Here is a 72,089-nt window from a genome sequence, read left to right on the forward strand (position 1 = left end):
TAGGGGTGAGAAGAAACATTTAACCATTTTCTTCCAATGTTACTTTTTTACCAAATCTTTGCCAAAAGCAATAGTTTTTATTCTTGTTCCCTAGAGTTTTTCCTATTCCCACCTGATCTTACATGGCATGGGCATCATGTTCCCTCGTTCCCTAGCTTGTGTAATCCTCAACTTCTCTACACATATACTTCCCTGTGTTTCAAGTGCAACCCATTCTGACGTCTGGTGACCCATAAGCTTAAACCCCTCTTCTCTGCACTTCTCTTTTTTCCATATGATAAATCTCTATATCTCTTCTGCCTTTCCTGGGCTTGGAGGAGACACAGGTAGAATTCATGAAAAGACCACCATATTGTATATAGTCTGCATTATAGTTTATGTTGAGCTAGGATCACTATCTGGATTACATTCACTGATAATTCTGAAGAAAGCCATGGGGTGACTTTGGCTTTTGAGGATGATTTTTAACACTGGTTTAAGATCTCCTAGTAGTCTTTAATGTTCAATACTAAAACTGTTTTGTTCCTTTGGCCTGTCAGTGTAGGATATTATCTTAAATCATTAAATGTATCTCATTGCTTTTCTCTGATTCTAGAGGAGCAATGTCTTTTATTTAATGTGGTGACCAAATCACTCACAACAGACTCTAAATCCAGGGAGTTTATGCTGTACATTTATAAGTGCTAATATGACCACACTCAGAATAATTGTCTTACTTTGGTCACCATAGCACATAAAAGGAAATTAAAGCCTTGAAAACAGTTCAAAGAAGAGCAAAATGAATGATTCCTAGTCTTAGAGAATTGCCACATACAGACAGACTAAAGGAACTAAACATCTTCAGTGCAGCACATGTGATTGAGAGGATATAATAAGTTCTTAAGGGTTCTTAAGGGCTATAGATAAGGTTAACCCAGGGGACAATTTCACACTCAGTAGTGAAGCAAGGACATAGGGTCACAATTGGAACTAAAGGGGTATTCACACTTCTTAACACTTAATGAGTTGTGGGTATCTGGAACAGACTTCAAAGCCTAAAGGTTGAGGCCCAGTCTATGAGTACTTTTAAGAAATGTCTGGACAAAAGCTCACTTAGCTAATAAACTACCAAATGAGCAAGATGGACTGAACCCTCTCATTTGTATCAATGTTTTTATTTTGTTTGTTATTTTTTGTATAAAGCACTTTGTGGAATACTTAAGGAAGACACTAGATGAAATAAATATATTTAAATATGTTTTATTATTATTAAATCACTATCCTGGGAACTGACATACTCCCACACAGACATGTCTCTATTATCAAAATATCTTTTACATAAAGGAGACATTATAATTCATCATACTCTCTTCATGTGTAGATTAAGCTATAAAGTTTTCATTTACATTGGTTTATTATTAGATGTAATTGAAGTGAAAATAACTATGCTATTTCTCATGTATTTTTCCCCTATGTAGTTTTTTTGTTTCTAGGGCACCTCATTTACTTTGTAATCAATTTGCAATGAATTGCAGAAATCTGAAGAGTAAGCAAATCTCCTCAGAAAAACCTTAGACAACCAATTATCAGGATTTTTTCAAAAGGATTAATAGCACACAGAAGACTGCTGATTGCTTAAGCATCTTTCAGCTTGAAGTACTTATACATGTGAAAAAGAAAAAGAAAATAAGGAACAAATTTAGCTGGGATTAAAAGAAAACAGGAAAACAGAACTATTCTACAACTGCCACATGTGTCATGGTTGAGCTTTGTTATGGAAGATCTGGAAATTAGTGAAGCTGTTTTTTCAGTTTCATCAAGGGTTCCATCATCAAATAGAAAAGCAAAGCCTTTCAGCAAAGATAGAATTTTGTTATTCTATGGAACAGTGCATAACAGAATCATTTTAGTCATTTAAATCAGTCACAATTTCTTCTGAAATGAGTGAACTGAACTCTGAACCAAAACACGTGTGAACAATAAAAGAAACACACCCAGTTCAACTAAAAGCACTTCCATTAGATGGTATGGGTTGTTTCTAAAGCTACTTATTTTTAAATATTTGAAAGCATTTTCTTTTTGCTATTTTGAGCAGAAAGGGGCATCATAATTGGGTTGTCTGAGTAAAACAACCTTGTAAACGCCATCTGTAAAATGCCCTGTCAATTCCTTTTAATTGAAACATACATAAAGCAAGGCATGCCCCATAAAAAATGGGACAACCCTTTGTTTTATGGCCAACAGCATGTTAAATTGATTTTTTTCATTTGCTGCGATTTGATTCTGAATCGCATCCTACATTCAGACTCCTTCATTTGACCTCATGTCCTGCTTTTGAATAAGTTTAACCAGTTGTTGTGCAGCTTTAAAACCTATTTAATTTTTTTGTTCATTTGAAAAACAAAACCAAACAAAAACAATTAGAAACCTCTACCTCTTTACAAACAACAACAACAACAACAACAACAACAACAACAACAACTGCAAAATACTTTGATTTACCAGCTAAACTAGGAAATAAACCACAAACCTAATGTTTGGTTTACTCATGATCATCCACCCAAGGAATGGCTAGAATAGATTCTAATTCTTTCTTGAACAAAATCTCTCCGGGATGTACAATTTTCATCTAGAATAAAGGGGAAGAAATCTGTAGCTGGACAAATTACAAAAAAAACTGAAATATTTGTGCTCTAGGCAAACCTTGTCAGGAGAGTTCATCTGTTTCTGCTACAAGCAATCAGAACTCTCAAATTATGCATAATTTAGTTTCCCTGGTTTCAGTCTTGGATCACATAAAGTCAGCTGTAATTACTTCCAAAATGCAGACTTCTACAGGCACCTTGGGACATTTATCATGTAGTTAAAGACACAACAGAAAAAGATGTGAAATTAGTAGGAAATTGCTTAAATATACTTTATTGTTTCCCTGAAGGCAATCTTTTTCAATGATTGCCCCAAGGTACAGCAATGCTCTCACTTTCACTACCTACCTTGTTTTATTGTAAAATCATGAATATCTAATAAAATGCATTAATTAAACGAATTAAGCAAATAAATTATTAGAAAATAAAAGGCACTATTATACTGTGGACTTTTTCATCATTATGTTTCACAATAATATTAATCTAGAGAATAACATTGTGTTGTGAAGGTCTAAGTCTCTTGTAATGTTTTAGGTGTTTTTAAAGGTCAGTTGACAACAGTAGTGAGATCTTTATTAGGTATTTCAAAGACTTGTTTTCCTCACGTACTAGACGTCGCAGGTATTATTCACATCTAGTCAGTCTTATACGAGAATATACTGTATGTTATTCTTGTACAAAGTTCTATGAGAAACCAGGCAGGTAGTTAACCAGTAATAGGTTTATTCCATGTTGAAAAGAGAAGAAAGAAAACACAACGTTTCGGCTGCGGAGCCTTCTTCAGGTAATAAACCAGTCAATATTGTTTTATTAACTGTCTGGTTTCTCACAGTCCTTTTCGTTACAGATGAAAATTGTGTTAGTTTTATATGAACGAGTAAATTAATTTTCAAATAGTATGACCATATACATTTCCTCCATTCCATGTCTTCGAAATCGGCAGGTCGGCACTTATCTTTATCCGTGTTCAATAGCACTTAAGATAACACTAACCTACTGACATATTGAGGCAGGGGCTTTTGGGTTTTGTTCACGGGAGTTGACGTAGAGTACAGAAACGTAGAGTTTAGAGAAGTTGAGCAATCAAGTCTGTACTACTTGGGCTCTTACAAGCCTTTTGATTTGCCTTAGATATGCTCTAGGAAAATTATATGTTTGGGTATTTTCATAACATTTCATAACATTCTAGATTGCACACTTTTTAACTACGGTGACTTTTTGCGGTGCTCTTTCCCCGTTCATCTTAATTTCGTAAATGCATCTACTTGGATAATTGCATAGTTCTTGCTCATTCAACACTCCTCGAAACTACGTTTCCCAAATCACTCTACAACACTCCAGTTCACGTACTGTTTGTGTCATGTGTCTTGGGCGCCAGGTCCAATAGAAATGCTCGCAACGGGGTGCTTGGCTCTAAGTTGCAACTGCAGCAAAGAAAAGGAGTGTAGAAAGAAAAAGTTTTTAAGGGGAGTGGGGGAAGTTTTTGTTTGCGTTCCATATGTTTAAAGAATTTCACCGATTTAACTCGAAAGAGGACGAATACTTATTAATAGGAATATAAGACGCTACAATTTGTTTCACAACATCTTAATATTTTTCTTAGGACAGGGGCTTCACTTTCTTAAATTTATCATTTTTGTACTGCGTAAAAGGAAAGTTTGACTGCAAAGGGGGATTTGAAGTGATTGTCAAAAATGTCCGCTGCGAAGCAGTCGCTTTGCGCTGCTAAGCTTTTCATCGTTTTCTTGCTGTTGTCGGTAGTGGATCTAACGTCGGGATTTTATGGAAAAAACAGATCTTGTCCATCTCCTTGCGGATGTGTTGGAGATCTGTTGAACTGCAGTAGGAGAAAACTGGAAAAGGTTCCTGGGAATCTCCCTCCTTGGATTGTGCAATTGTAAGTGGATACTTGTATTGTTTGCACCGCAAGCTTTTGATTTATTTCTGCACTGTTTGTAAGGATTTCGGTAGTTTGCTACCTTTTCACGTTTGACAACTCGTGCTGTACTGAGGTGACCTAAATGTTCCTTTGACTTTTAAAGTTCGGTAACAAAATGCTACAGTGTGAATTATTATAATTTCTGACAGAAATTGCCACTTCAGTGTGTTGATAGAAAAGATAAAAGGATTTTAAAACAATCTTGTTTAATTGGGAACTTTAATCATTTTGATATTTAAAATAATTGCTTTTCCAACTGAATTACTTATATGGATTGAATGGCTTCAACCCATTTCAGAAAATTTCAGAGAATGCAGTTAACTGGGGCCTTAGCGGTACAGATGGATGGCTCATCTGAAGTGCGCATATTTTATTAGCATATATGCGTTTAATTACTTTGGGAGAAGTGGCGCATGTTCCATTGTAGGATGTATAATTCCTTACTTTCTAGTGCTCTACGTCGTTTTATTTTAATATGATGTATTTCAGTTTAACCTATTACATTACAATCGTTTTTTAAGAGCGATATAAGCAAAATGTGTCAAGTAATTAGTGCCAGATAACGTAAAAAATATGATATAAAGATAAAAGGGATAAACAGCACGTTTTGAGAAAATGCTACTTTGTCTGATATCAGTATATTTAAAATTGATGTTGACTTTTTATATTTTTTACATATATAACTTGTTGTAGTTGGTTTATTTGTATACCTGTTTATGAAGTGTTTTTTATGTTTCTGTGCTACATGTATGTGGTTCTCCCTTCCCCCTTTCTCAAAATGCAGGAAGGCTTTCAATTAGTTGTGGCTAATTCTACTCAAATTCCTCTTCTGGGGTCATGCTGCCTTATTCATGAAATGTGAATGGTTGTATTGACATGAGGGGCTTAAGATTTGAATGGCAGCAGGGCGCCTAAATCGTATAAGAATGAAGATTTTAGAAAAAAAATCATTTTTTAGGTTTCAGACCTCTGTTTAGAAATATATTGTAAATTAATCTTTAAAGATTCCTGTCGAGTTTCATTTGGCATGGTGAATTTTAGAGACTAGACTCGTAACATCTCAAGTTACAGTTATATGTGGTTTGGGACTAGTTAAAACCAAAAACAATTTAATGTGGAGGCACGTAATTTAACGTAACGTGATTTCTCAACACAATTAAAAACAAAATATAAAATGTATAAAGAAAATCATGGGGGACAAAATTAGAGCATCGTTTCCAGGAGTCCTTTTACACACTAATATTTAAACCGTCGTTTTTATTAATTGTGACAATAAGAAAAAAAACATTCTCATCCCTGCTAATTGGAAATTCTGAGCCACTTGAGGGAGTCGATTTTCACATTTTTATTTTTCTAAGAGGATTTGGTTTTAGTTTGCTAGTGTTATTTACTTTTTTTTACCTGAGGTCACAAGGGTAATTGCTGGTGATAATACAGCGCCTCCATCAATGACAATGTAAACACTGCTCTGCAGTGAAGTGACCTGAATGTAAATAGTTTCAAAACCCGATAGTTCCAGGGATGTATAAATAGTTTCAGTTAAACACGTACACTGTGTGGGTTTTAAACCTTTAAAAGAGAAGGAAATAAACACAATTTTCCTAAATCTGATAATGTACACTTTTTATCTAATTGAAATTAAAAACCCTTTGTCACGAGCTTCCAGGGAACGTAAGATAAGAAGGAAGGGCACGATTGATATTTTTTTTAATTCAAAATGTGTAACTATTTTGCGATGAAAGTGTGCAAATATACATATAATGTAATATATAAGCATATATTCTGTCCAGTAACGCAAGTTTTGGATGTAGGCGTAATATTTGGAACTGGTACAATAAAACGAATACCGGAGAATTCAATACAAAATAGAATGATGAATTGAAATTCATTGTTTTTTTTTAGTGTGGAAATTTTACTTCTTTAAATTGTTTGGCTGGAAACTAGTAAATTTAAAAGAAATCTGGTCTTCATGTTAAAAACGTGGTCTGGTAGAAAAAAAATATATGTAGCTGCTTTAAAAAATCTGTGGTGTCTAACAGGCTAATTTACGAGTTACTGTTGAGCGTCTTAAACCTTAACAGGCTAGTCTTTTGTTTTGCAGCACTGCTTGTTTTTGCTGAATTAGCAGCTGCAAAGACCCTGATGGAACTGATTAAGACCTGTTGTTGGATTTGCATTTCAGACCAACTCTGAAAGGCTCTACATAAGATTCAGGTTTCTGTAAACTAGGAGAAGGAAATTTTGGAGACAAAAACTGAAAAAGTATACTTGTTTTTGAAGAAAACAGATCTTCTATCTTCTTCTAATAGATCTTCAGAGGTGTGTTAACTATTGCAGTACATATTATCCATTGTACTAGGTGTGAAGGGTGTAATGTTTAACTTGGCTTTGTTCTGGCTAATGGAAAGAAGAGATCATATTGGTCCACATGGGTTTATCACATGGTGGCTGTGTAGTCCTGCAGATATTGTGGCTTTTTCCTCCATCTTCCGTTTACACCTCACAAAAGCACATTATTGAAAATAATCCCTTTTTACTGCTCTGTATTGTTGAAACGTTTTGGCTTGACATTATATATAATGTGAATGAATAAAAATATACACATATCCAAAACTTGAATATAAACCAAGATATACTTAATAGAAAATGGAAAGGAAGTGCGGTGTATTTGCCTTTAACTAGGTTCGTTCTGAGACTGTGCTTTCTTGGTTAGAAGTAATGATACTTTAAAGTAAATGAAAGAAAATTAAAGAATAAAAAATGGAATTGGCCGGCATGCATATGTTCATAATTCATTCTTGATTCTAAGAACATTTTGAAGGACTATACATGTATTGGGCATATACAGAGAGATATATCTCACTCTTCTTATCAGAATATACAGAACACAGGATTTCTTAAGGAACTGAAGGTGTCTGAAACTTCAGTTTATCTTGTTGATCTTTATCTGTCTGTTTTGTGTAGGCCAGTTCAGAAACTTTTAGCTTCCTTTTGGCCTTTACGAAAACTGTATAACACTACCTTTTTATGCCATCTGTTTTAATCATTAAAGTATACTTTTAACCATGTGTGAAATGGACTCTTCTCATTTGCAGCTATTCTTAAATAAATGTGAAAAAATAAAGGATGCATAGCACAATATCAGATATTTTATTTTTCCTAAGGTTTGTTAACAGATTGCAAGTTGTTTTGCTCAAAAGTCTCTTGATGGCTTCCAGATGTGTGCAAGCTAAACTACTGAGCGAAAGTGTCTGGCTCCACAGCGTTGATCATGCAGAGCAGCGTCAATAATTGGAGAGCTTTATTGTTTTAGGCCTTTGCCAGGATTAGTGCATGTTTCAACTCCGACCAAAACGTATCTGCTCATGCCTGTTGCTGTCTGGTGGCCTGCTTGGCAAGATGTTCCACAAAACCTGATGTCTTTAGAATCCATTAATAATTCCTTACAGAAATCAAAGTTCTGAGGAGCATTAAGAACAAACGCCTACACTCGCATCCACAAAATACAAAAATATGCTTTTAAAGCCATTTTTCAGTAATATGGACACTTTTCCTATTGGTTTCAAGCTTTCGAGCCAAAATTGAAATATTGTATAGAAATAAATTGAACCTGTTATGTTAAACCCGAATTGTTATTTTCTGTGGTATTCATTTAGCTGATTTTGTTTTTTTCTTTACAGGGATTTGAGTCATAATAAGTTAAAATCACTGGATGGTAACTCATTTACAAAGCTTCACAAGCTCCTTGAAATGTAAGTATGTGTTTGGTGCTAATTTAGGAGTACTGTATGAATAAATGAACAAGTTCCTAAGTAAATAGAAATGATCAGTTTCCATGTAATTTAGATCTTTTCTTTTTTCTTTTAGAAAATTAAACAACAATGAATTGGAGTCTATACCAGATTTGGGGCCAGTTTCCAGAAATATTACAGTTCTCTTATTGTAAGTACATTAATGTATGCATACCAGATAGTGTTTCCTTTGTTTATTTTATTAGGAAATGAATAACTTATAAGCTTTTGAATTACGGTGCAAAGCAAAATCACAAAAACGTTTTGGTATTGGACTGGATTTTCCTTGTTGAAGGAAAGTTTTACAAATTGCAGTTCTATGTTGTCAAATTATTTGATGAGATATTTTGTATCAGTATATTCTTTATGTGAAATATCCACACATTTAATTGTCATATTTGCATATACTTTTGTAATCTGTTGAAACCTGAACCATAGAAATGTTTCTGTGATTCTGAAAATGGTTCATGAACTACCTTTTTCACTGCTGTGGATTATGATAATGCATCAGTTGACTGTTGTATTAAAAGGGTTGTATAAGTGTTATGTATCAGCCTAATGGCTTTTACGGCATATAACAGCTGAGAGTCTCAGCATCATTACAGACTTTTGGATAATAGTTTGTCTATCTTTATATGTTTACCATAGTGAAATGGGCTTTATGTGGATGCACATTATATGTTTAGCTTATTATTGGATATATGTCTCCATAAATAGGGTCCTTTCTGGAAATTGTATTTTAAGCATAATATTCTGGAAAAGCCAGACCTGATTTTCAGTACGTACCATATTTTAAGTTTGAGACTGGGTAACTGTTTCCTAGACACATATAGAATGTTTAAGAGTTAAGGAGTTTCTAACAATGGCTACAAGGCACGTTATTGCCCTTGAGAATTGGAGACTGGATGATGTGACGGCAGGTTCTGTGGCACAGTGTCTAGCATTGCTGTCTTGTACTCTGGGGCCCTGGGTTCAATTTCGGAACTGAGGTACTATTTGTGTGCAGTTTGTATGTTCGCCTCGTGTTCTGGGCTTCCTCCTAGAGTCCAGAAACATGCTGGGAGGTTACTTGACTTCTGGGAAAATTGTCTGTGTGTGCCCTGCAGTGGTTTGATGTCCCACCCAGGGAGTATGCTGTCTTGTACCTGTTGCGTGCTGGGATGGTTTCTGGTTAGAAAAAGCAGTAAATTGGATGGACAAAAAATAGTCATTAAACTATTGTCTGTGTCTTCAGTATGCCAGTCATATTTCTAGACATAAAGTTCTAGAAAAGATCTAATTGCACTCACAGTATTGAAGTATGTTTACGTTTGAAATAATTGAGGAGTTGCCAAAGAGGAGAAATGTTTATGGGTCTGTGAGTACTGTGCATTGGAATATGTTTTGACTGTATCGTCTTTTTAACCAAGTAAATCAGTTAAGAACAAATTCTTGTATTCAGTGTTTGCTTAGCCAACAGCCTTGCACCAATGGGGTACATAAAGCAAGTCGATTTATATTTTAAGTAACAGTACAAATGACAAATTCAAGAGTTGCACACAAATGATTTAACCATACAACTGAAAAGGCTCTTGGATACTCTAGTGATAGGTGGATCATTTTCAGATTATTTAATATATAATTCCAGTTTCTGGCTGTAATGAATGTTAATAGCTTGGTTCCCCAAAAAGTTGCTCTTTAAATGTTCAGTCTAATATGCTACATCTTTGTGCAATCTAAAATTTAAGAATTCCAGTAAATTCTGCAGATAGGAAGGTGTTTTCCAAATTATTGCCAGTCATAATCAACTTCTTGACAAGTAAATCTATGGCGTCTTATCTTGGAGAAGTGTGTGTATGTGTGTACGCCAAAAGGCAAATCACTTTTTTTAGTGCTGGCAAAGCACTTGTGGAGAATGTGTGTGTGTGTGGTATTTCCTATTGGAAAAAGAACAGAGTTTCTAAAAGCCATCATATGACTCCCTTTTATGCTGTGGCGCCTTTAATGAAAACCAGGGATTGCTTTGCTTTGGAGAGTGGAGGATCAAGTACTTAAAAGACGTTGTGAATCAGCAGTGAAGATAAGATTAACTTATTTAATGTCTCTGTGTTTGGCCACTTACTTTATTAATATAAGAAACAAAGAATAGCTACAACAACTTAAAACTAGTATCTTTCTTTAATTCTGAATCAAATCTCACACTTCTGGGTGCTGCTCAGGGAATGCCAGATAAAGAAAAGAAAGTTTCAACTGATGTTTTTGAAAAGTTGGAAGAGTTAAATCACATGAATTCCTGGAAAATTGTTCAATTAATTAAGATGATCACAACTCAATTACTTACATCTGGCGGTCTATTGGGGCTTGTTTTTATGCTGGGCTTAGGTCAGCAAAGTCAGATGGAGCTGCCGCTGTGTCTGCTTGGCTGTTTAAATAAGAAATAAGTGATATTCAATACCTCAGTGCTTATTTTGGGGGCTACATTTGAAAAACTAAAGCACAGGAGGGGAAAATTTTAGTCAGTATTAAGTATATTGGGCCTGCAGGCATCCTTCTTTGTTTTTGCCATCATATTAATTATATACAGAAGGGTGCCTTACACCATCAGAAAATTATTTGTATTTTATTTACTCATAAGTAGTGATGCATTTATTTTCTTGCTGGCTGAGAAAGTCTGATTTCAGCTGCTTTTAGATTTTTGCTTTTTAAGGGCGTTTTAAGAACTTGTTTTGTGCAGTTTTGGCTTCTGTTGTTCATAAACAGTTCAAGCTCTGATTATACTCAGTTTGACTGATTTTTTTCAGATAAACTACTTCCAAATGTGGCTAAAAGCTAATAGCTCTTTTTTTTTCTTCTTGGCATACAGATTTCCAAAGTGAAATATTTTGGCAGTGTTTTTGATACACATTTGAAAGCAAACAACATTTTATGCTCAAAAAGCAACAAGGCTAGAATTCTCCTTTAACTATCTGTAGACTGTTGTACAGATCTTTCTGTTACTTAATCCATTGTGTGGCACATGAAGTGACAGATCATAATGTTAATACAAATGGAACTAGTCTTAGCAATGTAAAATAAGTTTCTAATGATAGCTTACTATAAAATGAAATAGCTGAATTCCTTATGTTAAATCCCATTCATTTAGCTAAATTGAGTTTTGGTAGACACTGCATACACATTGCTTAGTGTGTAAATTCTAGAATTCACTAATTTGTGTAAATCCAAAAGCAAAATACCTAAGTATTAGTGTTTTCATTCAAAACTAAACATATTTTTACATTTTGTCACAAGCATGCTCATCCCACACTATTGGGAAGGCAGATGTGAAAGAACATAAGAAATGTTCAAATGAGGGGAGTCTGTTTCAGCCTGTTTTGCCCACTTAGCTATTCATAGCTTTATATAATAAGGATCTCATCTAGCCATTTCTTGAAAAATCCAGGGAACCTACTTCAATAACATGGCTGGCAGTGCATAGAACTATGTGAACATTCATTTAAATCAGAGAATAAGAGGAACATCTTTACACAACAGGTTGAGGGAGTGTGAAACAAGCTACAATCCATGTTGAAGCTGGCACCCAGGTTTTAGAATAGGCAAACCATTACCTTTTAACACCCAAGTGACCTAGCTGTACGAAATAGCCTTCTTGCATATGTGAACCTTTTTACGTTTGTTTCAAGACCTCACAGATCTTTGTTTAAGTGATTATTGAGGTATCCTTTTTCAAAACATTGTGTACCATGTGTGATTTCATTCTATTTGATTAGTATCATCTTGTCATTACTCTTGGTAAAATAAGCTTTGGAATGTAATGATGAAGGGACATATGTCATGTATGTCTGTTTTTATGGGCTCCTCTTCTCGGAGGATAAAAAAAAAATCAGTAGTAACACAACTACAAGATTGACAAGACAGCCCCAAGGTTTAATGTCATGACTCCTAATAAACTTATTTACTAGAAAATCAGTTAAACAAATTTGAAGACTCTCTATCTAAATGCACAATGTTGTGCTTGTCTGTCTGGGGACTGGCCTGTGAACTGAAGATCTAGTGATAGGAAATAAAAACCGTTTACAAAGCAGTTTTTGTTTTCAGCCCTGGTCATTAAATGCCACAGCTTCTGATTCAGTGTTAAAAACACATTTTGAGTCACATAATTTATTATTATTGCTTAAACTTCTTAATTACCTCGACAGCAAAATGTACTTAAAATATATGCTATAAAAAGCATTCAATAATGGAACTGAACTAGGGAGCTGATTTCACTGGAGGGCCCTTAGCAGCTGAAGTATGTGGCCATTCAATTCATCCTTTTGATTAAAAATGTTAAAACATTTTTTGCAAATGTTATTAAAAAGCAGTGATCTTGTTCTTTTGGTTCTGCCTTTAATGTGTGTCCTTCTAAGATCTGGTATCCTTAAGAGTATCTTTTGTCAAATCTCTGGAGCAGACTTGTGGGTACATCAGGCATAAAATTAATAGTCTTTTGCTTTCAGGTGGCATTTCTTCTTTCTTAAGTTTCACTATGTTGCAGAATGGCATAATGTAGTCTCTGACATTTGATTGTGTAGTTACTTGTTGTCTAGTTCTCAAGATGAGGGTATCTGAGAAAAGCAATATCTGATGTTGTCGTGGTAGTAGGCAGCAGGAATTGACATGGAACTAAAGTTCCTATAGTTGCTAAATGTAATTTACCTGAGCTTTATTGCTCTATTGGTTTTATTCTTTGATAAAGGTAGTCAGTTATTATTTTAGTGTGTCCATACAGCATAGGAATTGATCTGGTTCATCCTCTGTGTACTTTTTCCAGATCAGTATTATGTTCTATGAGAGGTTCCCACCAAAATTTGAAATTGCTTTGTAAAAGGAGTCAGACATGAACTATGAATGGATTTTAGCACTACCACCATTGATCTTGATTCACTTGATATTGTTTATTCTGAAAAATGGTAAACAGTGGTATAAAGGTATGTTGTTGTGTATAGCAATTCTGCTAATATAACATTAATACTTTAATAGCTAGACATCATGAGTGTGAGAGCCACATACAAGAAATGTTTTTCCCAAGGAAAATTGTGCATGTCTACCCCTGCAACTACAACATAACCAGTGCTTAACAGCAGGACTTTTGGGTGGTAGCTAGGATCCAATTGCAATATGAATATACAGCAGATGAATAATAACTAAAACTTATTTGAGTACTCTCCACTTTTGTAGTTTATTCATGTACAGAAAAAATTGTTTGACCATATTGATTTTTTGGTCAAATTGTTGGCTTTCAGCTAGCAGTGATGTATATGTGGGTGTGTCATCCCATGTCCTTACTAATCTTTTTTTTGTTGTCAACAGACAAAATGCCAAGAAGCCTCTTGCTTAAAGAAATAGTCAAAAAGTCATTAAGAGTTGCAAAGCTCAATTTCATGTAAAATCAGCAAGCACAAAGTGACTTTTCAGCTCATATAAAACTTGAACATTCATCATAAAATTAAAACAATTAAACAGCATTCTATAAGAATTACTCAGTGTAATAATAAAAGTGGTGTAACACTTTTAATTGCAAATTATTTGAAATACATTTGACAAAAGTCATACAGCATATGCTGTTGCCATTTGATAAGGTGCAAGATCTGATGATCTTGGCTCCTGAATGTAACAATGCAACACCAATATACAACAGAAGTGTGATGTACATAATTATTTGTAGTTTTGAGAGTCAAAGTGGAAAGCTTCAAGGGCAAGCTTTGAAAGAGTGAAAGCATGTGTAGCAGTGCAAAGAAGCTGTAATATAAAAAGGTTTTGACTCTGAGTTAGGTACATATCTATGTTTCATCATTTTGTGCTAAAACATAGATGTGTCCCTAAAACATCTGTGGATGTTGAATTTTTGGGTCTTCTAATCCACCTTCATCTAAAGATGTCGGGCATAATTTTGTTTTTTTATAATAATTGGTAATAAGGGAAATACTTGCTGCCTTAATTATAATCAATAGTATTATGTTGTTTTGAGTTACATAGCCTTTAGAAGATAGTAGGCTATTTGGTCTTGCACAATTTCATTTTATCAAGGATATGTCTTATCGATGTGTCAAGGATTTGATTTTTAAAGAGACTTTTAAAAGTCTTTTTTAAGTCTTTTAAACAACAAATACTGCCACCTGAACCCTCTGCTTATAGACTACAGCATCCTCCTTGACAATAAAAAAATATTCTTCTACACAGCCTACAGTGGAAATTAAACTGAAAATAATAATCCTTTCAGTTTCAGCCCTTGAGACATAAACGCAAAATAAATGTCCAGTCCGTATTATGATTTTTGTCTAGCCCATTGGGTAGTTGCTAATTACCAAAGAGCATATCATCTAGCCATTTCTTGAAAGAAATCAGGGAAGTAACTTTGTCAGCATGAACAGCATAGCTTGATCCATAGTCCCACAACCCTTATAAAGACGTTTCTCCTGTTCTAGATTTAAAATATACTTGCACTTCTGTTCTGTGATACATGTTTCACTGTTGATTCTGTAGAAGTCAAGACTAATGATCAGTGGCTTGTCAGGGATATAATTAATTAATTACAGTTGGATTAGATGCTAGTTTGTTGCTGAAGAGCACATTTTGACCAGGTGTGTTTGTACCTGGAAGGTAGCAGACATGCAAGCACAAAAACACTAAAGCCCCGTATCCTGTTGCCACATCACAGCTTAAAAGCCCAGGGCTGAATCCTGTATGAAGGGTATGAAGCTGTTAAAAGTGTTGACAGATTCTTTTTGCTTTGGTGCAGCCAGGAGCCTTGTAAGTTTGATTTCTTTCAAGGAACTGGAAATTCAGGTTTTAGTCTCCCTACTTGCAACTTTTAGACTAGGTAACACGAGACATGAAACCCAACTAGTGTGCAATGTCCCAGCACCCTATAAAATACTGCAGATTTGTGCAAATGTATTATGGTAGAAATGGATTACCTACAGCATCCCTAACACTAAGTAATTAGTTATATATATAAATTAATAGATGTATATATAAATATTTTAAGTTGTTAGAATGGGGAGCTGTGTCAGCATTTCAGTAACACGTTAGAGGTTATTTCCATGTTGAAAAGCAGTAAGAAGAATCTCACTTTGGAGCCAAAAGAGGCTGAAGTGTTCGATGTGTTTATTTACTCTTTGTTTAAAGCTTAGTTTTGTTAACAGTTCATAGAAGTGGTCACTATATTATACTTCTAATATACTTATATGCACATTAAATTGTTACACTTGAGAGATGCTCTTAGTTTACCTTAGGTTGGGATATTTAATATACTTTTAAAATTGCTAAAGTTTTTAATTTATTCCTCCTAATGCCCCTTTTTTCTGGAATTTTGAGGCACGACTGAAGTTAAGAATTTTAACCCAATTAAAAAAATCAACATAATGAAAGAAGCATATAGATATTTCTTAAATTATGTTGATGTAAATATGAATACTGAAATAAGCTCTACTGTCCAGTGGTATAAGGAATTTCTGTTTTATGCAGCAGGCCCTTTACAAAGGGCACACTGTGCAAGTTGTGTTTATAACTGAACAGCTTTGCACTGCAATTTAGAAGGCGTGCAGTTCAGGAAATTGCTGGCTTCTGCTGTGGTATGCTTTCACTAAGGGAATGTTATTCATCGCTAAAGTAATTGCCAGTTTTTAATACCTTGTTAGTAATTACCTTATAAACAAAATAACACAGTATAAACCAGTGGCTGTATGACCTGTTACCTAACTTGATAGCATTAATTAGCTGAAGTATCACTGTATTGACACCTGAAATATATATATTTTATGGAACCTGAAAACAAGCTATGTATTTATAAAAGAATATTGCAAGCGTAAAAGTCAAAGCAAAGAGGTATTGTGAAGAACTATAATTTGTTAGAGTGCTTTGATTGTGCTCTAAAGGAATTTATCTATTTTATATGCTAAAATTCTAACCTACTTTTTTACAATTTTGCAGAGCTAACAACAGGATTTCAAAGCTGGTACCAGAAACACTGAAATCTTTTCAATCCCTGGAAACACTGGACATCAGCAGTAATAATATCATAGAACTTAAAGCATCATCATTCCCAGAGCTGCCTTTAAAATATTTGTAAGTTTGTTTTTTGTTTTTTTAAACTGCATTTAATAAAACTGCATTTGCTGTTAACTGCATTTGATTGAGAATCAATAGTAGTAACCGTTTTCTTTGTTTCAGATTAATGAACAACAACAAAATTGGAGTAATGGAGCCAGGTTGTTTTGGTAATTTGTCAAGCACTTTGCAGATTCTGAAGCTAAACAGAAACCGCATTTCTTTGGTTCCTCCCAAGATGTTTCAGCTACCCCATTTGCAACACCTGTAAGCTATTTTTGTTTATATATGAAGCAGTGATTGGTGTTGTTACTCTTTGGCATTGCCCTCCATATATTTTTATTTTTGAATCATTTTACAGAGAACTAAATAGAAATCGAATTAAGAAAGTCGACGGACTGACATTCCATGGATTGCATGCCTTGAAGTCCCTGAAATTGCAGCGAAATGGTATTAACAAGCTGATGGATGGTGCTTTCTGGGGGCTAAGTAATATGGAGGTTTTGTAAGTATAAGCTTATAAGTATATATATATATTATTGATAGCATTACAAAAGCATGCATATTCTTCCAGCTACATTTCAATGAATAATAAATAAAATTTATTTCAATTGAATATTTGTTTATTCCAATCTAATTATAAAAATTAAACACCGCTATATATATAAAGGAAGTCAGCAAAGAAGATACACAAAGTGACATTAAGTGATTGCACAAGTCTTTATCCTCCTTATTCATGCTGGAAGCAAGTTTGGCAGCAGTTACTGCAGTCAGTATATTTGGATTGTTTTCTCCTAGCTTTGCACAATGGGATGGTGTAGTTTTTATCATTTTCCTGGCAAAATTGTTTCCCTTGTCAGTTCTGACAAGATTGTTTGGGATATATGATAGACTGCAATCATCAAGCCTCATTATAAATTTGGAAGTTAGGACTGACTGCCCAGTCAAGGATATTCACTCTCTTCTTATCATTGTGATATCTCTCTTCAGTGTGGTTTTGGCCTTGTGCTTCAGGTCATTGTGCTGCTAAAATGTGAATTTTTAACAAAGTTTTAGATTCTTGGGTGAGTCGAACAGTTTTTCCTTTAGGATTTGCATGTTCTTTGCACCACATTTTTCAATATAACGTGCAAATCCTGAGAAGCTCCTTAGTAGCTGCTTCTGCAAAACATCTCTATAAACTGATGCCGCCACCACCAAACTTGACAGCTGGGATTGTGCTGTGTTTGGGCTAGCACCAGATGTAATGCTTTGCATTTTGACCAATGTTAATTTTTTGTATTGTTTGGCTACAAAACCTTCTGTCACATATGTGCAGTATATTATATGAGATTAAAGATAGACTATTTAAGATATACTACATATATGATTTAAATATTTTTTCAGTAGTCCCTTTTCTTGCCACTCAGCCACACAGGTTGACTTTGTTAGGAGACCAGTCTATTGCTGAACAGTGACTCCCATTTCAGACGTAGCATTAAGGAAATCTTTCAGAATTATTGTTGACTAGATAGTTAATAATAATAGAATGGCATCTAATATTAGTTCCCTGCTTGCCTGACTGCTAAGTTTGGAAGAGCAGCTTCATTTCGGTAGTTCTTAGGTGGTATGATGCACCTTCCACTTCTTAATGGTGGTCTTCAATTTACTTTTTGGGATAAGTAACAATCTGTGACTCTGTACCACTATATCCTGAATTTGAATTGAATTTTTTTACAATCCCCCTTGGTCCCCCTTGTCAATTTGCGATATTTCAGTGTGTGTTGAGGCGTAAAATTCAGTATCTTAGGAAACTTAAAAAGATAAGGTGTATTTCTCTCTCCCCGCCTGTGTGTCTCATGGAGAGCAAGCTGGGGTATGCGAAAAGACAAATTCCTAATGCAAGAAATTGTATATGGCTCATAAAGTGATCTAGATTTCTGATCTTAGTCTAACGTCAGTTTAAGTCCCATTAATTAAGGTGACCCTGAGAAGAGATCCTTAAACTCTACTTTTGCACTTGAACTGATTTAGGTTTGTTTTAGAGAAGCTCTTGAATTGCTGGGGAATAAGTAATTTTACGTTCATTTTATCTGGCTTAGATAGCAGCCTTGCTACGAATTCAATTTAAAAAAATAGTAAATTATGAAAATTATGTTTAGTAGAATTTGTAGCTACATTTTTTAAATTAATTTTCTTTTGCAGACAACTGGATCATAACAACCTGACAGAAGTCAATAAAGGATGGCTCTATGGGCTGTTGATGTTACAGCAGCTCCACCTCAGCCAGAATGCCATCAGCAGGATCAGACCTGATGCCTGGGAGTTTTGCCAAAAACTCAGTGAGCTGTGAGTTGCTTTTATTCTCTTCCAACTTGAGTGCAGAGTTCATGCCAAAACATGAGCCCCTTACCAGTGATCTATGAGGTTTTCATAATAAAGTTTCCAAGGTGACAACTGTCTGACAACAATAGGTTTTTTGTTAATAACTGAAGCCAAATAAAATTCACAGCAAATTTTGATAGTGTGCAAATTATTAAAATTGTATTATCAGTTATTTTAAATTTATAGTGGATTAACTAATCAAAACTATGAAAAGCATCTTGACATAAGTAATCTGTCTACACTTATTGAGATGAGTTAGTCTTTTTTCTGGGATGTGCAGATAATATTCTGCATACATTTCTGTGGAAGGATGCATAAAATTAAAGTAAAAGCAGATCTATGAAAAATAAGAGGAACTTTGTTTAACCATGTGTTATCCCTAGAATCAAATTCTTAATCAGATTTGAATTTTTAAAGAAATTCAGTTAGAAGAAATGTAAAAGCCCCCCAATAATCCACAATCTCCCACACTCCCAATTGGCTAATTGATTTGTTAATCAACCTCAGTAAAATTTGTAGAGATGTTTATATGGCCACGCTTTAGAAGATAATCTATTGTTTTGCCTTTATTCTGTATTTAATTGCTTCATTGCTGTATTCACAGGGATCTCACCTCAAACCAATTAACACGGTTAGATGAGTCCAGCTTTGTGGGTCTGAGTCTGCTTGGCGAACTCCACATAGGAAATAACAAAGTGAGCTTCATTGCCGATGGCGCCTTCCGGGGTCTCTCCCACTTACATACTTTGTAAGTCTCACAATTATGTTCATATAAACTGTTAATGGTGTGTGCCTTTCTTGTTTTGTGCTGCATTTGGTTTGTTCTTCCATAATGGAAACCCTTTTAAAGCCTTCGTGTTTATTGCATTGAACACAGTAACTACTCGCTATTAGTGCAGTTTTAGATTATTTCCCAAACAATAAGTTCTATTTTTATTTTATATATATATATGTGTTTTAAACTTTCAGCTACAGTAAGATGATTAAATACAGTAAGGTGATTAAAAATACAGTAAGGTAATTAAAAAAAAAGTGAATTTTAGTTTTTACAATCCAGGGTGAAGTGAACCAAATGCAGCTCCAAGGCTTGCAGACATTCTGCTTGTTTTAAATGGAGTCAAATGTCAGCTGTGCAAGGTCAGCCAAGGGCAGGTGTGTAGGTAAGGGGTGGTGATGATTATACAGGCAAAGGTCATTCATCATTAATCTGAAGAGGAAGCTAGTTGTTTGGAAAGATTAAAAAAAGTAGATAAACACACTGTTGCATTGAAAATCAAGCCAAAGTAAATATGAGTTGTTATTCACAGGCTTGAGAATTTGTTTTTTCTTAACTTGTTATAATCTAATAAATCTGAGGGTGGTTTATTGGAGACTTAAGTATAGAAATAGCTGTTCTGTGGAGTTTCTGTTTGTCTGCTTATTTACTTATTGGTGCCCCCTCTTGCATTTAATGTGACCTTAGAAGTATCTCTTAAGAGTATGCAAAGCCAGCAGGAGACAGTACCTTGAATTAACTACCTAGGGCCTATTTAAAAACAAAAGAAGCTTTAAATGCTTTTAACTATACCTTTCCTGGAATATACAAAAGCATAACCCATATTATGCTTAGGAAGAATAGATCATTTGTGTTCAGGATATTTTAACTAGACTTTTAATCCTATTTAGGGATCTGAAAAACAATGAAATTTCTTGGACCATTGAAGACATGAATGGACCATTTTCTGCTTTACACAACTTAAGAAAGCTGTAAGTTATTGTTTAGTTATATATTTTTTCTTATCATAAACCCTTGCTGAAGATGTTTTTGTAAGAGGTAAATTTTATTACCCTGCAGAATGTAATGCATGTAGAAATGTGAAGTGAGCAGCCCCATACAGAAATGATTCCTAAAGAAAAAATGTAGAACAGTACAATATCATTTATATTTTCATTTTAATAAGTTTTTAACAATTGATGGGGAAACAAAACTTAATGTAAATCTGCTAGTACAGAAATTATGTTTAGGAATATAGGTCTAGCTGATTTTTTACTACAGTTATTTTGTTGAATGAATACATTGTTTTGAATACTTAAAAATAAACATTTTTTTGTTATTAAGTAGTAAAAAAACTGTTTTGTACATGAAGCAAAATGTTGTGTTTCAGGCTCCTTCAGGGAAACCGTATCAGATCCATCACTAAGAAGTCATTTTCTGGTCTAGACACCCTGGTTTACCTGTAAGTTACTTTTCAGGCTTGTGTAGTTAGAACTTTTTAAACTAGTTGTCAAAATATATTAAATGTAAAACTGCAGAAAACAGACCCAGCTGTGGGATATCAGATGATCCCCTTTCTTCTTTCCTTTACATAAATTAGCACAAAGCAATGACCAATGCTGTATGTAACTGTGTGGATTTCCTTCTGCTAGAATTTGCATTGATTACTCTTTGTGTGGGTGTAGACAAAAGCTGTGCATTTCTGAGCCAGTAACATATGCATTTAATTAGATTTTCACAGTTGTGTTGCATTTTAAAGGAGTTAAAGCTCAGCACTGCATGATTAACCAAGTATGGTGCAGCCCAATTTAATTGCCCTTAAGCTCTGACTTTTTTTGCTTTGATAATTGAAGTGTTTGCAGCCCTTCAGTTCTCCAGATATATTAAATTAACCAAATGTTTAACAAGGACTGCTTTTTAAAGCCACGGGTTTAAAACTATTCGTAAGTTCATTGCTACCTCCTCTCTTTTTTCAGAGACCTGAGCAACAATGCAATCATGTCTATTCAAGGACATGCCTTTTCACAAATGAAGCAGCTTGAGGAATTGTAAGTGTTGCTAATAGCTTTTCATGTTAATTTAAATGTCTTAAGTGTGATGCAACTTTTGTAGACAACAGTCCTTTTACCTATCTCATTGTTTGTAATTTTGTTTTCCTTTCAAGCTTTGTTTAATGTAATCTTAATAGTCTGTAATTACTTTCTATAGGCACTTAAACACGTCCAGCTTCTTATGTGATTGCCAGCTGAAATGGCTGCCATCGTGGGTGGTAGAGCACAAGTTTCTGCCCTTCATTAATGCCAGCTGTGCCCATCCCCAGTTGTTAAAGGGAAAAAGTATATTTAATGTGAACCCAGAGGATTTTGTATGTGGTAAGTTTCAGTCTTATTATAGCATTAATTACATTTTGCTAAAAAATACATTTTGATAATGGCTGTTCAGTGCAGGGGAGTCAAACTCCTTTGCTACATTGGACCAGCTTTCATTTAAATGAATTTTTAGTGGGCCATACATAGTACTAATAATTCCACGTAATGTTTTTACTTAGCATTTCAGCCATTTGTGGCTGTTTTGTGTTTTTGGTGTTTGTTATGACGTAACCTCCTTTAAAATGCAGTTAGCAGTCACTGTGTCTTCAGATGCCACTAGGGGAAGTTTTTTTAGCCTTGTTATCTGTAATCATTCAAAATATAACATTTGTGATTATTGTACACTGCATAAGTATTGCTCCTGCTGAAAATAATATTGTAAGGACATCTTGTTCTACAAATTACAAAAATAAATACACCACTATTGCTATACGCATGCTCGTTTTATGAATTTTTGCTATATCAAAAACTCTGCTCTTTGTAGCCTTTTTGCTTTTAATCTGACTTAGTATTTTATTATCATTGGACATCCTGCTTATTTTTAACATAGCCTTGGCAAAATGATTGAAGTGTTCGGGTGCTTCAGATGTTACAAAATCAAAGAAAACAAGGAAGGCTTGTCTCCTGGCTGTAAGATCTGAAATGACAGAAAGCATTGAAAACAAACAAGTGACCAAAAGATATTGCTTTGCATTTAGCCACACTATGCAGTTTTCCAACAGTTTACCATTTTTACACATTTTATTTATATTGTGAACTGCAGTACTAAGTTAAATGTTCTTCTTAACTATGTTAAACCAACAATACTCTTTTTGACAATTCAGTACTCTTAAGGCAATATTGCACAATTTTCTAGACCTTTGGAACGAGCTGAATGCTTTTACATATGAAGTAATAGGAATTTTGTTATATGAAATTTCACATTACACATCATTTTGAGAATTTTGTAAAATGAGGGATTGACTGTATATGAGCTGATAAACTGCAGGACTGAAATGAGAGTTAAACTGGCTACAATTACCTGTAAAACCTGCGTGAGCAACTGATAAAACTAACATAGCTCCTGCAGTGATAATTAAAAAGTTTGTAGTTTATATTTACTTTTAAAAAGCAGAGTCTTTAAAAGTCAAGGTTCAAATGCATTGTGTGACAGAAAAAATAACACTAGAATTACAAAGCACTCTTTTCTAGATGTTGGCAATACACAAACAAACAAATTCACGTTTCTTCTTTGGAAAATCATTACCTTTTGTAGAAATCAAACATGCTTTCCTTTCACTTCTACAAAGAAATATGCATTTCACTACTTCTCTTAAACAACACAACACTATTTATTCTTCTTTCATTCTCTAACATAATTATATGGTCGTTATTACAGTGTTCAAAATATTATTTTGAAAACAAATATTAGATACATTTCCGGTTCAACTGATGCTCCAAAATATTGATTTGTTTGTGTAAAAATACGCTTATCTAAGACATAATTAGAACATGGTCACCAAGACGGGATAAAGGTAGAGAACTCCATGCAGCATTGTCACAGTAACATTACCTAGTATGCCTGCTTCTTGCGTGGGGTCTTCTTGCTCAGGCAAGATGCAGATTGAAGCCTGGCTGATGATCATGACTGCCATGGGGGTTGAACAAATGGGCTTGGATGGCCAGCTGTGGCCTTATGTTTGACACCCAAGAATCATCCCAGCCTCGTTTTGTGCGGAGAGTAACTGAGCTGATTAAGAGGCTTCCTCTATTTTCATCAAATGAAAAAAAAGAGTGTTATTTCATTGCACCCAAACCTGGTTATAATTTGGAAAATAAAAATGTATACACACTGGTCATTTTATTTTAGGTTCATTTTTTCAGTAAGTTTAAAGAACTTTCCAACAGGATTTTTCTCAAAAGCTGATTATTTTCACTTTATAGAGGAATTGCATTTTTTTAAGGCTGAACTTTTTCCAGACATTTAGAAATGACCACAATCATTCTATGTCTTCATGAGGACACACATTAATAAAATATTTATGGGAAAGCTGGATATTATTTCTCAGCATACTGAAGGTACAAGGTTTTTGGTACAAAGACCAATATTTAGAGTATCTTTTACTTTTTTTTTTAAATTCATGCCCCCATTTGAGATGGACAGGATAAAGTACAATTAAAAGGCCTTTTCTTTGCCACCATTTCTACGTTTCTAATCATATTTCTGATAAGACTTTAAAAAATCTAATGTGGAATGGGTACATTCTAGGAAGGAACACTTACCTAATTTACACAAAGTGTGTAATGGTTCAATATGTGTATGCAAACATCATGGCAGAGGCATGGTGCACAGGCCCTGGAACTAGATTTTTTTTTTTATGTGCCCTGGAATATAATGGGATTGTGCCTGGAGTGTATTCTGCCTTGCAGCCATCGTCTGCCAGGTTAGGTACCAGCTCACCTCAGCCCTTTATTGATAAATGCTTGTCTGTAACATAGTTCTTTTAATTTTACTATTTTAAGTTAATTTAAATCTTTGTTTTACAGATGATTTCCCCAAACCTCAGATTAGAGTGCAGCCTGAGACTCAGTCAGTAATAAAGGAATCCAATGTGAGTTTTGTATGCTCTGCTGCAAGTTCCAGTGATTCCCCAATGACGTTTGCTTGGAAAAAAGACAATGAGGCACTGGACGATGCTGAAATTGAGAATCATGCTCATCCTCGTGTTCAGGAAGGCGAAGTTGTGGAGTATAATACAACCCTCTGGCTTCGTAATGTAGACTTTAGCAGTGAGGGCAGATACCAGTGTGTGATATCAAATCACTTTGGCACATCGTATTCTACTAAAGCCAAGCTCACTGTAAACAGTAAGTGCCTTTTTTCATTGCCTGTGAATGAATAACAACATGTAAAGTATGGGTTTGCAAACACTATTGTCTGTCCTACCTGTTATTAAAAAAAAAACGTATTACGTTACAAAAAAGTAAATAAAGTGCCTCTCTTGGAGCTGGACGGTTACCACTTTCATGAAATATCATAATGTTTGTAATATGTCTTTCCCCGTTTAACTGCAGTATGTTTTATATTGTAGTGCTTCCGTCCTTTACTAAAATGCCCATGGATCTCACAGTAAGGGCAGGAGCCACAGCCCGTCTGGAGTGTAAAGCTGTTGGGCACCCCAGCCCTCAGATTGCTTGGCAGAAAGATGGTGGCACAGATTTTCCCGCAGCCAGAGAGAGACGCATGCATGTCATGCCGGAGGATTATGTTTTTGTGATAGTTCAAGTCAAAACTGAGGATATAGGAGTGTACACTTGTAATGCCCAAAACACTGCTGGGACAGTGTCTGCTAATGCTACGCTAACTGTGCTGGGTAAGAGCTCATTTTACCTTTTAAAGAAGGGAATATTGACCTAGAAATAAAATGAAGTGTAGTATCAGTATTATTGTACTCCATATCACTTACAAACAACATATAAAAAGCTTACTTTAGGACAATAACAAAAAAGCTAACTTTTAGGAGGTAGAATATATATATAATTAGCTGCCATTTCTGCAGCTGTACTAAATAACTTATGTTTATGACTTATGTTATATAACTTATGTTTGTGTTTTTTTCCATACAGAAACACCATGTTTCTTGCGTCCATTGACAGACCGAACTGTTGCAAAAGGTGAAACTGCAGTTCTACAGTGCATTGCTGGTGGAAGTCCAGCCCCCAAATTGAACTGGACAAAAGACGATAGTCCTCTAGTTGTGACAGAGAGGCACTTTTTTGCTGCTGGAAATCAGCTTCTTATCATTGTGGACACAGATGAAGAAGATGCTGGGAAATATACATGTAAAATGTCGAATACACTGGGGACAGAAAGGGGTAATATTAGGCTGAATGTCCTCCCAAATCCAAATTGTGAGTCAACTCAAAATACTAGTCAAGGAACAGAGGAGGATGGCTGGACTACAGTTGGCATTGTGATTATTGCTGTCGTATGCTGTGTGGTAGGAACCTCTCTTATTTGGGTGGTCATTATATACCACACAAGAAAACGCAATGAGGACTGCAGTGTGACAAACACAGGTATTTTAATCTGCTTACTACTCTGTGCTCCCTTTTCAGATTTGTTTCATCACAAGAACGGATTCGTGTAAAGTTCTGCTTGTTGATAGGTGCCTGTTAGATTAATTTTTCTTTTAAAGCAAAATAAATATAAACTTGCATGTGAATAGGAAACAAGAGAAATTGGTTTTAACATTGGCTTCCATTCTTCCTTAGATGAGACAAATCTGCCTGCAGATATTCCCAGCTATTTGTCATCACAGGGAACATTGGCTGATAGACAAGATGGTTACGTGCTTTCAGAAAATGGCAGCAACCATCATTTCATGTCATCTTCGATTTCTGGATTTTACATGCAACAGAGAGATCTAAATGGTATGTCTTTAAAAAACCATGGAAATTTCACTCTTATAAGGCTTATAAATTTGCTGTAATGCGGAGAAATGAAATTTAAAAGATGTGACTTTAAAAAGCATCAATAAAAGGTCAAGTAAAAAGTGTTGTTGATGAACTGTTACAGGCATTTGTCACCTGGATAATGGGAGTGAAGCAGACATTGAGGGAGTAATGGACCCTCTTCTTTGTCATTACCAAGCAACCATAGGATCAATGCGAACCAGGGAAAATATGTATAGCACTGACTCCTCTGAAGGGTTCACAGGTAAATGTTTTTCCTCTGAGTTATGAAACATTCCAGCTTTATGTATTGTTAGGCTACTTTTGTCACATTGAACATACTGTTTTTACTTCCTGTATTTGAATCTAAGCTTTACTGTACTTAACTTAGTGTATTTTTGGCTTTTGATGTACGTAATTCTATGATTAATAATAGTGATAGTTCCCTCATTATACTATTAACACTTTATCATCTTAGAAATAGTTGGAAGTTCTTTTGTATACATTGTTCTCATTTTGCCATTTTTTTTACATCTAGGTTACTCAGCTGACCAGAGAGCTGTTTGTGTTGATTCTTGTAATGGAAGCCTAATATATTCAAAGAAAAATTATTATCCATGTGGAAACACAATGGAGGACCCATTTGACTCAACAGCCACCAGTGTTTTAATGCAGTTGCCCAGTGGAAACCTTCATAGTACAATTAATGCTCATAACGAGGGATCATCCACAGAAAGTGACATTCAAGACCACAGCAGGCCCCGGGAAAGAGTGCCATCAAACACATTCATGGGTAGGTTGAAATGTAAATATGTAACAATTAATTTTGTAATGAGAGGCTTATACAATTTAATGTGCATATCACAGTGCCTTGAATGATGTCAGCTTTCAGAGTTTTCATTTTGGCATTCTTGGAAGTCTGAACTCTGACAGCCTGTGGTCGATTCATTTTCCAGGAACTTTTGGGAAGACACTGTGGAGGCCACAACATGATTTCTATTCCAACTACAGCCAGTCTACTTCATACAACCCAGTGACGTTACATGAAAACCCTTATGCTGCAGTGGACACAGACTCTGAACCTGATGAAGACAAGGCCAGAGAAACTCAACGGTCTATACCTGAGCAGAATGCAGAAATCTACGAACAGCCATTTGATAGTAACAGGACTCTTACTATTCTGCCTTACAGGACAAGCACATAATAGTTTTTCTCCTTCAGATATTGAGAACTAAATGGTTATTTCTTATCAAGAATTGGAAGAAAACTACCTCAGTACTGAACACATTTTGTGCACAATTTGGATGTTATAATCATTCAGAGGAAGTGCACAGCAACTTATGATCTTAACAGATTGGACTGTTTCAAATAGAAATGGGAAATAGCTTCATTTTAAGAAGAGTTTAAATTTATGCATTTTTATACAGAATATTATTTTGTAAATTAATATTGTAAATAGGAATGTAACTGAATTTGAGTGTTTTAAATTACTGTTTATGAAACTTAAAAATTTAAGCTTCTGACAAATGTTAGGCACCTTTTGCACATAAATATACACAATAAAACATTATCCTTCTGCTGCTATAAACATTAAAAAATGAAAATGCTGTGACTTTTTATAATATTTCATATTATGAATTATGAGCTGCTTTTTATTTTTTATTTGAAAGAATTTCATTTACAGCCATTGTCAAGTATGTATTCCCAAACTGTTGGAGCAACTGAAAGAAAATTATGGGCTTGCCTTTGTTCACACTTTGGTCTGGATATGCAACAATGGAAATTAAATGTCTAAAGGGGAAAAAAACGCAATTCACTGCACATTCCTATTGCTGCTTGATGACACTCAGGAGTGGGTGTTGTCTGAAAGCAAGAATTCTTTCAAAGAAAATCTCTGCGACCCGGTGATACTTTAAAAGTACTCTCAGAGACTTCCTTAACACAGCACGCTCTGATGATTAGCATGGTGTGGATTCAGTTTTCTCTGGAGTTGTGAGGCACATTCTGCACTTTGGATGGTGGCTTTTCCTAATATACCACTCCAAAGTTTCCTGTCATTTTATTTTTTACTATAGAAAATAGTAAATGTAAATGTTGGCAGCATAGTGGTTAGCATGGTTGGCTCGAAGCACTGGGGCCCTGGGTTCGATTTCTGGGCTGCTATCTGTGTGGTTTGTACAGTATGTTCTCCCAGTGTTTGCATGGATTTTCTCTGTGTGCTGTGATTTCCCCCTCTCCCCCATAGTCCAAAGACATATGGGCTTCTGAAAAAATACCCTGATGTGAGTATGTGTGTGTGTTTATGTCTGTGTGTGCCCTGTGAGAGACAGTTGTCCTGTTCAGGATGTATCCTGCCTTGTTCTTGTTGCTTGGCAAGATAGGCTCTGACTCCCCCATGTTCCTGTATTGGATAAATAGGTTAGAAAGTGGAAGAAGAAAATACTAATGGAAATGGTTTTCCAGTGTTCAGATCCGATATGAAGAGGTGTTAATTGTTCAGTTTACAAGTCAGATTACTACCATGTTTTTAAGAAATTAAAAAAAATTTCGATGATGATGATGATCCATTTTAACTAGAACAGACTACTAGGTAAGTTTTAGAATTTAAAAGGACACCATACAGCGACAAACACCTCTGGTTTGCTTGGGCATCTATCCATCTTGGCTGAACTTTGTTTTCCATTTTGTTTTCTCAGATCTTTTATTCTAATGTGTTTTACTACAATTCACAAGAAACTAACAATTAAGCATGAACATTTGCTGGCATCTTTGTCACCTCATTTGTTTTACTTGATGTTTTTATGAATGTTTTAAAATTAATCTCCATTGGGTTACACTTAATGCTAAACTGTGCTATAAAAAGTAGAAATGAGTTGTAGCCCACTGAATAACAGCATTTACTAAAACCTCTAACATTTGGAATGGGTTATAACTCTACAAATCAATCAATGATTGCTAATGGTGGCAGGGGGTACACATCAGTGAGGTTACTCGAGGAAACCCATCCACCCCAATCTAGTTTCCTAATTTGTTCTTTCTGTGATTGTGCAGTGCCCATCTTATTAAACATAAATGTATAATGGCATCTTACAAAGTAGAAAGTAGTTCATGCTGCTATTCAGATCATATTTTAATGCATACTTTCATAGGACAATATGTTTGTGCTTATTAAGGAACATACCAGCACTCCAGGAACTTGATTTTCTTTTTAACATTTATTGCAACAGGACACTTCAAATCAGCTGTATGGCAGATTCTGACTGCAACATTTAAAGAAAATCTAGTCACCGGGAGCCAAACTGCAGTGTTTCACAGATTCTTACCCTAAGCATATAAATGATTTTCGAGTCTCTTCAGGTCACTTGGATGACTGTCTTGCAGTGACGAAGAACACAGCAGGAACCACTTGCTTCAGAATATAGTTAATGTCAAGTAATATTCAGTTGAAGAATAATATTGGAAAGATTGTGTGGAAGCTAAAACCTCCTCTTGCATTTGTAATGTTTCTCTAGTAATTAGTGATTTGCTTCAGATTATAATGTGTAACATTTCAGTTTTTTACATTGCATTTTTTTCCAGCTAAGATGGGGAAAACAATGCACTGGACTAATACACAGATTAGAAGCAAGTCAATAAATAAATATCCTAGTTTTAAGAGCATTTGCTTATGTTTTGCTGGTTATACATACTGTATATCAATGATACATTTGTGAATGGATTCTAGTATGCGTTGTGGCATTCTTTGCTTTGTATGTGCAGCAAAAGATTGTATATGGCAACATGTTTAGTGCATCTTGGTGCGGATATCAGCAGTTCTGATCAGCAGGAAAGTGGCCAGTTTAAACGTTCTGTGAAGGAGTCTTAGGAAATGGGCTGAGATGCTTTTTATGTGCATTGTGAGAAGAGCCCAGAATAACCACTCTTCAAGACAGATTTTAATCAGGTTTCCCAGTGAAAATAATTTCCACATAAGCTTAAGTACTGCAATAAGGTTGTAAATGTAATTTGTAAGTGGAATTGTATTCACAAGCTATATTATTGAGGAAAGTATTAATTGTAAAAGACCTTGATTTAAATGCATTTTTTAATAGTCTAGATTGTTTTCAATCTATGGGAGTATGTACTTTTACTTTCATGAAGGAACTTTTTGACGTTTACCGTTTTACTTTTCATGATAACATTCTAGCAAAGTAGAAACCATTTTTGGAGCACATTTATTCAATAATTGCAATACCTAATGCCTCAAGAGAAAATGATAGGAAAACAACAGTTCTTTAAAGCAGACAGGAGAAAAAGTTTTAATACAATGGCAAAGCCAGTGGAGACCTGTCAGTCTTCTGCCAGAAAAATACACAGATTACAGTCTGATTTTACTCCTTTGATTTGGGCGCCAGAGGACGAGACAGGAAGTCGATCATTCTTCAGACCACCAGTGACTAAGCACAGAAAATGAATTTTGCATGCTTAGGTTTATCTTATTGCCAGATTCTCTGAATTTCGTAGCTAATTTGTCTTTATCGTTGCCATATGTGGTGATGTGGAGACAGATGTTGACAATACATACTGAATGGTGTTAAACAGATCATAGAATGTTAATACTTTTGTTCAGAAGGTAACATTCTAAATGTGTTTATGTGGAGTTTTGAGGTAAAAATACCAAAAAAAAAGTATTTTTGTCTTGATAAAGCAATTGGATGAATTCATAGTAGTTTCTATTTGTTTTAAAATAAATTTCTCTTAATTTAAGTCTTATTTTTACAGTTATCAGAAGCAAAGATTTACATTTTTAAAAGATGGAAACTTATTTCCCCTGCACTGCCTTTTTTTACATGTAAAAAGTTTACTGATTTTAATGTAGAAAATGTTTGTTTACAGTAAATTCTAAATATTGTTTAATTAACTTAACACCTGAGATGAATCAGTGCTGCCTTAAAGACAGCTTTTGAATATTCCTACTGATTGAAAACTACAAAACTTTAGCAAACAACAAATTAAACTTTCAATTGATTCCAGAGTTTTAAAAAAGCAAACTCTGAAACCCATCCTTTTTTACAACTATCAGACAAAACTGCCATTAAGCTGAGACTACAGATAACACAAGGATATATATACTGTATATCAGGCAACATTTCTATAATACAAAATCATATTTTAAATCATGTACAGTCAGAGCCCCTTGAGGATTTGTTTAAAAGTTCATTATTAAATTGATTAATGGACAGCCATAAATAACCTGAATTTTATAGTATATCTGAAGAACTGAATCATTAAGGAAACACATTCATCACCAAAAACTCTTTCTTTCTGGGTATAATCAGGTCACCAGAAACATGAGGTGCAAGGTAGGATTATACCCTGGATGGAACATCAGTTCACCACTAAGCATAGAACACAAGCATAGGAAAAAACCAGAAGTACCAAGTAAACTATCCAGCATGCATTTGGAAAATGGGAGGAAACTAGCACCCCAGAAAGCCTATGGAGACATTGAAAAAACATGAAAATGTTATATGGCAAAGAACTGAACCTAGAGCTTAGGAACTGAGAGGCCACACCGCTGACCTCCCATACAACTGCCTAACAGTACATTATAACTTAGCATTGGCATTTCACAACACTAAAATTCAGTGATGTTTTTTTTTTTAAGAGCAAGACGTTACTGTGAATTATGGGAGTATAAGTTCTGCTTAGCTCGATCTGGCTATAACCATGATAGGTGTTTCTAGTAAGATGCATATCATCTTCTGTGCTCATAAGTTAGCTATAACATGCTGATGAGACCTAATATGGCAAAACAGCTTCATGGTGCTACTGACTTTGTGGAATTTTACAAAGTGGAAGCTGAAATTTGTTTAGATGGTTCTGGTTTCTAGCACTGTTAAATATTCAGAGCTACTTAATAACCTTATCTGCATAATGAGTGCTTGCTTATAAAAGTTGCAGTTGAAGTTGAATTTAACAGCATAATTCTGAAACCTTAAAAGGTCAGCCTTGTAAAATATATATACACCAACTGGTATTCTTGATTTTCAAAAGCTCATCATATAACTGTAGGGTGTTTGCTTATCCAGACTGTTGGCCTACTTCAGTTAGATGAGATTGCCTTCATAGGTTTGAAGTGAGCCTGTCATCTGGTTAGTTTATTCACTTTCCTTTTCTTTTAAATATCCCACCCGATGTTTGTTTAACTGGTGAGGTATTTGTGCTTGATGATTGCCATTAATAGTACAGAGAGAAGTTTAGATTATCTCTATAGACAAATAATTGTTTTGTTAGTATATGGCTGAAGTCATAGGAGCAGACCAGCTGCAGTTTTAAACAAACTAAAATGACATCTTCTTAATGGGCAGTAAACCTGCAGGCTAATCCTGTGATTCTTGTCAGCCATTTAAACATGCATACAGGTTCATGTCCTTTCTTGGCTGTCTTTTATGTTGAGTAAGAGACTAAATAGTTAAAAGCCGATACAAACATTTTTTTTAACTTGCAGATGTTGCAATAAATCATTGACTGGGCTGCCACAGCAATTGGCTGTTTGACAAATGTTCCACAATAATACAGACCCGTAAAATGTGGAATTTCAGAAGCATTGCTTGTAACTCTTTCAGGGCAATTGTAAATTCCCAGCCGTGTCAGCACAGGTGGAAAATGTGCCATAAATAAAACACACATGCTTTTCTTTTTATTTCTTGCTATCAAACCTTAGCCATGACTAATCCTATATAACACAATTACTAAAGCAGTTTCTGTGTCTAAGTTCTAAAGATTCTACATTTGGAAAAAAAAAGCCTTTGGCCACATCATGTCAGATCAGACACTATAGTGGTGACACAAGATGAACTTCAACTAGTATGTTTCATACAAAAATCTTTTCAGATGTTTTGTGCTCACCAATTAAAAAGCAGGGAACCATGCAGTTTGTTATTCTAGATTATTTTTAAACTTTTTTTACAATACAGTTTTAAATCTGCAGACCAAAATAGTGTGCAGTCTTGAAACAAAATGCCCACTTTGTACATTTCTGTTCCTTTCATATGTAATCAATGCAAGTCTTCAGGACAGTCTTCTTGCCTATATTCATTTATATTGTTTTCCACAATAACACTTTTTCAATATTCTTAAAGTGCAAATATTTGCCACTTATTGCACAATAACATTTGTATTCATTTGAATAATAATGAGAAATCCCCAAGTCTCCTTTACTATGTTTTTCTTTTTCTAAATGGAATCTTCTCATCATAGCTACAGTGAATGTAGTTTTGTTTTTCATTGAATTAAAACTTTACTGACCCCCTGCGATAATGAACACTTATTGTCTTTTAGGCTGAGGGAGATAATCAGACGATCTACTAGACTGTAATTTCTAAGGAGTATTGTTAAATAATGAGCTGATAATTCTTCACAAATTCTTAAGAGATCTTCTGCATATTACCTCTTGAAATATTTTTTTCAAGAATTTAATCATGTGGGTATAAAAAATAAAGACCATATAATAATGACAATAATATTGATTGTTTATATTGCCATATTTAAGTAATGCGTATTACGCAATACTTTTTAACAAATCTTGCATATTTCTAAAAAGAGATGTACTTTTCTTCATCCTGTCAATTTTTAATATTATAATTTATCTATGATGGTATTGTGATATGGAATGTATGGAGAGTAATGCACCTTTTATGAAGAAATTTCAACTGAAATGTAAAATAATGCTAGCTTAAGTTCCCATTATATTTCACTCTTGTTAATTCACATCATTTCTTGTATAGCATACTTAAATTTCAGTTTCCACACCAGCACCCTGGACAAATGGCCATTCCATTTGTGCTCAGTCAGATCCAGCCTTCCCTAACCAGTTCTCTTAAAACCGCAGGGGATGGAATGCAACAAGCGTAAATTTAATGGAGAAATCTCCGCTTACCAATACACATTCTCCATGTGACACTCAAAGGTACCTAAGAAGAGAACACTTTTTGTTTTTAACTGCACCCAGTATAGTCTCTGTTGTATTACTGGAGTTAAGGAACTGACTAGGAACTCATGATTATTAAGGATTCAGTAGTTTTGCACCATAATGTACTTTAAATTGATAAAAAACAACAGAAAAGTACACATGTAAAACATTGTGACCATCTGGCATAAGTGATTTGTATTTAATGTAAAAGAAACACATTTGACTGTATCTAGAAAATTATTACTAAAATTCAAAGCTATTTCAACATTCGATTAATTAAACCTTGTTAAAATTGTTCTTGAGGTAGACTTTATTTTCCCTCTACTATTTGTTAAATAATAGTTAAAAGCCTCAAGACTTACACTGACAACATATAGTTTATTTTTTTTAACTGGTATAAAAATAGTGCTGTAAAATTGTTTTAAACTTCAGGTTATTTTACATGTCTATAAATTCTGTCGTAAATTCCCTTTATACTTTTTTCACACTTAGTTCATTTAACTTCACTTAAGAAACTTCATCCTTTTCAAATGTCAGTACATTTCATTTATAAAAGGACAAAAAGTAAGCAGAGCACAAAGAATTAGCAAGGAAGTAGACTCATGTAGAGATCAGAGTGAGATGTAAATTACTGTACGTAATAAGGTTTTTATGAAAGTTTAGTGATACACTGACAAATAAATATGTAACACTCAGGTCCAACAGCTTTAATTTTATGTGCAAACACAGTCAGGAGTTATGCTACAAATGTAATTAATGTATAACAATTTACTCAAAAAATACCAATCTTCCAGTGCATCTGCAGTCTTCTGACAAAGGCTGACTAGTTGTAGTTGTCTCCTGTTTAATAGTATTGTTGGTCCCAACAGATGGGCCTACTGAAGCCAAAAGGAAAAATTGCTCACATCAAGATCTTAACATTACTTTCTAGCAGTCCAACCACTATAAAGCACCGTGTGATTTTGTATTATACAACAGAAGAAAAATCATTATATCATGCACTTCATCAATGTTTCACTGTTAGGATTATGGAGTTCAATTTAATTCAATTTATTTTTATATAGCGCCTTTCACAACAAGGTTGCCCCAAGGCGCTTAACAATGCAGGTGACCGTACATTTTGTCAATAAAGAAGGTTTTTTCCAGATCATCAAATTTTCACTGCCCTACCAATGCAACAGTCAGCATGAGTATCCCTTAGGTCCAAACACATTGTCTTCCATTCAAGTCTGTCAAGGGCCAAAACAGTATTCATTTGTAATTAAAACACTCCACTCCACTAACATGGAAATGTTAGATATTTCTTACACCAAGAGAAATATAAACTTTAACTTAGTATGTTACATTAGAATGGCCTCCAACCATACATCATTTTTAACCATGGCATGTCTAACATTTTGCTGTTTGTGCATTAATCATATGTGAGCTACTTACAGGTTTTTCAGAGATCCGTGGAGGGATCTACCAGTTGGACTGAACAATGCTAAGGTCTTCAGGAGTTAAACCAGCTGCAAATTGGAGATGGACTTAAGAAAAACCTGCAGCTACAGTCCCCTCCTGGATTCACACCTGTAAAACGTTAAAGTTCGATTAAAAACTATTTTTGACGGATATTTTATCCACTGGCTAATCTGGAGAGAAATCCTTTGTGCAATTTGTTTTACTTTTATAGGTAAAAAATATGGTTGTTTGAGTATAAATGTACATTGTGATGAAATTCCTATTTGTATGTTTTATTTGTTTCATTTTGTTTTGTAATTAAAATTTGTATTTAATATTTTGGTAAAACAATGACGAACATTGTTTTAGAAAAAAATCCAGAGTTGTCTATATTAAAGTGTACTTGCAATCTCAGAAATAAAATGGTCAGGTTATTTTGGTGATTTTAATTCCACTTAAATATCAAACAAAAATGCTTGCCTTATTTAAATTTCAAATATATACTGTAGATATTCACCTTCTTCCTGCAAGTTTATTATCTGGTTGTGTTGATCATCTGTTGAACCGTCTAGGTTGCACTATTTGTACAATTGTATGCAATTGTAAATGCAGTATAGGAAGTTTATAGTTGAAAAAAATTTTCATCAAGATTCAAAGACTTAACACTTTCACTCAAATTAGACCAACATGGAGCTGAATGGAAATGTAAAATCAAGAGTAACCAAAATCAGGTTGTATTAGTAGTATAAGCAGGCCCTAATTTTGACCTGGTCAGCCTACCATTAAAACCTGATAGGGTATTATAAAATTAAACCCCACTTCCTTACCAATACTACAGCTTAGTGTCAAACATGGTTCGCAGACCAGATCAAACCTGCCAAGATCATTTGTTCAGTCAAAGTGGCAAGTGTGGTCAGAGATTCTGCCAGGATTCAATTCATGACTTACATGAACCTGTATAGTCCACAATCCAAGCACACATACGGTAACAGTCTTGGATATGGAGCGCTGCCTGTGATTCGTTAGCCACTGCGGGTGCTTGATGTTTTCACAGTTCATGTTTAACAGGAGCATGTCTTTACAAAAAAAAAATGACGTGCACAACCTGTACAAACATCCCCAAAACTCCCCAAAATGCTGAGGCAGCCTTTGTGACTAGATCACTGTGGTATCACTGTAGCTATACCAAGCTGGTATTTTATTATCTCAAAATAATGTATTTTTATCAGTTTAATTATGGTCTTGTAAATATATTATTGTAGAAGGGAAAAATAAAGAATGCTGTATAGTTAAAGTGTAGTGAAGAAATGTGTATTTCTTTGTAGAACTCAATACAAAATTGATACTTGATTTTTACCACAGGTAAATTCCATTCAAATCACATTTCTTCCACCACAGAAATGATAAGTTTGACACTGCTGCTGTAGCTAATCTTAAAAACCATCATGACGACTAATTTATCTTATCATGACCAATTACCTTATGAAACACTTTAATGACAAAGTTGTTCACATAAAGAAACAGAAATTATCATGTCTTAAAGGCTCAGTACCAGTTTGTCTTTGAATCTTTTCAAGAACGTGTATTAGACACTATAGCAATTGAACTATCCCAATATCCAATGCCAACAGTTACCTGTCCCATAGTGAATATAGTTAATATCTCTATGCTTTCAGTGACTGTTCCACCCGCATTTTAATTTGTGAGGTTCACTACTGAAGAAAACAAGAAACAAGGAAAACAACTTCATTGTTCATTGTTTCCATACACAGCAAAAATCCAGATAGTGAACTTGAAGAATATGATTTCCATACATCAATTAAAAACAGTCTTATTATCTCAGAAATATTTTCAGCCTTCCCCATATACTGAAACTGTTTTACTAAGAACAGCAAATGGATAATGCTTCTTACCCAGTGGTCTACAATCTTTACATAAAACTTCAGTTGGACATATTTTCTAAAGCTCTCTGTGGCAACTATAAGAAATAAAGATTGATTGATATTTTGTTTCACACCTGAACGTCAGACTAAACTAAACATGTGGAAGGATAGGGAAATGTTTTTGTTATTTTTAAGTGGGTAGAAGAGAACCATTTTTGCCATGATCTTCATGTTAGAACTTTAAGGCACAACACTAAACCCTATCAGAGGATTGTCTTAATTTGAAAGTTAAACTCAGTCACACCTAGTTATTTTCATTATTCATTATAAATATGAAGTTATGTAGTGAATTAAAACTCCTTTTTGGCAAGTGTGTTACAAATAAATTGACATCATACAAGTCCGGGGATGTGGCTTTATTTGTTGGAGGACTTGAACTAAAGGAAAGCAACATGAAAGGGAAAATATCCAGAGCAATCTGGAAATCAGTTAAGTATTTAAATGTAGTATAGTGTTTGTCCCAACAGGACTGATATCACAAGCAGTTCTAATCTGCCTATATATCTAATCTTTTTCTGCCTATATAATAGATGTTACACATTTGAAATAAAAATGATAAAAGAATAATTAATTGTCATTATCTGTAAATACATATTATAAACATATTAAATACGTAAGACATAAGTGTCTTCCTAAAGTATTCAGGCCCTTGCTCAGATTTTACATTTTGTTGTTTTAAAGCTTGCAGTCATCACTGTAGCAATTTTTATGTGTTACCGTATAGACAATCAACTCCACACATCCAGAACAAAAAAGAAAAAGAAAAAAAGTAGATAAGTGATATCAAAGAAAAAAGGAAGAATCATGACTGTATAAGTATTCAAACCCTTTTGCTGTGGCATACCTAAATTAATTTGAGGTGCACACAAGTCTCTTAAGTAGACACACAATTAAGGGAAGTCTGTGTGCAATAATAGTGGTTCACATGATTTCACAATAAATACAGCTGTCTTTGTGAGGTCCTTCAGTCAGGTAGTGAATTTCAAACAAAGATTATACCACAAAGACCAAGGGGCTTTTAAACAACTCGGGGATAAAAACCCTGTGACGAGCAGGCAGCTCTAATCATTGCCTGAGAGGAGCCAGCTGTCAGTCCTTACAATCATTAAACCTTACAGCTGGGCTCCTTTCTACTCAGACCTGTGTTTCAATGCAGTGGCTAGGTTCTAGTGCATCAGGAGGCTGAATGGTCCTACACAAGGTGGAGAGCTAACAGTGGATGAGTAGCTAGAGAAAGAGCCAAAGGTTGCTGCAAGACAGTTAGGGAAGCTGCTGAGCAACTGAGGTATTCCCATTCTTTTCTGTGTTCACCCTGGATGCTTTTTGTGAAACCTAGGTGTTCTTGTTAAAAGAAGAAAGGGTGCTAGGATGCTGTAGCTATGCTTGTAGTTGGCTCTCAACCTGGTCATTGCCCATCCTCAATCCCCAAGTTACTTGAGAGAGCTTGAGCAAATCTGTCAAGAAGAATGGGCTAAAATTGCATTATCCAAGCATGCAAAGTTAGTAGAGACTTACGCATAAAGATTTGTGGCTATAATTGCTGCCAAAAGTGCTTCTAACAAATGACTTCTTCTTCAATCAACATTTCTCAGATTTTTTTTTCTTTAATTTTGTTGAAAGTGTAACTTATCTTACCCTTAGTTTTTGGTTTCAGTATTCAGATTTCAAATAAAATATTAAGTTTCAAAAATGTGTATTGTGGTGTTGCATGGGGATGTGCTTCACAAGGTGTCCTTTTTCGTGTGGCTTATCTTTCTTTTTGAAGCTTTACCCTGCCTACGATAGTGGTGCACATATTAATTGCAGTTGGATGGGACACAAGCAATTACTAGAAGAGGATCAGCTGTGCTTCCTGCTCAAGACAGTATAAATGGACCATGGAGTGGGAATGAAGATGGTGTTGAACTCAATTGTAGGAGGAGCTCTGTCAGATTCTGCAGCCTTTAATCAGCATGGACTGAATCTATGCCTTGTATAATGGCTTGGTACTAACTTATTCTTTCTCATCTTTGACTGAATGGGCAGTACTACTGTGTATTATTATTCTTCCTCAATTCTGTCTGGAGGGCCACACTATTGCTATTCTTTTCATCTCCAGATCAAACTGAAGGGCATTGTCATAGCTAAATATTTTCCCATAATCCTGTGGGATGAGCTCCCCCCCCAACACAGGAAAAGTCTTGTATAAATATCAAAACTTATTTTTTCACTTTAAGTATTGTTTGTGCTAGAACCCGTGCCTCTGTTGTGAGCTGCCCCACACAGCATTACAGTAATTTTGTAATTTTACCAAAACTGGACTCCATAGGAGTTGTCTGAATACTTTAGCATTGTATGTACTGTAGTCATTTTAACATTCAAACTCAATATAGAAACAGGGAAGTAAGAATTGCTGGAATGCTTTATAATTCTGCATTTTCAGTTTAAATATAATGGCCTTAACATTTAGGTCATGTTCATCCCTTAATAAAAGCAAAGTAATATCTTCCATTTTATGTCAACTGGCTGCGTAGAATGCATATGACGTCAACCTTATTTTTTTTGGTCTGGAAGGAATTATACTGATATATTGTAAAGGAATTGTAAAGAACTCTTGATTTTTGCTTTGTTTATGCTGGCTTCAGACATAAAGGCATGTAAGGATTCTACAGACTGGGCGCTGAAGGTAGTGAAATGAAGATATTTGTTTTGAAAACAGAAGTGAATAGCTGGTAGAAAAGCTTAAAGGACAGACCATCCAGTAAATACTAAGTGGAGCTACAGCCAGGGTAGTGGGTGCATGTAGACCTGGCATAAGGTTCATCTTAGAAACTATGAATGTGAAGAAAACCACAAGGAAATAAGAAACAGAATGTAACTTTTCTTAAGTTATTACAGACCTCCAAAGGTTTAAAGAAGACTTGCTCCTTAAATTGAATAGAGGAAGACAGCAGGGAGGAGTGGAAGAAGAAAAGGGATTAAGGTCTGTCTTGGAGACAGCTGTGGGGCAGAGGTGTGAGATATAGTACAAGACTGAGAGGAGCAAATACTGCAGGAGACTCAATGCCAGCAAAAAAAAAATGTGGTAGTTATAATAGATATCCAGTTGGTAGAAAGTCTTTTCTTGAAGGACTCTAAATTAAAATAAAACAATGTTTCAGCAATGGTTAGGCCTTTGGTCATAACTGGAAGGTGAGTTGTATACTAATGTGTATTGCATTGGAAAAAACATCAGCCACATAAAATTCCTAATGTAATGGATGGGTAGTTTAGTGCAGCCAGTGTGATTTGTTTTGTAAAGACATACAAGTTTTGCACTTTCTTGCAAAATAACTGCCACTGAATCTTGGAGTCTTTGTTTAATTCTTGATCTTCTATTAGTTCATTGGATTGGTGTTTTCAATAATATCAGAAGCTTGAATAATTAAATGTGGCCCCTAATATTACAAATCTCATATCTACAAGATGAATGCATTGTATGGTATTTGACATTACTTCATTGAATTTAAATTTTACACTTTTCATTCCTACATTTACATTATTTAGTGAACTTCTTTCACCTTAATGCCCTAGAACAAAGTACCAGATCAGGATAAAGTTTGTAAACTCATATGTGGCTTCTTCCATTTCATTTTTGGTATGTACAACACACGTTTTCACCAACTGCACTTAGTATTTTGCTCTTATTCAAGTTTAAATTAATTTTCCTAGTATGAGGTGTCTTTTGAGTTCATTATCAATGTTAGAGTCAATGGGATTGATATAAATTAAGAAAAGTAGCAGCTCTAAAGAGACAATTTGGGCTGAAAATGTAGCTATAAGGTATTAATATAAAAAAGTCACACAAATATGAAAAATCAGGAACATTTATTTTTCAATGAAACCAATGTTTTAGCTGTTGTGTGTACTTTCTAGAACTACTGGTGTAGTCTTCATGACAGCATTTACTGGTATAAAACTTCAAATTTGTTCATTTGTGTGCTTGCATTCACAAACTTGCAACACTTTTTTTGTATCCAATTGTGCTGAAGCAGGGTGATGCACCTGCTGTGGTGTTAGAGCACATGAACTGAATAGTGATGTTTGCAGAAGGTTTAGAAAATGTTTTGAAAAGAAAAATGTGGGGCTGATGTACGGCACCATTTAAGACATTTGTTAATAAAAAAAACTATAGAAAAGTATCATTCAAATTGAGTGAAGAAAACACACAAATAATTAATAAACTACACATTTAAGTATTATTAGTGAGACTGAGATGGAGCAATTGTTGGTGCCAAATTCATGCAGGCTTGCTGTAATGCTCACTCACAGCCATTTTATTTTGAGAAAATATGGAGATGAGAAAACCTTCTAAAACATTCTAAAGATATTTTATCAACTATTTGAATGTGCAAAAAGATGGAAGGTTATTTATTTTTTACTCAGGGCTTACAAAAGTTTGCTGATCAATGTTAGATCTCCCTTAGTTCCTAATAATTTATGTGCCCAGAATCACAATGGATTTGTTAGTGATTAGTTAGCGGATATCGGTGTCAGCAATGGTGTATGAGTATATTCTGGTGCCAGTTTGTATGTTTTGAACTAGCCAGAAGCCCTTTTTTAGAGGAATATATCCCAATAGCCTACAGCTAAAATGCAAGTATTTTAAATGAGACAAGTACTTGAGTGAGAAATCCAAATTAAATCTTGGTAGACCAGAGTTCTCCCTTTCTCACTTTATGGATAATAATCTCTGGGTTGTTAAGAATAACACCAAACTCATGAACTGATATACTGTAGGTTAGTTGAGTGGTTTTATTGCATATTAACAGAAACATAACAGCAAAAATGGCAGGAACTGGGTCAGTTTCTGCATTGCTCTACTTATAATAGGAATTAAATAAATACACAAGTCAAATTTAGGATTTTCCCTATTTGAGCTGTTAGTTTGTAGATGTAGAAATTATCAGTGGTTTCTATAAAGAGGATTGTGAAGGGAAGCCGCCTCAAAACCGAATGTAATGGAGTTCGTGTTGGACACAGTAACTGTGGCTATTCAGTGCAATTCCATACTATAGATCAAAAGCACACGCAAAGGTTTAGGAAGGTCTGATGGATAGTTATAGTACTTTAAGTACATTACTACCTAAACATTTAAGCTATGGGACCAAAGAAAGTTCCCTTTTCCAGCCCTGGATAGCAAATACTTTGCAAGCTAGCAGGGACTATATGAAGTGATACATTCCAGAATCTAATAACCAGTTCACCTAAAGAAGGTGCAAATTTATCTTGTTCATTTATTGAAAATCTAATGAGACAAAAAAGTCACCTTAACTGCAGAAGGGGATTAAAATGAATATGTGGATTCCTAAATCCCACAAGTTCACACTAGTCCTATCTAAGAGAAGTAAAAGAATGAAATAAAACCCATGGTGTTCTGCTACCTTAATCCCTTTTTACAAGGTTGCTGGAGAAAAAATACCTTAATAATATTGTTACTTACACCCTGCCTGCTGTAGAGGTCAACACTAAATCGGCTAGGGTGCCAGATGCAAAGAGGGCAAATGTCAAAGTAGAGGTCAAAGAATGCTGAAATCATGAATGACAGATGAACCAAGCAGTGACTGACTTTGCCTGATAGTGCTATTCCCAAAACCAGATGGGATGTGGTGCTTCTCTAGTGATTTTAGGAAATTAACCAGTTTAAACACTCCCAGGCCAGAGCTAGGGGTTGGGTTCCAGCCTGTGCTGGCTTGTCTACCTATAATTTTCATTCTTCCACATCTTCCAATATTAACACTTATTTTGAATTATGTTTTATTACCAAAAGAACTAGGACAGAAATTAGTGGAATTGAATTTACTGGAAGAACCATGATATTTTTTAGTTATTGTTTTTTGTAAACCACTACCACGTTTTTAGATAACAGCACACAAAAGCCAGATTGTCATATGGATAAAAATATTCTAATTGATGACTTAGTAAAATCAACTTAAATATTGTTATTGAGAAAAAAGGTGTAGTAAATGTAACACAAAGAGAAAATTTAACATTTATCATTGAAAAACCAAGTTGGTCGGAATTTCAGAATCATCCAATTTCACATGGTGTCAAAATAACCAAGTTCACTGTGAAGAAATGATTAAAGTGTACATTATATTTAATTGATGTAATATGGCTTACACATGTGATCTGAGTAATTACAACCTGCTTTTGATGTAGAACCTGCTTTTGATGTGTATTTGAGCTTTGAAGCATAAGACTTAAGACCATCTGAAATTTAAGGATGTGCATTATTCTACAAACTAATTATGCATACGCTGCAAATAAGTTACAAATGTACTATGTATTTGTTCACTTTGAGTAATACTTTTTTTAGAGGTTTGAATTAATTTCTTTAGGTGGGTAATTCATACTCAATACATAAAATTCCCTAGCATACTACAGTTTAAGCTTTTGTATATTTTAATGACTGATTTAATTAGCTCTGAAAGGTAGAGATACAATAAATAAAGTATTGAAAAATCAAAGGTTAAATTACAATCAAAGGGAGTTCTCACTGTACAATGATCTCAAATATGCATTTCCTAAAGCATTTGGAGCAACGCCTAGAATTCAGATGTTTTTTTTATTTAATAAAATACTCTTTTTAATTGTACTAGCAGGCTGTGCAATTAAATATTATCATTGTACCATCATTTATCCTTGCACATTTTTTAAACACTAAACAACAACTCTGTTGTCAAACCTGAACTTTATGAAGCATCTGAGCATAGTTACAGCAAAAATGAATCAAGACACAGAAAGGAAGAAGCTGATGAAATCCATTTCTGTATCAATAGTATTATTTTATTTGTAAGGTTAAAATATAACATGGAAATGAAAGGCTGAGGATGCCAAAAAATTCTAACATATCTGGAAAAATAATGTGAGCTTAGCAATAGTTACTGCAGATAAATAAAAGTGATAATATTAACAATTACTGTAATTGAATAAATGTCTTTTTGGACATTTAGTTTTTGATTACATTTGGTGATGTTTTTATTATTTTGTATTTAGGATACAGAGATGGTTAACATCAATTACAGCAGCTGACATTGGAACATTAGGATACTTAATGTAAACAGTTAGTATATTTACAACAAGGATTCACAGTCCCAGGCTGCTTAACTCCAATATCATCTGGTTTTCCTTTCAGTGAGCTCAGTTACTGGAACCAGCTGCTATACTTAATTAAAGTAAGAATTTGCTTAACTGACCTATTAAGTGTCATCTTGTGAATCTGCATTGGTCCCTGTGGTAAAGATTAGCTTGGTTAACAAAGAACTATCATGTCAAATATCATGTAGTAGTGCACTATGACTGTGCTTTAATTAGTTCAGTTTCTGTTAGAAAAGCGTTAGTGTGTAGATGTGTTATGAGAGTTATGTGAAATAAAAGAAATTTTAACTGACTAAATAGGATAGCAAACTAAATTAGAAGAGAATTAAACAAACTGCAAGAGAAAGAGAATGTTTTTTTGAGTAGAAAAGAGAGTGAATATAATTTAATTTCTTGTCTGTTATTACTGTGTTGTAATAAGACTTATTTCAGTGCAGTAGCGCTATATTCATAATAGTAATAAATGCAAAATGAAAAAAAAATGTGCTACTAAGAATACAAAAATGAACTCTATTACAGGGTAAGATACTGTATAATATCATAAGAGTGATTCAATTTATTTGTTTGTACATGTAACTTGAATTAAAGGGGGGAAACAATGGTTTGTTTTAAGTTTAGAGTATTCGTTTTCATTTAAAAGTACTAACAATAAATACTACTAAAATTATAAACAAAAATCTTACTATGGTATTTTCATGAGTCACATAAGCCATGAGTCACCTTGTTTTCCCCTAAGCTATTAAAACTTCAAGGTACTTAAACATCACAATTACCAGAATTTAATTTGAATTGAAAACCTATTCATATATTTTAGTTTTTATTAATATTCTAGTGTGAAGTATATAATTTAATGAAGTCATTTTATGAAAATATATTACAATGTTTTGTAAATATTTCTGTGTGAAATTGTAGATCTGAGGTACACACATATTACTTCATAGCAAGGCTTGTAAGTACCACTATCAGTACTGTGTTCTCATAAACCCAAAGCATGCAAAGAGAGCAGTGTAGTATGTATATAATGTAATACTAAATGCCAGGAATCAACAAAACGCACACATGGGCAAGACCGGCTTTACTAGCTCTAACTGAAGAATCTAATCAGTGGAGTACATCATTCACTACAGGGTAACTATGAAACAATGCTGGACACAGGCCATTTGGCATATCTGTCTTGTTAGTGCACTTTGAGATCCAAGGTTGTGTCAGACTGACCTTTTAAGAGTGCACCATGCTTGGAAAGGAAATGCAATTGGTTGTAAAACAATGACAATGAACGTTTTTAGGAAACAAAATTATACAGAGAGGAAACAATTTCAGCTGAAAAAAATGCTATCAAGATTGTCTTATTTGGCTTATACACTTTGATGGGAAAAAATGTACTAAACTTGCACTCATCTGGAAAAAGCTGACTTTAAAGTTACTTTGTAAAGTATAAAGAAAATGGAAGTACTCACTGAAGTAGAAAGGAACGAAAGAGGAGGCACATAAAGAAGCTGAAGTTAAACATCAAAAACATACAGTGTACTACTAGTATAATACTAACATCATAACATAATTAAGAGTAATGTGAATTCAGGTGATTGTAAATACTGTACATTCTCATGGAAGTTTGTGGTGTTACCATTGATTGATATACTTTACAGTATATATTCATATCTATATTGAAACTTACTTAAGGAACTTCAGGGTTTTAAAGCTTTTCACTAATTGTAGTGTTCAATTATCAGCTCACACACGAAGAAGGCTCCACAGCCGAAATGTTGTGTTTCCTTTTTTCCCTTTTCATGGAATAAACCTTTAACTTGTTCCTTTGCAGCCTACGCCTGTTGACGCATCTACCTACTTGAATTACCTTAATGTTTTCACTAATGTTGAATTTTTGGGTTATCGTTGCAATTTCAGACCATTCAGACACCTACTGATGTATGTATTAAGTTAGTATACTGTATATGTTTTGAGACTTTATTTATATTATTTTCAGCATTGAAGTGAAAAATATTAATTACTGGGCAATCTTTTTCGAGCTTTGGAAAAGAAATAATACTGCTGTAATCCATAAAATGTGTTACCAATGTAATGTCTGGTTTTTTTCAGCTAATGTGTATATACAGTATTAGACAAAATAATTAGCATTTTAGAGATTTTATATCACAAACTTTATGGAAGAGATTCATGATGATAACTCTAGATTATTGCCTTATTACAATTCTATACCATAGCAACCATAAAATGTTCCACTATAGCAATTTGTATAAAACCTTTATTTTTTGTAATTTGTGAGGGCTGGTTTTTGTAAAAATTGAACAAAGTTTTACAAAATTAAACATTAATGGTTAATGAGCTTCAATGATAGGGAGAGCTGATCACACAACTGTATTCCAGAGAACCACAAAAAAATTACAGACAATGAAAATGAGAGCTAAACCTGTTTTGGTTATATATGATTCATTTATTTAAAGTAAAAAAAAAATTGTTTCCACCATCATGAAAAACTGGGAGAAAATATGCATTAGCAAAAATCTCCCGCCAATAGGTGGAGTCATATGTTGTCTCTGGGTAGGTTTCAATGTGTAAGTATGTGAGCTTAACATGCTTTTTATAACTTGTACATTATAATACATCTGAATTGTATTTTAAGAAACCTACCAGTTAATGCCGAGACATTATCTAACACACTAATGGTGCCACCAAAGTTTTTCATCCCGAGTTGAAAACATTAGGAATATAAGATTGTGAAGACCACTTAAATTAGCTCTTTGTTTAGTAGTCTCTTATTTAACCCTTAATTCATATCTTTATTAACCTTTTGCTGTTTTGTTAAAATACCTGAAATGACTCATCCTTGGAACTTACAACTAATATTTATTTCTCATTTAGCACCTCACCCCAATTTCAGAAACATTAATTTCTTTCCTGACTAAAAAAATGCATTAATGTGCATTCGTACACAATCATTTTGACTGTCATTGGTAAAATTGTATATGAATCAGTGCATGTATTCACTTTTATGTTTTTGTAAACCCATTTACATTTTTTCCCCAAAATTTAACAAAACCAATAAAACACTATTTATTCACACATAATTCTAGCATTCTGTCTATTTCAGTCCCCTAAATGGGAGAAAAAAGGAATCACAGAACTAAACATAAAGCAAGGAAGTCTATTCATTAGTCTTATAAAGACTTGAGCTTGATGACAAATGGGTACATGTGTTCACTACTTAAAGTCAGCACCTACCAGCAGCACCATTTGAGGTGGACCAGTGTCTCCTCCTTTAGAAAAAATCAAACTTGGCCCAGTTAAAAAGTTGGCAGACAAGGCAGGAATTGGTAGACATTGCCTACACATAATGTTATCTGCACAGATAAATATGTAACATTGAGCATCATTAATGGAAATAGGGGTAGAAATAACAGATTGATAGACAACTTGAGGTTGTGGCTACGACAACAGAGATAGAGGTGAGTATCCCTGAACAGCTTCCCTAGAGATGGCAAACTGACGGTTGTCTTTTCTAAAACCATTGCAGAAAGATTGGCTTTAACCATATTGAAGAAAACTAATTCAAAATCCCCAAGGGCTAAAACCTACCATAGATATTCTTGCCCAAGCTAACAGCCTTCTCAACATTCAATGAAAAATTAGTACAGGAGGAGGCATGTTCCTTAGTTACATGTATAATGTGGAGGAAGTGGGAAATGTTCTTAGATGCAAGATGCCCCTTGATAAACAACATTGTACTAATGTGGTCATATATATTTCCAATTGTCATAATATAATCTTCTTAGCATACAGCTTGACATCAGAGCAGATCAGGGAGGGGTACAATAATTCTCCCAAAGTGGCATGTGGGATGAAATATATCATAAAATTCATTATGATGAATGCAATAAATGGCAGGTGATTTATTTGTCATGTCTCAAACCAAGAAGAAGGCTCCACTGACGTTTTCTTTCTTCTTTTTTTCAGCATGGAATAAACCTATTACTTGTTCATTTATATGCTATATCATGCTACAACAAACAAGGATCTTCCACATATGGTATTAAAATGCAAGCAGGGAGCTTATGAGTATTTGCCAGTTAGTAGAGAATTTTGAATTTTAACCCAAGAGCAAAGTCAATAATATCTCAGCATTGTGTATCACTGAAAAAACATTTGGGAGCAAATACAGAGTCTATTCTAGAATGCTCATTTCGGACCAAAAAAGCCATATGCCTACTTCACCCAGATCAGACGCATAATTTATTAATTGCATAAATAAAGTTTCAGTTTTGGTTTATCAAATACATGATTCATGATCGAAGTCATGACAAAAAAGGATTGAAAATAAATACATAGGGGCATAAACTGAAAAATATTTTTTTATCTGAACCACATGTTCTCCCATATACCAATCTCTGTAGGTACTTTTGTTGTATCAAATGAGACTTCTGCCATGGCAAGATCTATCTTTTTTCAAACAAGTAGCACTTTTTGTTGGAAATTTAAGATTCCATATGTTCCACGAGAAATAAAACATTAGTCAATGGTTTCAGACACCAAATCTAATGACAAAGATAAAACAAATCATGGCAAATGGGAAGAGGGGGAGACAAAATAACAGAAATTAAATCCTTAACAGTAAAAATATTAAAACAACTAAGTGACAGCAGTAGGTAATGGTCAAAATGGTTGACTGGGCAGAGCAATGAAAAAAAGAAATTCTCCCAGTAAGAGAATAAAGTGATGTATATACAAATATTGTTAATAAACCAGCAACCACTAAACAACTAGAAAAACATTTTGGAAACAAACAATTGAATATGTATTGAAACCTATTACTTGTTCCTTTGCAGATGACACAACAATTGAATATGCCTCATAAAAATACTGTATATATTTAAACAGAATAGAAGTGCAAGCTGTGGTGCCTTTTGGGTTAAATGATAAATGTAGACAAAACTTAAAATCAGTGAGATCTGACTTCACAATAACAGTTACCATGATATAGAAAATCCTCTTGTTGATTCCTTCCTTTGCAATTTAAAAATCATATTGAAGGGAACGTGACGTAAAATACAGACACCTAGGTCTGATATTACATCCATCTAGTTAAATGAAAAGAATACCACAGTGAAAGTTATGACTTCTGAAAAAAAGATCTGACAAAGTAAAATGTTCTGATCTATTAAAGTCTGTTTCCTGTGCCAAAGTACACAGGTTCTGCCTGCCAATATGGAGGACCTTTGAGTACTACATGGTACAATAAAAAATGGTCTGATTTTGTAACTCCTGAAAAAGGGAAAGAAAGCATATAATCTAGGCAGACTCTGATCTAGGTAAAAATCCAGCACAGATAGTTCAGCAGAGTAATTAGGACTATAGTGACTATTTTCTTTCTAAAGCAATTGTATGTACTAGAGACCTGAAAATGAAAACTTGTGGTATGTAATGACCTTTACAAAAAAACACTTCATGGCATTTTTGTGCCCCCCTCACTTCCCTGTCCAACTGTGCCAAACATGGGTATCACACAGAGAATGATCTTTCCAAGAATTATTATTTTGCTCACTTTGGTCTTGAATAATATTATGAATGCTGTTGCAATTTCTAGCCCAAAAATCTACTATTCCAAACTCTCCATCTTCACTGCATGAGTATTCACCACCTTTCTTTCTCTTTCTTCACTTCACATTTAGTCCAATCTCAAGATGAAATACTGAACATCAACATCTGAGTGTTTGTCTGCGCCTCTCGCAGAAATCCTTGAGCTCACCACTGCCATCTGGGTTTCAGCAAAGAACTACTGCTGCTCTGATGACTGCGTAAGCAGAGTCATGAAATATGAAACCCATTTGTTACTATACAGTGACTGCAAAGTTCATTTGAGAGTTTTGGCAAAATGTAAATAAAAATATAATAGTACTGAAAAAAAAGGTAAATATTGTGTGCAAGACTTCTGCAAAATGTTGAAGAACATCACAGGGTTACCTCAAACTAGTTGACATAATAATTAAGAGAAAATGGGTAATACATGCATGCAGTTTTTAAGTACCAGACTTGCACACAAAATGTTTCCTATTGGTCTGAAAGCTTTTACAGCTGCATCTGTCTATTTGAGAGGAGGACCTGGACATTATCAGTTCCATTACGAAAGCAGCACTAAACACAACATGGCAATGAAATGGAACAAGTAATAGGTTTATTCCATGCTGAAAAAAAGAAGAAAGAGAACACAACGTTTCGGCCGTGGAGCCTTCTTCAGGTGTGAGAGTGAGACTGCCATTTCATGGCAATGAAATGATTTGAATGAAATGTCCTAGTATTTTAATTATCCTCAGCCAGTTTCATATGACCTCAATTTGGTTTAACTGTAGCTCTGCCATGCACCCACCCAAATATCATCGTTCTTATAGTCCTATATGACAGGTGTTGGACTTGGCAATAACAAAGACTTGTCTAAGTGTAACCACTATGCTTCAATCTAAATGACAGAGTACCTAAGACATATTGATGTTCAATTTTTATTTTATGTTAATGTACAGTTATTGTTTGTTGATTTTTTAAATGTTGCAGGGACATCACTTGAATCAAAGGTATCATGGTTGACTGAAAGAGACTTTCTGGGGTGGTGACTCCTTTTTCTTCACAGTCTTTGTCAGTGGTATTGACCAATAGCTTTTGGTCAAGTCTAGAAAGGAGAATTTTTTATTTTTGGATCATTACATCTACACTAGGCTTAGTGTAAGGATTTGCAACTTTAAGCACATTGCTGTAGACAAAAAAGAGTTAGAATGATTCTAGAAATGGGTAAATTAAACTTTTTGTTCCAATTAGTAACTTAAGTCTCAACCAGAAAATGAAGTGCTCATCTGAAGCTCTTATTTGTAGGTGGCAAACAAAGAAACAAAGACTTGCAACAGCAGGCTTACAGTACATTGTTTGTATTTGCAGTCAAGAGCTTTGGCACCATCTCCAGGAGATGGAAATCTCATCCATGGAAAACTATCATAGCCAATTTGTTCTTACTTCACCGATTAAAGGGGAACACAAAATATATGATAATGACTATAAAAGTATTTCAGTGTCAAATATAAGTTATTTGCTTAAATACTAAAATGTATCAATAAGAATACATATTATATTCTATATAGAAATTACACAAAGTATGTTTTTACCAGTATGTCAACTGATTGTACAACAAAATCTCTATTTTTTTCATCATGTATATTTTTGTTTTTGTAACTGAAACTTTTATAATTATGCTCTATTAATATTTTTCCTAATGCAATCTCAAAAATAAAATAAATGAAACTACATTTTCTTTTATACAAATCATAATGATCTACTTCCCGTAATTTATTAACATTAGAATGTAACGTAAAACAATCTTTTTTGTCTTTTTGGTGTAAAGTAAGATGTTCACTTATGGTTTCTCATTTTTTCTCATATTCTTATATTTCAGTTTTCATTTTTCCGTCTTTACAATTAATTTCCCTGATTCTCTACACAGAAATGTATTTCTAATACACGAGGGTGCTGAACTAAAATGCTTTTGAAATCATTTCCATGTACATATGAAACAATCTTGCTAACAGCTGCATTTTCCATTAGAAGTGGTTTCAAATGTTAGGAAAAAAATCAAAGCTGAAAAAGGCAATGTTTAAGTGAGAAAACATGTGCAGCACATTTGACTGAAGAGGTACCACTTTCAGAGGAGAATTAGACCTTGAACAAAATTTCCAAACTGTGGGAACATTCAGTCCCATTAAAAAAAATCAAGGAGGCATATAAAAGCCCTGGACTTGTTTCTAAAATGTAACTACATCAAAGGGCAAACACATGTAGAATATTAGGTACCTCAGAACGCATAATATCTTTTGGCAGGAGAGAGCAGTGGGTGAGGAAATTGTAGTCCAGCCGCAATTATTCAATCTATTGTCTTTAAACAAGACCTGATACTGTTGTACTCTCTCACAACAGTAAATACAGTTGTGTACAAAAAGTTTGAACACCCTTTGTAAATAATGAAGCATGCAGATGTTTCTTTTAAAAATGTGTGACAAAAGTCATTGATGTACAATTTGTTTTAAAATTCTTCATTGATACATTGTGATAGAACATTACTACACCAACATTATGAAGTTATTTCAGTGTCTTAAAAAAGGATGCTCCTGTTTATTGTAGATTAGTATTTAAACATTCATTTAACGTTTATTTTATTATTAATCCTTCACCTATTTGTGGAATTAAACTAGCTATTCATTCAAAGAAAGGAAGATATATTTCTTACTTTATTTTCATTGTTTTTCTCTTTTGTCTGTGTTTTTCTGATTGATATTTGCCATTTATTTTTTCTTTCTTTTTAAAGCACTTCATAATATTGTCAAGCGCATAACAGTGATCAAAATCCTGCTCTAAAGCCAATATATTTAGTTATTATTTCATGATGATTTTCTGTAGATTTGGATGAAAACCTTTAGCCTCCTTAATGCTGTTGCAAAAACATCTAATTAAACATAACAGCCTCATTGAAGGTATGTCTCTTACCATTATCATTCTTTCTCCTATGCCTTTGAAGGATTCAAAGCAAGCTTATTTACCAGCAGTATTACTACCTTAAAGGCTGACCTTGTCAGATCTTGGAAGCAAAGCAAATTTGGGCTTGGTCAGTACTAGGAAGTGAGACCTCCAAGAAGGAAAATCTACAGCAAGAGGTGTTGGTAGACCAGTAGTTGACACTTCCTTCTGAAGCAGAATGTCCAAACAAAACAAGGCCCCCCACTATGCTGACCACAGACATGGTGCTCCAGGAGATGCCATCCTTCAGATGAGACATTACACTTAGATCCTGAAAACTCAATGATTCCATGGAACTTTTTGAAAAGGTACAGGTGTTAACCCTGGTGTCCTGGCAAAATTCCAACAAGTTCCCATTTACTTCTCCAGGAAATTGTGTTACTTTGGAATGAAATGCTCTGCATAAATGCACAGAGAAAAAAATCATATAAGTTGTTCAACAACATGATGATGATTTTTAATGACTGAGTGACTTCTGACAGTTTTTTATAATATTAATTGCTGGTGGCAAGGTGGCGTGGTGATTTACATTTCTGCTTGTAGTGCTGGGGTTCTGGCTTCAGTTCCAGACCTGGGGTGCTGTCTGTGTGGAGCTTGTATGTTCTCCTGTGTTTGCAGGGGTTTCCTCCAGGTGCTCTGGTATCATCCCACAGTCCAAAAACATACTGGTAGGTTAATTGGCTTCTAGAAACATTAGCTCTAAGTGTTAGTATGTCTATACTTTTATGGACTGGTGTCCCATCCAGAGTGGGCCCTATCTTGCATCTGTTTATTACCGAGATAATGGCTCCCCCATGACTCTGAATTGGAAGAATTGTTAAGGATTTTACTTCTAAAATGATTGCATTGTAGTTGGTAAGTTGAGCCTGATGAAATACATACAACTATTCACGCGTTATTATTTGGAGTGAAAAATAATGTGTGCTTTTTTAGAGGTAAAATCTCAATTATAGGTCAAATACTGCTTCATTTTCTGAGTAAGAATAACTCTTGAAACAATCCTTATTGCAACATTTGAAATAGTGTATGTTATTTGTTATAGTTCAAAAAATGATTTTTGTAAATGTCTGCTTCTTGAAAAGCCGTTTTGTTTGTGAAGCCAAACTTTGCTTTAGCCTTTAGTATAGGTCCTTTCCACTGTATTACACAGAAAATTGTTGTTATGGCTGGTTACAGTAAGTGTATAATCTTTCCCCCCATGCATTACTTACATTTTCTGTGTTTACTTTGTTTTTTTTACCCAAACTCCTTCATTTTTTTTCTGAGGGTTGGCTGCAATGTGCTGTTCATGGTCTGTGGGTTATCACCCTTGCAAAAGAATATCTGTGAACCGTGTCATTTAGACTAAATATAACCTATACTTTGACAGTCATTATGGTAGTAGAAGAGAAATTTGTGGATACTCTGGCAAATGTGTGCATGATGCCTTAGTAAATATCATGTTTTGGTACGGCATTGTGAAGAAATGGCATTGTGACTCTGTTTCTGTGAGTTAGTGGGGTCACTAGTGTTCACAACATTTTCCCAATATCCAAAGAAATCTCAGCATTATTAATTTAAAATAAAAGATTCTAGTCAGCTGTAATCCAGCAGGTTCATTAGGTTCATAAAGTGTTTATGCAGTCCCTTCTTGAATAAATTGTTATGCATTTATTCAATGCTGTCCGACTGGACCAGGGAGCCTCCATATACTAATAAAAGTAAATGGAACATGATGAAAAGGGTCCCCTCCCTAAGGATGCCAAAGATCTTGCTTATAAGAGATCCTTCAGGATAAAAAATACTATATGAATACATTTATATGGAATTCTAATTATTAATAGCAGGTGTAATTATAATCTGTAGAAAAGGTGTAATAAACATACTGTTTTTTTCCAGTGTTTTCCTTGAGGATCTGTTTTAAAAACTCAAAAGCTTATCTTGCTGACCAAAAGAAAGACATGGCTTTATAAGAAAAGCATTCCCTGGATATAAAGTGTCATTGTTTGGCAATTTCACATTTAATTATGTGCTACAAGCAACTTGATGAGGTATGTATGAAGTTGATACACATTCACAGGGTGCTGCAATAAATGTGCTTTATCTAGTGTGATTCTAAGTTTACTGTATATATTCAATTGGGTAGCTTTACATGCAATTTATCACTATGAGCCAAGTAACAGTGATGGAAATGGATCTAGCACAGAAACCAGACTTTCAGTACACTAAACTGGGTTTCATAGCAAAGACTGAATGCCTTTCTCTGGAGATTCCTTTGTGTTAGACCTTCGCTATATCCATTTTGCTCTACTAAGAATTGTGATAACTGCTTTACATTTAAAAGTACTGCCCTTTAATTCTGAAAGAAAACACACCGTTCTCTTGGACATTGAACTTATATTTGTGGAGACAATTCTCTCAGTGCTGAAACAATCTTTGTGTCACTGCTGAACACATAGTTGCTGATTCAAAGATATCCATGGCCATTGAGGTGTAATAAATCTGATCTGTGTTAGCAGTGACTGAATAATGATTATCCAGTGTGAAAGAGTAGAACAGGCCTCTTTGGGGAAACCATCATCTTGACTTAAAACCTAGGCTCTGTGGTGTGGCTTTGAGCCAACATGGCCACCTGACAGTAGCAACAGAATTAGACACTGCTGTCTTGACTGAGTTTTTCATACTCAGTAAGTGGAACTCTAAATTATGAAAATGTCAGGATTGTCATTCCCTGGAATTAGCTAGTCCTCTGAGGGTAATTAGGAGGTTGAAACAGGGAAGGATTCAATCTTTGTCTTGGCTCCAACAGGGAGGGAGGAGAGCAAGAGCTCCGTGCAGGACAGACTGGGTTGGTTAACACATCTGTGGGACACAAAAGGCTACCGAGTAACATGAGGAAAATATAGCAATGCACAGCACGACGTATTCTCTGTAGAAAAAGGAAAGCAGAACTTTAGACACCACAGTGTATAAGTTCTAAGACCTCTTTGTTATAAGATAGTTGATATGAGAATTTGTTATAAGAAGTTGCCTTCAGGCTAGATGAGTTAAATGACCTCTCATTTGTAAGTGTTCTGTGTTATATCAGCTAAAACAGACTTATCTGGAGAGATGGAAGGAAAACAGAAAACCAGCTGCTATTCTGTCAGAAATACTGGTGATAGTTACAGAGAAGCTTTCCTGGACAAACAAGTTCAACAGTGAGAAGAGATGAAGAGAGAAAATAGGGGAGTTTGAAAGGAATACTCTGTGATCTAGTGTGTCGATAGAGATGGAGTGTGTTGAGGTGAAGACCCCACTACCTAAGGTACCCTGTTGTCTAATGCATATTTGCCATCCATCCAAGACCAGGACAGCCAAGAAATTTTCAGAGCTGTCAAGAAACCCTAAACCAACTGTTAGTTAAATTACCAACAACCTGCAAAGTACAACAGTGCTTTGAAAGTATCAAAATCCGAAGCTCTCAGAAGACTGAGACAGCAGTATTACAACGGCTGTACCACAATATGCAAACCTTTTCTCAGCATAAAGAACCCAAAAGCTAAAATTATTTCTGCTTTAATTATATTTAAATATGCTTGGAAATTTAAATACATGCCAGGAGAGTTTAAACAAAGGTTTATACAAAGTTCAAGACATATAGTGATAATTCAACTTTACCAAAGATAAAAGCAGTATAAAGCAGTGAATAGTGTCATAGTCATGGCCTAGGTCATACTGTACATGGCCAACCTGGAAATGTCATGCTTCTTTACTAATGATTTAACTAATGATGGCAATCTCAGAATGAATTCCTAAATTTACAACAATATTTTGTCTGCTGATGCTTCCATATTTTCTTCACTGTGCTGCATAACGATTATCCAAAGCATATAACCAAAGCAACTAAGGTGATCATCGGGAGAAGAAAGTGAAAAATCTTAGACTGTCCACATCACACAACACATTTAATCAAATTGAGCATGCATTTTACATGTACGTGTAGAAGAAATAAAGTGAGAACACACAGCATCTCAAATGATTATAGAAAGCGTTTGTTGAGTTCAGTAGGTTGCAGATTTCATGTAGTTATTTCCTCAAATGGATATGATAACATGAAATAACTGAGTTGAACACAATGTTCCAATATGATCAAATGTATGCATGGAAACACTCCAAATAAAACTTATGTTGTACTTATTCATATTAATCTCCTCAACACAAAAACACATTGTTTCATTTCCATTTGGTTTGTGCACTGTGAAGGACTGGTGTCCTCTCCAGAGTGTATCCCACCTTGTGCCTATTGCTTGCCAGGGTAGGGTTTGGCTCCCCCATGACCCTGCACAGGATAAAACTATTAGAAAATGGGTCGGTGGATGATAATTACTGATTTAGAACCTCAACTGTCATAAACACTAAACTGTACTAAAAATTATCATCATAAAAATGATAATTTCACCATTTGCACTGTGTGCTCAACAATAAGTTCAGTGATACAGTATATTACAGAGGGCACTTTCATATCCTTAAATCCTTGGAAATTCTTAGAAAAAAGGCAAAAGCTATTACTGGGTACTAAACATTTATTGCAGATATCCTTTCACAGCAAATCAGACAGATGTACCCAGGTGGGCTTAACAAGCTACTGTCATTTAAAGTAAACATAGGGTAATAAAATGGTAATGAGATAATGCTATGTTGGGAAAAATCTCTAACTGCCTCTAGCTGCTGTTACAAACATCTGGCTTTGTAGCTACTGCCAGAGGGGGTCCTGTTAGTACTTGATCTTAACCTTCATGTTATTTTTGTAAGACTGGAAATGGTGAGAGGTTATTGGAAAGTGTTACAACCCAGGCATTTCTTCAATGGTCCAGGATAGAATGCAAATTGTAGTTTGTAGTGATGTGATGGTTTGAATTTACTAGAAATAAATTAGAAACTGGAACAGTAAATTGTAAAATAGTTAATAGAAATCAACTGGACAAAAATAATACATGTAAGGCATCAAAGTATACAATTTTCATTTTGATAGTGCAACAATAAATTTGTAAAACAAACCATTGCAACAGCAAACATACAGTATAAGCGATTCAATCTGTCATGATTCACAGCTGATCACTCACTCAGGAATTACAAAGATACTATTAGCAGCAGAATTAAAATACATTTTAACAATTGTTATTGTCACCCTCTTAGTTTAATTTATCCTCAATGATTTAAAATTCATACAAATTATTTAGCTGCTGTCATGTTTTTAAAGTTAACAAAGAATTTATACTCATCTAAAGCAAAATGCTAGTCAGGCAATGGAGGATTTGAGACTCCAACAGGGAAGGAGAACTGAACCCAAAATCACCAGTGCTGTCTAGTCTTCTTCCTCTGACTAAGTGTCAAAGGTTTTCCTGCTGGAAACTAGAAGGACTTGTTTGCCAGCATCATGCTGAGCTTGGGTTTCCTAGAAGGTGTCCACAAGTGAAATCAAAATGGGGAGAAACTCAGTTCACTAGTCCTGGTTGTAGCTGCTGTTACTGAATATATGTCAGTATAAGGCTTGTCAACCAAAGTCCAACTATGTTACTTCCATTGATCATTTGAAATTACAACTGGGATGTTAGTCACAATAATCATTTTGTGCAGAAAGCTTTGGGTATAATTTTTTCTACATATAGACTGACTCTCTTAGCTTTTTAAATCCAATATCATGGTTGGTGATAGATTGTGAAGTAATCAGGTCATGTTTTTCCCCTATCTGCAATTTATTCATTCATTGGTCATCCTTGGATGATTGATACATGACCTACACTCAGGGTCCCACTCCAAAATGGGTTTCTTCATGGGGTTGCAGATAAAGGCGTACAGAGGGGGTTGGGCACTGTAGTTGTCAATTTATTATTTCCAGGATTGTGTTAGAGTTATCAGAGTACCATCTCAAACACATTCCTAAGGCTTAACTCAGACTAGCTTACCTGTACCAGGGGTAATGTCTGTTCAAGGCAACAGAAAGATTAAAAATCTTTCTGAAGACAATAAGCCTGGCTGCTACAAGGTATTTACAAACATGACTGTCACCTGAATAAAAATCTAGTGTTCCCAGAAAGGGCATGAGGTGAGTCTGCATTAAGTCTGATGAAAGAGATTAATTTTGTTGATATTGTTAAATTTAAATTCTGCAATTTAAATAGTTTCAGGAAATGACATTTTCTTTTTTGCTACTCATACTTATTATCTGTGCACAGCAAACAACCATTAATACAGAAAAGTACTTTTAAAATAAAAAGGCAAATATTCTCTGACAAACTCTGCAAAATCAATTATATCCAATAATTGATTTTCAAAATCACATTACTATTCTGAAAACATAATATACATCTGTATACAGCCTGAAGGAGAAATTTGCATGAAAACAGCTGAAAATGGACGTTAATAAAATATTTGTATCTAGTAGCGGATAAACCTAATTCTGATCATTATTATATATAAATACACCTTTCTTATCTACACACAAATAGGAGGTGATTTAAGTGCTACATTCATTGTCTGACATTTTCCCTTCCAAATGATTTGTTAATGTCTATTTCTCTTATTGTAATGATCTTTAAAAACATATATACCTGGCAGACAACTTTCTCAACCCCAGTTTCCTCATTTAACCTTGTGTGTTTCGATCAGCATCCCTCTTCCGACCCTTTCGTATTTTAGTTGATTTTGTGCACCTGCCTCTTGTTTTGTCCCATTATTTAAGTCTGGCGCTCTCACTATTCCTGGCTCAGCACTGGGAGATGGACACCCGGAAGCCCGCCTACCAGCGGGTCCAGGAGAGACCCGATGGCATAGGCTTCATCACAGCATCCTGATCATCTGAGACCAGGACTCAGAGCACCTGGCCTCGTTATCCTGTTTTTATCTTCCTGGTTCCCTGTCCCTGTTCCAGATCCATTCCTGATTTTAACTGTGTTTGTGTCGTCTTGGTTGGATCCCCCGGTTTTGGACTTTGGACTGCATGAACTTGTTTGCCATTGCCACACCCCCCGAGCACTGGATCACTGTAGTCACGCCCCCGTCTGTCAACCCATGCTGATCCTCCCCTGATGTCCTTCTCCATTTACTTCCGGGTTATACCGTCTGCATAGGGTCCTGAACTACACTTCGTGGGAGCCAGGACCAGCTCCCATTACATTGTGTAACCTAAAATAAGTTGTTGCCTCTTTTAAATGTCACCGATTACATCAATTAAGGTCTTTCAATTCCTTGGTTTTCAGGGTGTCAAAAACAGAATGCAGTCAAATGCTTTTTCATTACTAATAAACCCTATACATAATAGTATCTCATACTCATTAGAAGATTACTTTTCTTTTTGCTGTAGTCATTTTTATTATTTTTGTCCTAAATAACTTTTAAATTACCATCTGCGGGTGGTCTGTGGTGCTGAATACACTAGTGAATCCTATTTGATCCTTGGACTGGATGGAATCCAGCTTGTTTTAGTTTGTTTGTGAGAATCTTGATAACAACAATAATAATACATGTGAAAACATCTATACAGGTTCCTGAAACTGCATAGATTCCTTTCTTTACTAATTTCTTTTAAGACTTAAAAGAAGCATGGTGAAATCTTTACCATTCAATATACTCACAATATTACTCTTATAAGAGTAATGGAAAATGGTTTTAGAATTTGTGAGAGTCCATTCTGATGCATGCATTGTGTAAATAGCTGACAATAATTGTAAAGACTGTGTAAGATTTACTGTTCTGTCCAGAATTCCAGAATGCAAGGTAAGACCTATAAAACACTTAGTCAAAAATATAGGTTCATTTTCATCTGATTAAGCCAAAATAGAAGTAAACTATTTACTTTTCCTGTTAATTAAATTCTTAATTTTGTGTTCATTGTTAGATGGGTGTGGCATATTTCTCATTGAAAAATAATTGAAAAGATTCCCAAAGGCTAAATAAGAGGAAATGAGTTGTGGAAGTACATCACTCTTAACATGAGTTAAATGCATAAAGGCTGCAAAGCATGGTACAGTAATAATTTACTGCCATTGTAAATTTCCTGGCAATAAGGTTTGAAATGTCTGTTCAGAAGCTATTTTTGGTAGAAAATTTAGTTAGCATGGCAAATCTAAGGAGACAAAATAGCAGAGAAGACACAGAGAACATATATAAGGATATGTTACAAGTAAGAAATGAGACAGCAGCACATTGCAGATTAAATAAGCCACAATGAAGTAAAAGTATCTGTAAGACTACAAACTAAAATGGCAGTGATGGATAAGGGTTATTTTACTGCACGAGAAAAAAATAGAAATCTGATGACTTTCTAGAAAACTTGAAAAATCTTTAATACTATATATGAAAATGTGTGTTTTTCTTCCTAATTGAAGTGAGCTTCCAATAGGAGCCTGTAGTGGTTGTAAGGATTTTTCTTTTTTATTCTTCCCCAATATCAATTAGGCTCTGTTTAAAGATCAGGTAGCTAAGATGCTTCAGATGTGGCAGGTAGTCCTGCATTAATAAAGATGGTTGCCTGACCTACATACTGTATCATAAATTCTTTTCCTTGGGAAGTGCTGAAATTATTGAATTGAAACTTGGCTGATTTTATCAACAGTTTGTCAGGCTCACTGTGGTTGGTGCTAGCATTGACATGGCAGTGGTCTCTGCTGCACCCACCTATTTCTCAGTGCCATTTACCTTGGACATAAATTGACCTGGAGGCAATTAACTTTTTGCCTGTCTGGGTGATTCTGGGATATTTAAGCACTGATCAGACTCTGCTCTGGGACCTGATATAGAATGTCAACTCAGAGCCTCTGAGTCTCATGCTTGGCTCTGGCTTTGTCTTCTGTGCTATGTTTGGTTTCCTGATTTCTGCTTTGTTATGACCTCGGTTCTTGTATAACACCTCAGCTTTGTTTCTCTGCAGTGTTTATCTTGGCTTGGACCCTGGCTTGTTTCAGCCTTGTGTCTCAGATTACCCCCCTGTGCTTTGAACTGCCTTGTATTTTTGAGTCATTGGCTTTGACCCCCCATCACTAAACCATGAACAGTGTCACTTCCCTTAGTCCCTAGTCTGCTGTAACACCCAGTCTACCAGCATTAAGCACTGTTCTGCTCTCCAGTGTACCCATAGTCTCCCCAAGCCTCATCTGCTTTTCGTCCAACAAGGGGGTTCTTCTTTATAGCTCCCAATCTGGGATCCCAATATGTGTGAAAAAGTGCTAAGTGTTCTTAGTTTTAAATGCACTTTACGTACTTTATGTTGATTACCTCTTTAAATTATGGTATAGTTAATTCTATATTGTGGTTCTAAATTATTTTCATAAGCTTGCATATAATAGATCTAAGACTTCTTGGTATTTAATTGTCTTTATTTTGTTTTGTAAACCTTCTTATGGATCGGCACTACATTATCAGTTTTCTAGTATTATCCCTGTCTCAAAGAAAAGTTTTGTCAATGACAATAACATCTTTTATTTCTATAAGTATGATTGGTAAACATCATTGAACCCTGGAGATTTAGCTTAAGTGCTTTTACTACTTGTAACATCTGTCTCTTTTATGCAAATATTATTTAATACTGAATTCTGTTTACTCTGCCTGAGGCACATTGTCTGTTTCTTCTTTGGTATGCACACAAGTTAAATATTAATTTAACAAATCACCATTTCATCATCTAAATGTTCCCATTTTTATTTCTAAGACATCATTTCATCCTTTATGTTGTTTCTGCTGTTATAATATACTGTAAAAAGAAAATGTTCACATGCAGTTCATTATATTGCCTTTTCTTTAAAAGGATTGTGTTTTAATGTTTGAAATGTATTTTTTTTCTCCTCATATCATTTTAATTCATTTGCTTAAGCATTTTGTTCAATAGTATATTGCCTTTTGACTTGGATTCACTAACTTGAGGGACGAATATTTTTGTTCTTCAAGCAGAATATCTTTAACCTTTTTTCTACCAATGCCATATTTATCCTGGCTCATTCTTATTCTATGAAGCTCTGTCTCAGTTCTGTATTGCATGCTTTCCTGAATTGTAACCCTCTGTTTTGGTAATCTGTTTTTTATCTATTCAATCAGCTGTGCAGTGGGGCATCTAGTGAATAGCGGTTGCTAAACTTGTCACTTTATGTAAGTAAAATGCTTGGGAATCCTTCAGGATGAAAAATGAAATGTAGTAAATGATCTTGTTTGAAAAGACATAATCAAAACAGGCATTTTCACTGGTAAGTGATCTGACTAAAGAAAGTTGTTGTTTATGATCTCTACTATTTTAATTTCAGTTTCTGTAATTCCTATTGTTCCTTGTAATCTATGTGATAAAAGTATGTAAGAAAGGTCACAAACAAGACGGGGCCATTTGGCCCATTAAGTCTATTTGGTAGTTAGTAGTTAATTGAGTCAAGGATTTCATCTAGCCATTGAAAGAAGCTAGGGTATTGTCTGTTCTCAATTTTTAAATATACTTGAACATAGTTTGCTCTTGTACACTCTGGTCTGTATTTCATTGTGCATTTTGAGGAATGAGCTGGGCTGTTGATTTTGAATACTTGAATCAGGTCCTTCTGTAGTCTTCTCTGTTCAAGACTAAACATTTTCAGTTCCTTCAGCCTGTAAGTGTAGGTCATTTCATTGAGTCCTACAATGTACCCAGTTGTTCTTCTCTGGAGATAAGATAAGAAACCTTTATCCTTTCATATATATACTGACATGTTACCTACTGCCTATGTCTCTTACACATATATTATTGAACCACTTCTCAGGCACTCCTTCAAATACCTGAAAATCATAATTAATTAAGAAAACTATTGTACAGAAATATTGGCCCAATGACAAAGGGTATTGTCCTGGGAAACTATGGATATGCTGTCAGCACACCGGGTTTATTATATATGATGAGAACAATGAAAACTACTGCACCCCTCTTGTACTTCATAGATAGACTTCATTTAATAAAATGAATGAATGAAGAAACCTGAATCCTAATTATGACACTGAGTAAATGTGCAATGACTGGCTCACTTCTAAACAATCTATACAATTTTCACCCCATCTCCATCTTACCCTTTCTTCCAAAAATTCTAGAACATGCTGTTACAATTCAGTTAAATAACCACCTCATTGCAAGTAACTTTCAAACCCCTCCAATCTGGCTTTTGACATCTTCACAGCACAGAAACTGCCCTCGTCAAAGTCGTTAACTATCTTCTAATAGCTTCTGATTCTCTTTCTATCCTCATTGTTCTTGATCTCAGTGCTGCTTTCGACACTGTTAACCATGATATCTTACTTTCTCCTCTGGAATTAATTACATCTCTGACACAAACATGGATGACTCAAAATTTCCATCATCTAAACTGTGACAAGACTGTAGTCATGCTTATTGCTCCCCTCTCCCCATCAACTTTGAAAAGCCAATGCTGCAACCCTATCTGTGGATGGTACTGTACTTGTGCTTCAGTCTAAGTTGAAAAACTTGGGGGCGATACTTGATTCAATCTTGATATTTGACCCACATGTCAAAACATTTTTCTTTTACTTCAGAAGTATCGCTGCATATACAAACTCCAGTATGTCCAGTATGTTAGGCAGCCAGACTCCTGACCAGGTCTAGTGCAAGTGATCACATTATTCCTGCCCTGGAAGCCTTGCACTGGCTTCCTGCAACATTTTGGGTCGACTTCAATATCCTCATGCTCACCTATAAGGTTCTGCATGGCTTGTCACCTCTGGCTGAGCTATTATCGCCCTATTCCCCACCTTGCAACCTTTGCTGTTCTAATTCTGGTCTCCTATCTGTTCCCCAAAGCTGTCTACACTCTGGGTGACAGGGTCTTCTCCTGTAATGCCCCAAAGTTCTGGAACTCTACCCCCAAGGATATCAGAAAGTCACCTTCTCTAAACTCCTTCAAATCCAGACTCAAAACCTTCTTCATTAGAAGAGCCTTTATGTAACTGTTTCCGTTCTTTATCCCTCTGCTCCCACAGTATTCAGTACCTTCATCTACTGTCTCCTCTGTGTATACTGTGTATACTCATCATGCATTTCTTGTGTATTTTTTTATTATTGTCATTCTGTAAAGTGCTTTGAGAAGCCACCTCTAAAGGCTCTTTATAAAATAGTTTATTATTATTAATAAGACTGTCCTTAAGCCTTCTAATCACATTTAAGATTTCACTTAACTACCAATTACTCACAAAATGAATCCTTGCATTATGCTCTAATACTGTATCAGAGATCTTATGTATTTTATCATGCTTTTTACTGCTTGTATAAATCAGATAGGTTAACATTAAGTCTTCCATCTCTAGTAGTTAGCATTATGAAATTTAATTAATTGTTTCTCATGTTATATGTACCTAATGTTTGCTGTGCTGTAAATTAGAGATAATGCCAATTATGAAATGGAGCTCCTTAAATATTTTAAATATTTATTTATTAATGCCTGGAATTTTAGTAAATAAACACAAATTGTCTACATGCGATGCACTACTGTTTAAAAACTGCTTATTAACATTTTTCTCAAAAGATTTTTGCCATTTCCCTTGAGTGGAATTTTGCCAAGATACATAAGATGGGTGTACAGCATCCCATAGCCAAACTCAACTCATTTCCATAAAGCCTTTTCTGTTTTATCTGTAATATGGCCAATGAATGTTTTGTGAAGTACTTTTGTTAGTGCTGAAATGATATCTTATGGCTTAGGCTTGCCTGGGTGTTCTGTACAGACTCCTTTCCCAAAATCCCTCCAGATCTCTATTTCATAGTTTATAAATTAAAATCTTATGTTTTGTGGAGTCCCCTAGACTATTTCCAAGGAAATATTTTGACTGAGGCACCGGCTTCAGCATTTCTTTCCACTTTGAATTTATCTTTCCACACTTCTTTCCAGCACATTTTGTGGTAATTTTTAATTTAGCCACCTTAATTCACGTCTCAAAATTGAATCAATAATATCCCTTTATGTTGTGTTACTCCAGATGCTTATTCTATTCAGAATAAAAAAAATACTTCAATGATTAGGGATGCTCAGCTCATCAGATACTTAGAAAGACAGGTTATAGAATCTCTCAATTAAGCAAGTTTTGCTTGTGAAGAATTCATTTTAAAACTTCAGTTCTCAGGCTTGTTTGTTTATAATAAAGAAACCTTTTATACTGTGTAAATTGACTTTTTGTAAGTTTGCAAATGTTAAATTGTTGCACCATGTGTTTTAAATAAAGTGTTAAAGGATCTTAATTACTTCATGAGTGTAAGCACATTCTCGAGTGTCTACTCTACTAAGTTAAATTGTCATGAGAGGAATACTGTGTATGCTGGAAAAATATTTATACATTTTGGCTTCATGGAAAAGAGAAATTGGGAAAAAAAACTAATTGTCTTCAGACAATTAGTAAATATCGAGTGAATGATCTGTAATTTAAGATTGCAACTCATGCATTTAGGCAAGAGAAAAGTAGTAACAAGTATATTAAAAATTACATGGGTGTCAATACTCTGATGTGTGAGGACCTATTGGAGGTAAGGGAGAAATGGCTCCTTTGTTATCGTGTTTATCAGTTTTTGATTGGTGGTCTTGTAATTCACGTTTTAATATGTGTTCTTGCATATTTCCATATTCACACATTGCATGAAAACAATTAAATGTGAAATGAAACGTAGAATATGATAAAACGTCTATGTGTAGCACACCCTCAAATGTGGCTTTTAGTTTTAAATGCACTTACAATATGATTTTAATGCTGAAAAAATTATACCATGAGAATTTTAAAGAGGTTTAAGTTTAAAATGTCCAATTTGAAGACTATCTTACAATAGATGGATATTAACCAAAGCTCAAAGAACACTGTCTTTTTCGAAGATGAGGGGAGCTAAATATGTGATGGAGACAATTCTCTAAAAAGCCTGTGGGTTGTGAAGCCTCAGTGTGAATATGAGATTACAAGAGATGTCTGAACACATGGTCCTCAAACATGATAGTATTAAAAGCTGCTGAGTGACATCTGACTCTCAAAGTGACTGGGAGCTTGTGTCAGTTTACAATCTGAGTGAAAGGGTCTGAATCATTATTGCATCTGAGGCAAAGGCTGCCTGTGTTCCAAAGTGGATAAAGCTACTGTCCTTTATTTGATAAGGTAAAGAAGGTAGATGAACCTTCTGCATTTCAGAATTGATGACTATAGGAAGTATTTTATATTATGTCAGAAATTGTACCATTACTGTTCTATCACCATTTCCCAGACAATGCCCACCAATAAATAACTATATACTGTACATAAATATTGTAGAATTAGACATCTTCTAGTTCATTTTGTTATGAATTCATGAACTAATAGAAAATGTTCATGTGTTAGAAGAAATTTTAGTCCTTTTAGTTAGTGTTGTCACAAGCCAGATACAGTGTGCATTTCCTGGAGCTCACTTCCCAACTAAAACTAAGAGTATCATTATCTTCACACCCTGCAGCCAGGGCTGGATTATGGTGGTCATAGGCCCTAGGCACTGCGAAATGTGCAAAAAGAGGGGTAAATGCCAATGGAATTACGTTGATTGACATGATGCACTTTAAACTATTCTAATGCTCACCCACGTGATCGATGGAGCAAGTCGACCGACCATCACTTCGATACTTCTAGTTTCTAGAACAGCCACTCGATAGCATATGATTGATTTGGAGCAGCTAGCATCAGTCTCAAGTATGTTTCAGCTTGTTTTTCGTTAGTCACTAGTGTTTCCCTCCTTCTTGGCCCTAGGCACTGTGCCCCAAATGCCTAATGGGAAATCTGGCACTGCCTGCAGCATTGTTTTGCAATCTGTTTCTGCAAGAAGATAGTTTTGATGTATAATTAAATTTTTATCTTTACCATCCACAAAAACACAAGATAGATCTGGACAGTCACTAGTGTTGCTTAGTGCAGTGCATTCCAAATAAATACCTATTTTAAAATTTCATAATGTACCTCGTCTAAACCCTATTGATCCAACAAATTCTTCACACTGAGAAAAAACTGTTAATCTGTCTTGCTGATCAAGCTGCTGCAAATGGACATTGATTGTTGCCATAGTCCTGAATCTTAAATTCATGTGTATATGCTGCCATATTATCAGTTTTCCCATTTTGTTGCAGGAACCAATTTCTTCATGATTGATTTTTCACTCCACTAAAATATTTTCTGGATTACAGACATACAGTTCATTGAAACTAATGTAAACAGATTTGAGCCATATCAGTGTTGAGGTAATCTGAAACTGATTTAGGTTTAAACATCGTTTGTCAAACTCTTCTTTGACATTAATTAAAAAATTCAATGTTATTTTTGACATTATGGGATTATAATTACCATCCATAAATTGCTCTTTTCATCTAATTATCTCACACAGGTCCTGTAAAAATACACAATATTAAATTTATTGAAAATGAAAGCAAGTAGTAAATAAAAAACCTGTCAAACAATGGTTTGTAGTTAACATTTATGTTACTTGCTATTAAGTTATCTTTAAACTTTTAAAGTCTACTGTAAATACAGAATTTCTGTAAAGCACATACCCACTGAACTAAAGCAAGGGCTTGGGATTGTCTTATACATTAGTCATACAGAATTCTTGGAATTAGAAAAGGTTTTAGACAAACTCTCCATCACTCTCAAAGACATGGTAAACCTTTCCTAACATTTGTTGTGTCACATCACTGCACTGTGCTATTGAGCTTGCACTTGCTTTTTACAGAGTGTGCTGCCTTTTATTCTCTAACTGATTTTGTTTCAGTTGCCTGCAGCCAGTTAATCCCAAGTACTTGCAGAACTCATTCATACTTTGACAGACAGTAGGAAAAATGTGTGCCTTCTTCGGATACAATTATGGAATGTTCTGCTTTTCCAGGACTTTTTGTCTGCATGGTTTGTCCATTTTATAATGGATCTTTTCTTTAAAAATAAATGCAATGAAGAATCCTCCGATTCTCAGATCCTGGTATTCATCAGCCTTACCTGGTGTTCAGCAACGGCGATTTGCAATAATTCTCTTCGCCATCTTCCATGTGATCACCTTGATTCAATCAACTTAACTTCCCTAGCCTTGCTGCATGTATCTCCTTCTTAAGAACATTAAGAGTTTCTGCTCCTCCTTTGCCTACAAACATTGCTAAAAATATATATATAAAATAATGTTTAAAACATGGACAATGCTATGCATGTTCCTCTGACATATTGGTGCAGACCATTGTCATAACACTAGAGGCACAACCCAGTTTTTAGGTTGCCATGTTCTTTGTACAAGGGTTTCCAGCACTGTTTCTTACAAGACTGTTATTCCTTCAGTTTCCTCAATGAATGTACCTTCTGCTTCATTATAATTTGTTGCTCTTTTTTCTTACTGATTATTTCACTTTGGACCATGTTGCAATGTCACAAATAAAATCTGCTCCTAAAGTTCCACTTTTGACATCAATAGTGATGAGTATTTTTCCATTAATTTTCCCCACAAAGGCTTTGTGTTTTTATATCTTCTGTTGCATGTGTGGTTTATTTCTGGATAGGATGTGATCCAGCCTCTCTTGGCTTTAGAAACTGCATAGACCAAGGAAGTGAACAAAATCCAGTAAGCCAAGGAACAGTGAAGTGATTCAATGGATCTTCAACACTTTTGAAACTCCAGAGAGTTTCAATAACATAGCATACTCACAAAAAATGAACCATATCAGGAGCAACATGCTAATTGACAGTTTGAACAGACACTTAGCACAAGAGATCATTCAATTTGTTTAATCAGAATACAATTCATTTGTAAATAAGCAATAGAACAGAACATCAATTTATTGCTGATAAACAAATCTCTTCCATCTTAAATTCCATGTTTTTCTGTGAAGAGTCTCAGCTAATAACCATCTCAGCACGAATTCAGCCAAGATGCCTGTCTGTAGTTTACATCAGGATGTTGGGCTCTGTCTCAATGTCTAAGGCCAATAAACACCAGTGACATGACCAGCAAAGCAAGTGGCCTTCTTTCTTTTGCCTTTTCACTATAATTCTGCACAATGTGGGTCCATTATTTCATGTCACTCAACGTCTTCTGTCTGAGCTTTTGGTCACTGACCCTAAATGCGTCGTATCCCTGGCTCCAGTCTTTACCTTGTCTTGCGATATCTTGCTCAACTGAAAAATCTCAGCCTCACTTTTTGGTTCTTAAAATAGACATCTTACCTGATCTGTCTTGTTTTATTTCTATCTCAAATCTAACAATTATTCTTTTTAGAAATTAAGATCTACCTGTGGTCATTTCACATTATCAGACCTGAACTGAGCAGTACTGTAGCCTTTCTGAGGTTGCCCAGTATGGCTTGCCTCATTTCACATGGTTAAAGGTACAAGCCATAATGTGGGTGAGACCAGTAAAGATAAGCAGACTGAGGCACAGGATGTATTTGTATTGAATGAAAATGAATGTGGAGTTATTTTTTTCAGATATCTCTGAATACAAATGAAAATCAATGATGCACCAAATGAAATACCAAAAATTAAACATGGGAAACACCTCCGTACAAATACCAAGCAATCACTTGGAAATCTTTACAAATGCAACATGTTAACACTTTTTCACTTCAATATTGTTATCCAATACACAATATACAATAACAGTATGCCTTTTTGAAAACATATCACTTATATGAAGTCCCAAATGTGACTAAATTAATTAAAATCAAGTGTATTTGTACAGTACCTTGCAAAAGTATTCACCCACTTCTAATGCTTTAAAATTACATTTTTAACAGCAAATGTTTTTAATAAGACCTTGAATGCTAAGACTGAATACATCTATTATTGAAGGAAGTTAATTGTCAACAAAAAATGCCTCCTTGACAAGCCTCCCAATCCCTGCTGATGAGAAGCAGAACTATAACATAATTCTGCCAATTCCAAGCTTCACAGTAGGGATGGGGCCAACTGGGTGATGCCATGTTGGGTTAGTACCAGATGTAATGCTTTGCATTCAGCCCAAAAAGTTAAATTTTTTCTCCTCACCACAAACGTTTTTTGCCACGTTGCATTATTGTTGCAAAATCCATGCAGGACTTGAGATTGGTTTGCCACTGTGCCCAGTTTTTTGCAGTGACTGGCATATTGCTGACTCATTCTCAGTGAAGTCTAGCTCCTTATAGGATTATTTTGCCTTAATACTGGAATACCTAACCACTTCTCTCCTTGTCCTGTTACTCAGCTTGGAGGAACTGTTTGATGTAGGCAGTATCTAGGTAGTATGATACACCATCCACTTCTTAAACAACTTTGTGTCTTTGAATTTATGCCCTTCTCCTGATCTGTGCCTCTATACAACTTTATACCCGAGTTGTATTGAAAGCACTGTGATCTTCATGATTGAATAACTACTTGAATTTCCCAATCTAAATGAGAAACCTTACAGAAAAAGTTGTCAAATCATGTGAATTATTATTGCACAGAATCCATTCAATTACACCTAGTCAAATTCTGTGCACTTAAAAACGGATTACTTTTGCAACCAGCATATTTCAGTTTTGAATTTTCTTTACAGTTTTATTCAGATAAAACTGCTTATATTCATAAAATGGGTAAGTCTCAGAATTGAAACTTGGATTTAAAAATATTCAGTTAAAAAGTGAATATCTAATTTATTAATCATATTGTGACACCCCTGGAAGTACATTAACAACATGGCAAAATAAGGCACTGTATAATAAATTTGAGGAAGCCATAATTTGTATATTTATATATTTTCTCCAG

At 34.8% G+C, this 72,089-nt stretch overlaps 1 protein-coding gene across 1 annotated transcript; it reads left to right on the plus strand.

Moving 5' to 3' along the window:
- Nucleotides 1-4,052: 4,052 nt before the first annotated feature.
- lrig3 (leucine-rich repeats and immunoglobulin-like domains 3) lies at nt 4,053-35,021 on the plus strand. The gene is made up of 19 exons (XM_015352999.2): nt 4,053-4,521; nt 8,244-8,315; nt 8,431-8,505; nt 16,305-16,439; nt 16,545-16,688; nt 16,783-16,926; nt 18,606-18,749; nt 19,390-19,533; nt 20,451-20,531; nt 20,930-21,001; nt 21,516-21,587; nt 21,748-21,911; nt 24,435-24,755; nt 24,980-25,261; nt 25,515-25,967; nt 26,163-26,321; nt 26,467-26,607; nt 26,881-27,135; nt 27,299-35,021. The coding sequence occupies exons 1-19, from the start codon at nt 4,319-4,321 to the stop codon at nt 27,544-27,546; spliced, it is 3,309 nt and encodes a 1,102-aa protein (XP_015208485.1). The 5' UTR covers nt 4,053-4,318; the 3' UTR covers nt 27,547-35,021.
- Nucleotides 35,022-72,089: the final 37,068 nt, after the last annotated feature.

This window comes from Lepisosteus oculatus, chromosome 7 (assembly GCF_040954835.1).
Source record: "Lepisosteus oculatus isolate fLepOcu1 chromosome 7, fLepOcu1.hap2, whole genome shotgun sequence".
In the NCBI taxonomy this organism is placed as follows: Eukaryota; Metazoa; Chordata; class Actinopteri; order Semionotiformes; family Lepisosteidae; genus Lepisosteus; species Lepisosteus oculatus.

Bases quoted from the DNA above. Each gene is read 5' to 3' on its own strand.
- lrig3 (XM_015352999.2), top strand. From the start codon at position 4,319: ATGTCCGCTGCGAAGCAGTCGCTTTGCGCTGCTAAGCTTTTCATCGTT. The intron at 21,912-24,434 runs GTAAGTTTCAGT...TTTGTTTTACAG, and splicing joins CCCAGAGGATTTTGTATGTG to ATGATTTCCCCAAACCTCAG. The intron at 25,262-25,514 runs GTAAGAGCTCAT...TTTTCCATACAG, and splicing joins TGCTACGCTAACTGTGCTGG to AAACACCATGTTTCTTGCGT.